The sequence below is a fragment of the Eschscholzia californica genome, unplaced genomic scaffold (assembly GCF_041429995.1).
Source record: "Eschscholzia californica isolate CP2 unplaced genomic scaffold, dmEscCali1.0.p SCAF_5, whole genome shotgun sequence".
NCBI classification, from domain to species: domain Eukaryota; kingdom Viridiplantae; phylum Streptophyta; class Magnoliopsida; order Ranunculales; family Papaveraceae; genus Eschscholzia; species Eschscholzia californica.
The window spans coordinates 18,861,563-18,922,510 of NW_028238472.1; the positions used below are offsets into that span (position 1 = coordinate 18,861,563).

Below are 60,948 nucleotides of genomic sequence, written 5' to 3' on the forward strand. Positions count from 1 at the left end.
TTAAAAGGCTGATAGGACGAAAATCTGCTGGGGTTTGAGGGATTGAAGTTTTGGGGATTAGGCAAATGTTGGTATGATTAATGTCAGGGGGGAGATTCGCTGTTTTAAAGAAGTTTTAAACCAGGTCGTAGATGTTCGCATTAATCGTATCCCAATTCGATTGGAAGAAATAAGGAGGGTATCCGTCTGGGCCTGGGGCCGCTTCCTTCTTGAGACTTTGGATCGCCAGATCTATATCTTCGTTACAAGGGATCGCTAGTAAATCATTATTTTGTTCTTGGGAGATCATAGCATTAAAAAGGTTAAGCGTGGAAGGGTCTTCCAAGGGGGTAATGTGTTAGAAGTGACTCGAATATGGATTAGTTTCGAACCCGGTTGAACCTACCGAAGCTCGGACCCATTAACGGAGTTGATTACTGAGACAGAGCTGGTATGCGAAGCAGTGCTCTGAGGCAAAGCTGGACTCTGAGACAGAGCTGGAATGCGAAGTTAGGCTTATGTCGGTGATTAGTGTTTATTCGTGTATAGTGTCGGTTGTAAAGAGAGAGGCGGTGAGGCGGTGAGATTAGGGTTTAGGGGCTATATAAACTAAACCCTATGGAGATATCAGTAAGACACAATCTCACGAATCTATTGAGTAAACTTGTTTGCTTATCATAGTGGAAATCATGGCGGCGTTGTCGCCGTGGAGTAGGTCTCACCAACCGAACCACGTAAATCTCTGTGTTCCGTTTTTTATTGTTCTTTACTATTCCTATTGCTTTTCTTGGATTACTTGTATTGTTCACATTAACTCTGATTGGGCATAACAAGCTGGTATCAGAGCCCTTGTTTTGAGGTTTCTGTGATGGCGAAATACGAGATAGAGAAGTTCGATGGAAGTAACGATTTTAATCTTTGGAAGATTAAGATGCAACCAGTTTTAGTTCAACAGGGTCTGCTGAAGACGTTGAATGGGAAGGCTGCACTCGCTGAATCACTTTCAGAAGCAGAGAAGGAAGATCTCATGGAGAGAGCTCATGGTCAGATTTTACTCTGTTTGAGCAATGAGGTCTTGCGGAAAGTTGCGACGGAAACTACAGCCCATGGGCTATGGAGTCAGCTGGAGACAAGGTATATGACGAAATCTCTAACTAATCGTTTGTATCTAATGAAGAAATTATTTAGTTTACAGATGTTAGAAGGGGAATCGTTGAAAGACGATATGGATGAACTCAACCGAGTATTCTTAGATTTGGCAAACATAGATGTCAAATTTGAAGAAGAAGATAAGGCAGTACTATTGCTTGCATCCCTGCCACCATCATATGAAAGCTTTGTTGATTCTTTTATGTCTGGAAAACCAACTACAACCTTTGAGGATGTTAAAGCAGCATTGAACTCAAAGGAGTTGAGACAGAGGTCAATGGAAGAAAGCAGTTCAGGTGATGGTTTGGTGGTAAGGGGAAGGTCGCAGCATGTGGTCGATAGGAAGGGCCATTCTCGGTCTAAATTGAAACCTAAAAAGTACAAATGCTTTAACGGTAAGAAGGAGGGGCACTTCAAAAGGAATTGTCCTAAGCTTAGGAAGAAGCAAGCAGAGGCAGCAGTCATCGAAGAAGATGATGGTAGTGTCTTGGCAATCATTGAAGAATGTGATAAAGCTATGGTTCTGGCGATCATTGCCTGCTTCACTGAAGATAGGTGGATTTTGGATACTGGTTGTACATTCTACGTATGTCCTCATAAGGAATGTTTTTCCACTTACACAGTCATTAATGGCGGTAAGGTGTTAATGGGAAACGACACTCCTTGTAAGGTGGTTGGAACTGTACTATTCAGATCAAGATGCACGATGGTGTTGCGAGAACTATAACAGACATCAGACATGTTCCAGATTTGAACAGGAATCTAATCTCTTTGGAAACTCTGGATGATAATGGTTGCAAATATGTTGGTGAAGGTGGTGTTCTTCGGATTTCTAAGGGGAGTCTTACAGTTATGAAGGGGTTGAAAAAGAATGGTCTATATGTGCTACAGGGTAACACTGTTACCGGATCTGTAGCGGTATCATCATCAAACAAGGAAGTTGAGACTACCAAGCTATGGCATATGTGGTTAGGGCATATGAGTGAAATGTGGATAGCTATACTGAGCAAGCAGGGTTTACTCTGTGGGCACAAGGTTGGAAAACTGGAATTCTGTGAACATTGCGTCTTCGGGAAGCAATGTCGGGTAAAGTTCAGTACAGCGGTTCATAATACCAAAGGAACTCTAGATTACATCCATTCAGATCTTTGGGATCCCTCTCGGGTCAGTTCACATAGTGGGGGTAGATACATGTTAACCTTGATGGATGATTTTTCCAAGAAAGTATGGGTCTATATACTGAAACGCAAAGATGAGGCATTCGTCAAGTTCAAGCAGTGGAAGACCTTGATCGGGAAGCAGACTGGAAAATCGATCAAACGCTTGAGGACTAACAATGGCATGGAATTTTGCGGAAACGAGTTTAATAGGTTCTGTGTAGACGAAGGGATAGTGAGACACCATACGGTCAGAAAGACTCCACAGCAGAATAGAGTCGCGGAACGTATGAACAGAACTCTATTGGAACGAACTCGTTGTATGCTTTCAAATGCAGGGCTGCCGGAGGTGTTCTGGGCTTAAGCAGTGAACACGGCAGCGTATCTGGTGAATATTTCACCCTGTACATCTATAGAGTGTAAAACTCCTAATGAAGTGTGGTATGGTTATCCTGGTAATTATGAGAACTTGAGGATCTTCAGTTTTTCGGCTTACGCACATGTTAAAGAAGGTAAACTTGATCCTAGGGCTAAGAAATCTGTATTTCCTGGGTATGAGCCTGGAATTAAGGGTTATCGGTTGTGGAATCCGGATGGAAAATCGAAGAAGTTTCTCATAATTAGAGATTTTACTTTTGATGAGTTAACCATGATAACTCAGAAGGTAACGCCTATATATACTCTGGAGGGTGTTGGTAAATAGGTGGAGCAGGAAGATCATGGAGAGCAGGTGGAGTTTGAGATAGACACTCCGGTAGAGGTTCGGCCTCAGGTAGATGAGCTAGCTGAGGAAGATGAACCAGAGCTGGTTCATTACAATGTTGCGAGGAACTGGGAAAAGAGAGACATCCGGGCACCGGAAAGGTATGGGATGACAGATATGGTTGCATTTTCACTTAGTGTGGGAGAAAGCGTAGATGGAGGTGAGCCATCCACCTATGAAAAAGCTATGAGGAGCGGTGATTCACAATAGTGGTCTCTTGCCATGAATGAAGAGATTGAGTCTCTTCGGAAGAACCAGGTCTGGAAACTAGCCGAGCTGCCTAAGGGTCAGAAGATTGTTGGTAGCAAATGGGTTTTCAAGAAGAAGGAAGGAATCCCAGGGGTGGAAGATGCACGTTCAAAGCATGGTAAGTAGCTAAGGGGTTTACACAGCGAGAAGGGATAGACTTCAATGAGGTATTTTCTCCTGTTGTCAAACATAGCTCTATTAGAGTGATACTTGCTATGGTTGCTTTGTATGATATGGAGTTGGAGCAGCTTGACGTTAATATTGCGTCAGCCAGAGGGATTTGAGATTCTCGGGAAAAAAGACCGGGTATGTTTTCTGAGGAAGTCTTTGTATGGACTGAAACAGCCTCCTAGGCACTGGTATAAGCGTTTTGACACGTTTATGATTAAAAACGGCTATGACAGAAGTAGGTATGATAGTTATGTGTACCACAGGAAACTATCGGATGGTTCTTATGTGTATCTACTCCTGTATGTGGATGACATACTGATAGCTTACAAGGATATGTCGGAAATCCACATGTTAAAGGGTCAGTTAAAGGGCGAGTTTGAGATGAAAGACATGGGTGCCTCAAGGAAGATATTGGGTATGGAGATACGGAGAGACAGATCTGCTGGGAAACTGTTCTTGTCTCAAAAAACGTACATCGAGAAGGTGTTGGAACGTTTTGGTATGACTGAGGCACAACCTGTCAGTACTCCATTGGCAGCACACTTCAAGCATTCGGCGGAACTGTCACCAACAACTGATGACGAGACGGAGTACATGTCTCGGGTGCCTTATGCAAATGCAGTAGGTAGCATTATGTATGCTATGGTGTGCACAAGGCCTGATATTTCACATGATGTTAGTGTAGTAAGCAGATACATGGGCAGACCTGGGAAAGGTCATTGGCAGGCTGTGAAATGGATACTGCGGTATCTGGGAGGAACTGCGGAGCTTGGTTTGGTTTACGACAGAAGGGCTAACACTTCTGGTTCGGTAGTTGGATTTGTAGATTCGGATTTTTCGGGGGATCTTGATAGGAAGAGGTCGCTAACGGGCTATACGTTCACACTCTGCGGGAGTGCCATTAATTGGAGAGCATTGCTACAGTCGGTGGTAGCGCTGTCTACAACAGAAGCAGAGTACATGGCAGCAACAGAGGCAGTGAAGGAGGCAATATGCCTGAGTGGTTTAGTTCGAGATTTGGGCCTGAAGCAGGAGGTGACAGAGGTCTACTGCGACAACTAGAGTGCTATTCATTTGACCAAAAATCAAATGTACCACGAGAGAACTAAACACATTGACGTCAGATATCACTTTATCAAGGACGTGATTGAACAAGGGAAGATCACGATGAAGAAGGTTTCTACGGCAGAGAATCCAGCGGATATGCTGACCAAGGCAGTTACAACTTTCAAGTTTAAGCATTGCTTAGACTTGATTGGGTTTTCCAGATGTTAGCCCAAGCAGGGCTGGAGCGACGATGGCTCAGAGGCGCTGAGCTATGATGGTGGCAGATCTAAGTCAAAAGGAGCATATTCAAGTCAAAGTGGAGAATTCTTAGAAGTGACTCGAATATGGATTGGTATGGAACCCGGTTGAACCTACCGAAACTTGGACTCATTAGCGGAGCTGATTACTGAGACAGAGATGGTATGCGAAGCAGTGCTCTGAGGCAAAGCTGGACTCCGAGACAGAGCTGGAATGCGAAGCTAGGCTTATGTCGGTGATTAGTGTTTATTCGTGTATAATGTCGGTTGTAAAGTGAGAGTCGGTGAGGCGGTGGGATTAGGGTTTAGTGGCTATACAAACTAAACCCTATGGAGATATCAGTAAGATACAATCTCACGAATCTCTTGTGTAAACTTGTTTGCTTATCATAGTGGAAATCATCTCGCCGTTGTCGCTGTGGAGTAGGTCTCCCCAACCGAACCACGTAAATCTCTGTGTTATGTTCTTGATTGTTCTTTACTATTCCTATTGCTTTTCTTGGATTACTCGTATTGTTCACATTAACCCCGATTGGGCATAACATAATGGTGGTGCTGATGTAAAGTAGATGAGAGGTGAAGATGTCTTGGATGTCTTTAAAGTCTTCCTGCCAATCTCCATTTTTATCTTTGATGGCTCTTATCTTGTTAATTTTGTTGCGCTGGATGCCTTGGGAGTGAAAGTATTTGGTGTTTTTATCTCCGAGAGAGATGAAATTGTTTCTGGATTTTTCCTTCCGTAAGCTTTCTTGCTGTTTGTAAAGTTCTTCTAGGTTGTGATTGAGACGACTGTATTCCTCTTTAGTGTTACTATTCTAGAGTTCTCGATGTTGCCGAAAACCTTCTTATTCCAAATTGTTAGCCGTTTACTTAGCTTCTTGAGATCTTTCTGGATATTGTTGGGGTCTTGAGTGTTCGTAATCATATTCCAGTTATCTTCGATGAAATCGTGGCATATTTGGTGGGACATCCACGTTCGGATAAACTTGAAAAGTTTTGGGCTAAGCTGGCTGAGGTCTTTGTTGTCGAGGAGGATTGGCGAATGATCGGAGCCTATAGCTTCTAGGTGAGTGACTCCTGAGGTCTGAAACTATTGATGCCATTGGAGGTTCCCCATTGCCCTGTCTAGTCTCTCTTGGATAAGAGTCTCGCCGAATTGCTTGTTGCGCCATGTATAAGGTTTGCCTTGATAAACCAAATCTAACAGACCTAGATTGTTAATAATGTCTAAGATTTTAGGCATCTGGGAGTTGGGGACATCCGAAGACCAGTTTTCTCTAGGGGATCCAGAATGCAGTTGAGGTCTCCAATTACTACCCAAGGAGTGTCATTGTCTCTGTGGAGTTGGTTAAGGCTTTTCCAAGGGTTCATCTTGCTATTGTGCTAAGGGGGAACCATAGAATCCAGATATCGTAATAGGGTTATCCGAATTTGCAGTGTTCATCTGCACATGGATAATATTTTTGTCTGAGTACTTAATTTTTTTGTTGAGATGATGTTTCCAGTAAAGGGCTAGACCTCCGGCTTTGTTCATCGGACTAACAAAGTGGCTAGCGTAGTTTTTGTTGATGGGAATGTTTTTGTTCATAATATTGCTTTTGTTTTTTGTCTATTAAAGGAAAACAATATCCGGCTGGTGTTTAGTTATGAGCTTAAGGATCTCTTTTTTGGTGAGGAAGGAGGAAGCCCCCCTCACATTCCAACTTAAGATTGTAGGGTTATCCTTAGTGTTGGGGTTGTTATTCATGCTAGAAGGGAGAAAAGGATAGTCTAAGGTGCTGAGAGAGAGAGAGAGCCAAACCTACTAAGGCCTGGCTAAACTGGTTCTAGTATTGTATAGCAGCACCCCTCTCAAAATCAGGAAAGAAAGCACAAAAGGAAAAGTATGCTAACACCACTACGTATAATTAAGAAAACAGAGCAGGGGAAGAAGTATAAGAAACAGAACAATAAAACAAGAGAATATATAATTGAAACTAGGTGATAACAACTAATAACGAAGACGGAAAACAGACGCCACTAAGTAAGATTAAGAAAACAGAGCAGGGGAAGAAGTATAATAAACAGAACAATATAACAAGAGAAGATATAATTGATACTAGGTAATTATCACTATTAACATAAACTGAAACAGACAAGATCCCCAGACTAAGGACTGATCATGATAAGCAAAATAGGAGAAAACACAAGACTATCAGCCAAAAGGAACTACTGATCTATCCGCACTATCTCACTCTACTATCTTATACTAGTCAAAGTGAGACGACAACTGCTAAATAGAGAAAGACTCAAAAGAAAGGTCTGGAGACAGAGAACTGAAATGAAACTACTCATAAAATAAAACAGTAATAACTAAACACACTTAACACCAAACTCTGCCCGATTAATCTAGAGAATTAGACTGTTCATTCCCTCCTTCTTCCCTTATTTCTGATGTATGCCCAGGAGACGCCAGCAAAGAGTCTGCGAATATGTGTCTCCTTCTTTCCTCTTGGCTGTCTATGGACTCTAGAGGAGGGAAGTACCAACTAGCAGGGATAGAAGTAGAGTGACCTGAGTAATCAGACGAGTTGCTAGAAGTCCACTGAAGACGATGACCTCTACCAGAAGAACTACCACCCAAGTTCATCTCTCTTTGTTTCTTCTTGAAAGTATTTCTAACCTCTCCTTCTTCAATTTTGACTTCAATCAGTGCTCTAGATTCCTTCCTTTTGCCTTTCTGTTGAAAGAGTTCATGAGGAGAGGTAGGAACAATAGGATTGATTGGAGAGTTAGCTACTGAAAGAGTCCAGTTATTAGCAGGATGAGACTGGGAGGGGTTAGTGTCCATGGGGGTGAAAAAGGGTTGTGGGTGGGATCTGATGCATTGTGTGATTGGATGCTCTATAATACGACACACATGGCAAATTGCTTTAGGGAACCTTAGGTAGCTGAAGTTGACTGGTTTACCTCCATCTGTGAAGATTGATGTCAAAGTGGCCAGCAGAGGGGTTCGGACATCATACATGAATTGTATTCTGATGTAGGAATTTGTGACCATACTGAAGTTCTTTGGTTGGATTTGCATAATGTAGCCCATGCATGAGAAAATAATCTCTAAATCATGTTGATTCTGAATTGAAGATGGAAGACCAGTGAAGCTACACCACATTGGTTCTTGCATTAGCTCTGGTAGCTCTCCACTAATAGTAAAGTTCATCTCTTGCATAACCACTAACAACCCTCTTATGATCCATGGTCGACCCTGATTAATCTCATTCATAACTATGAGATTGCGAGGTCTGATGGTGAAGTAATTGTGACCTTGAGTGAGAGGGGTAATCTTATATTCTTTGAAAAACTTGGACTAAGCTGATAGATGCTTCCTGATAAATCCTATGTCGTATTCATAGTGACAGCATAACCTAGCAACAAAACCAGAAGAGATTTCTTGAAGCTCTCTATTTTTTGATGGCTTAGGATAAGTGATTGTTAAATTCCCATAATCTGATAAGTTCAGTTGTAGGGCCAAGTTCTTTGAAGACTGTCTATATTAAGATCTGTTGGTGAGGACGACATTAAAAAGAATCAGATGTAAAGGAAGGAATAATAGTTATTCCTCTCTGTCTTAAAACCCAGAATGAGGACGGAAGATAAAGCCTCGAGCCTATAAGATGACTTCTAGAGAGAACAGCCACAAAACCTTGAAAACCTCAACAAGTAAAGATCCATGCAGAATAATCAATAATGGCACCCGTGCACCTCGGGAATAATAGACCTGAATCAACCCTTGGAGGCTCGTGAAACCCAACCGGAAGAAAGCAGCCAAGAGTCTGATAAGGAGACGGTTCGTCTCACGCAGAAGGGTGAGGAGATGAGCAGTCTAATTCTACCTATTTAGTGCTTACACATGTTGAATATGCAGTTAATGAATAATTAAAGAGATAAAAGACAAACCTACATCTGTGAGTTAGCTCTGATTTGATCGCTTTCTTCCTGGTGCTAATTTCCAAGAGGAAACCTACTGTCGGTCCTTCTTCTTACACTTGTAGTTAATGCAAGGAGGTGGTTGGGGAGATGGAGAGTTTGCTTCTTGGATTGCTTACTACTCTAAAATAGTAATGATTAGGCTTCTTTTGGTGGTTGATTAGGGTTGTGCGTGGTGTTTAGTGATGATTAGACTGCAGATCACGAGATCTCACTTTCAGAGGTGATGGATTTCGTTTGGGGAAAAGGATATGGGAGACGAATCGCCTAGCTGACGTCAGGCAAGTCGCTCTCTCTCCTCAAAAACCCTTCAATGCAAAATTCAAAGAGATAAAGAGTTTGAAGTGACGTGTTATTCATTAAAGTAGGAGGGAAAGTATTCGAACCGCTGAGCCACACTTTTCTCCGCTAAGCTATACACGTTACAAGTATATGTATTTATTAATAACTCGGTTTCCTCCCCGTCCTACGGACGGGTAAGATCCCTCTTAGCTAATGCCTTTGAAGAGGAGAAAAATAAATTTAAATTACAACATAAATTACATTAACTTCCCTTAATTTGTAAATCATATTCCAAAATCAATAGAGGAGAAATAAATGCACGGGAGAGAGATAATTGTGTGTTTAAAGATGAGAGAGGGAGAACCGTATTTATGGAAGAAATATAGGAGACAGAATTTTGAACTGACTTAGAAGTCTAACTGAATCACTAAAATTAAGGGGAAAGTGGATGTGCAATCGTGAGTGAGAAGATTCGTGAGGTATAGTGATGCACCCGAAAAGGTTGCACACCCAAGCGACGGTATCAAGTAGTAGCCGGTAAAACCGGAGTCGATCCAAGGATAGGAAGGTAGTTTGGATTTCGAAGGGTAATATTCGTCGGTTTAAGTGTTACTAGCTAACCTAGACTAAGACGAAAAGGGAACAAAGGTAAATGAGGAGTTTTATAATCGAATAACTAACAAAAGAAGATAACAAGTAAAACCAACTAAATTATCAATGTAAACAGGCGAGAGAGTTTCGAGAGAGGAGTTGAAGGAACAAGAGTAGGGAGGCAACAAATAAGTGAGAGAAGTGTCGAAGTCCGGAATCCATGATAATAAACCTATAACTATGTACGGTCCAATCGAATGGATTGATGTAAATCTAGTCTCGATTCCTAAGGTGGACGTTCATAAGCACTACGTATATCCGGAGATAATACTTAGTCAAACAAACTTCCTAAACGATTAAAACCGAATCATCGAAAATGTCGTCTAGTCGCCTAACTATGTGAAGTGCATGACAAGACACATGAAATTGGGATCTAGACTACGATCGATATCGATCACTTTGCCTAATCGATTAACTATGTGAAGTACTTGATAAGACACATGAAAAACGATTGAAACAAGTAATCAAAATAAGAGAACATCAATTTATTATCAAGCTCATTAAATCATCTCAAACATAGTCATAAAATTCATCACATTTCATCCCATAATCGACACACTTGATTTAGCTAAACATGGTGAATGAGTAATAAATGAAAAGAAAATGATAAGAGAATCCCCCTTTTCCGATATGGTTCAAGGCTAGGTTCGTCGAAAAATTTGAGTAGTTAAGGTGCAGCCGATCTCTCCTTAGCAAATTCTGGGTTCCCCATAGCGACCATCATCATCTTCTCCATTTAGAACACAAACTCCATTAAAGCTTCACCAAGCTTCCTCTCTCTAGACATTTCAAATCCAAAATCAAATCAAACTAAATAGGAAGCTAGCCAAGATGATGGGGAGTAACAGCCCTAAGGTTTCCGGCCAAGAAGGTGGCCGGAAACCATAGAAAAAATCCGGCCAAGTTGAAGGAAGTGGCTGTCCAAGAAAGTCCGGCCAGATCCGAGCAAGTTGCGGCCGTCCCTTGCACTCCCGTACGTCCCAAGATGCAGCCGTGCACATCCGAGCAGCTGAGCAAGCTTCCTTGCGCCCTTGTGTCCGGTCGGAGCTGCTGTCCTTGCGTCCCGGAGCTGCTGCTGGTGCGCCCGTGAAAGCCTCCCATGCTGCTGCTCCCTGTTGGGATTTACACCCTTCTACTAGTGTTTATAGCGGAAATATGACATCTAATGTCTACACTAGTATTCCCAGGATCACATGCAAAACTAGTAATTAATCTAATGGAGATAGTAGATTACCTTAATCGCTTTTCCCTCGAACTAGTTGAATTGATTGAAGAAGACCAAGAGCTTCAAGTGTAGCTCCTCTACTTGGGACACGAGCAATCAATTTGATCTCCCACCTTGTTGTATAGCTAGCACACCAATGGTGGTTGGAAGAAGAACTCCTTTCTTCTTGACTAGATAGATAGTTAATGGGAATTAGCTCACTTTCTCCTCTCTACTTGATGTGGTAGAGTAAGAAAGCTTAGAGAGAAATTCCACACCTTATTCTCTGCCCTAAGAGTGTTTATAGAACCCTAATAAGAATCCACCTCCTTTTAGGTTTCCTAAAACACCCTTTAGAATAAGATTTAGGGAAATAGTCGAAAATAGCAACTATTGGTATTTTCTCAATTCCCTGAGGAGGAGGTGCCCAAACACCACGAAAATTGGCAGATATAATGTTTATTATATCAGCAACTAACCCTCCAAAATTCAGCCCAATCCGAGTCCTAGAAGTACCCGAACCGGTCTAGGCCCAAAAACCCTGTTTTTGGCCTTTTTGTACTATCTTTGCCTAATTCCTTTTTAGGCCTATGAGATATGTTTATGGGACACTCCCATGATTATATCTCACTCCCACTAGTCATATCCTAGATCAATTTGTCACTCTTATGTGTAACCCGTTGTAGGATCCGATCGAAGTTAGCCGCGAATTACTTCGTAATTCGACGATCGTAGTTGGTCTCTAGCTACAACTCTACGATCCCTAAATCAATCGGACTTGATGATCTTCCACATCAATTATCCTATCCGACAAATTGTTCGCATTGTCACCTTGGTCGAAGGACATCTCCTTCAACTCCTTTAGACTCCCACTTGGACTTAGAACAAGTGCAATGCCTCGATTCCCGTGTCAATTTAGTATCCCATCTGATACGTCACATCATTCAGACTTTCTTGATATCCGAGTACAACTGTAAAAGACAAACGATTAACTTTTAATCCGTTTGAGCGCGGCCACGCATTTTCAGTTGCTACTCATCAAGTGGCCTTGAGACACTTTGTACCTAATGTGATTAGGGTGACACAATCCATTCTTGCGCTCCCACTTAACTTCATGTCTATCCTGTCCTTCCCAGTATCCGTCTTTATAACCTCCTTTTACGGCGCGGCGTTTAACGGAACCAAAGTCGGGCATTCCTTACATAAGATGAGTGGAGCACTCATGTTTTGAGGAATCTCTCCAATTGTCTTTATGAGAAGTATTGACGTTCATCACGAATGATGTACTTCTCATTTGAGGGTTATCCAGTGTATAAACCTTTTACACACCCACGTAGTCGAATAGAATATACTATTCATATAGCCCATGAAACTGCGCTATCCCATCGACTCCCGTGCTAGTCTTCGTGAGTCATTGTTGTCCATGCAATGACCTGGACCAGGGATTTTTGATAATAAATATTCCAAGTTCACTTAATAGGGTTTCATTCATCAGATCACGTATCTGACAAACCTATTCGGAACGTTTTATTATCGATGGACTGTCGTTTAAACACTAAACCAAGTTAAGACGACTGGTGAAATAATTCTTATTATTTCTGATAACGAGAGTTGTAAATCTGAGCCTCTTCCGTAAAACTCCTTTTACCCACTCAGTTTTACTTGTCGAGGTTTAAAATTATACCTCATGCCTTAGACTGTGTATGAATCTCATACTATGTCTAAGGTGACAGTTTAGTTTGACTACCGTGGTAGTCGGTTTTAAACTTTGCTTATTATCAATTAATTTGAAGATTACTATCTTCAACCTTGATAATATCTAGTAATCTTTACTAGAGTTAAGGCCTTTAATTCTTTGTGTAGTATTTGCAACAGTTCCCGGCTTAAAACACTTTTAGCCTACTTTCCTTCCATGTCTGGAAGTTTGCTACGATGACATGTTCAACTTTGTACTACTTCATCCTTTAGCCTTCTAGGATGTACTAAGTAGTGTTTCGGTTTTCCAATCCGAATTCGGATGTTTAAATGCTAATCATGTCCAACATGATTGACTTTATGTTTTCGAACATAAATGTCTCTCTCATGCGTGCTAGCTCATCGGTGTCTTTTAGACTCCGAGTTTTGCAACGCCCTCTGTCATGAGTTTTTGGGTCGAAATTCTTTTAGACTTTCCGAGTCTTAGATTTTCTGTTTCGGATCTCAAGCATCTCAGCGTACTGAGTCTCTCTAATCCTATCATCCTTTTGATCTATGCTTATAGATCTTCAGATGCCCAAAATGGCATTTTATCCTTTTGTGTGTGGTCCTTTATTGAGTCAGTTCGTTACTGTTATACAACACCTTATGTCGTACTCAATCTTTTGTATGTACTCTGCATACGGACCCGGAAGGTTTGTTTACTCCCACTTACCTTCTTGAAACTCGTGATTCAAGATTTTCTTCATTCTCCAGGAATCAAATTTCTCTGATTGCCTTTTGAATCGAAGATTCTAACTCTTGCGTGCTTTTAATCCATCGATAGATTTCTGAAGCATGCTTGTGGACATAACTTGATTGGAAGAATCTTTATTCTTCTTTTCTCGTTTCGGGAAACACGAATGTTTCCATCCTTCTCAGTTTTCTATTTTGGAAAACCAATTTAGGTCTTTTGTTGACTTAAATTATCAAGCTTCATGTCTTGACGAGATATGGATTCCACGATGATTTTGGCTTCTAGCCAAAATCTAGAGTCAGTTTCCGTTTCTGCGCAGGTCTTTTATCTCTTCAGAAATAACCTTTATTTTCTGTGTCTTTGAGATTTGACCTTTTAGGGCTTTTGAACAACAATTTGGAATTTTCTCAACTACTTTGAGATATTCCTTTAGAGACACTTTCACTTGTTTTGAGAGTTCTCCGGCGAATGACATTCGCTTTTGTGCGGTGGGTTTATTAGATCATGTCTTTAACCTTTCCTTTTCCGAGGAGCCGCAGTTTGTTGCTCTTGGTCGAATTTAATCGACTTGTACAAGTTTCATGATTGTTCTTCATGACCCTCCATGATTTTTCTCATGATCGAATTAAATCGACTTGTACTTTTCTCCCACTTATTCTTTTAATAATTAGTGTTTTCTCCCAGACTACTAGGTGTGCTAATTATTAGAAGAATACTATCATGAGCAACAAACACTTTGTTCTCTTGATTAGTTATGGAAGAAGCCCAAATTTCTTTTAAAAGAAATTGCGTCAGATATTAGCTAGTTTTGTAATGCTTTTACAAGCTTAGCTGTTAGACGGAATTTTGGTAGTTTTGTGAGAAGCTATGTCTAGACTAAATGGATTTTGGAGGATAGAGTTTGATTCGTGTTCTTCATCTTAATCCTTTTGGACACTCCAAATATGGATAGGTTAGAAGTACGTTTGAAGATCAATCTCTGTTTTTGACTCAAGGCTTTCTTTCTTGTCAGTTTGATTCATGTTTTGGTTATAGTGGACTTGTTGTACTCATCCCTTTCGATTGGGATGAACCTATCTTATAGGTTTTTGACCCAGTTTAGAATCTTTTGGTATAGTTTGTTAAACTTAGCACTTATTAACATCTCAATTTAGAAATAAAATTCTTTATTGATTCTCCATAATACTTAGTACAGAGATGATGTTAAAAAACTAGAAAAACGATTAATCTAGAATAGTGCCTAAAGTAGACTTCGATCCCTTTCAGCATCCTTAGCAGTCGAGGCTTCTGCTCCCTCTTGGATCTTGTCTTCCTTAGCCAAATACTCAGTTCCCAGCTGCGCCTGTACATTCACAATGAAAGGGCAATTTTAGGTATTACATACCATAATTTGGGAATTTTACAGTATTTGATAAGTTAACTGTTTATACCTGAATTGGAAGCTACTGTTCCATTCTTTTTGTCCTCCAAGAACTTAGGGCAGTTTCTTTTCCAGTGGCCCTTGCCATCACAGTAGAAACATTTGGTGTCAGGAGAAGGACCTTTGTCTTTAGGTTTGGCAATTCGTTTGCTTTTACCTTTTGACGCGGTTTTCTTCTTCTGTTTTCCACCTTTCTTGAACCCTTTGTCCTTTTGTACCATAAGAACGTCCTTCTTAGTCTCCACTATAGCGACGTCCTTTTCGGCTGTTAGAAGCATAGAATGAAATTCCTCCAACGTTTTATCCCATCCATTCATGTTGTAGTTCATCTTAAACTGATTAAAACCACTATGGAGGGAGTGAAGGATAGTGTCGGTAGCCGTTTGTTGGCTATAAGGGAAACCTAGTTTAGCCAGCTTGCCTATGAGCCTGATCATTTGGCGAACATGAGGCCCAACTGGTTTTCCCTTTTCAAGGCGCATGTCCATAATTGCTTTAGAGGTTTTAAACCTCTCCAATCTCGACTGTTTCTGGAACATTTCCCGAAGTTGTCGCATCATGGAGTAAGCATCCATGTCTATGAACTGCTCTTGCAGAGTCGGTTCCATGGTTGCTAGCATTAAGCAAGTTACGGGCTCTGCCTTTTTCCGCACACTCCTTTCTTCATCTATCTCTTCTTTAGTCGAATTATCATCCAATACAGGAATTGGAGTTTCTAGTACATGTTGCTTTCCTTCCATCCTAAGAACTATTCCTAGGTTCCTTTCCCAGTCAAGGAAGTTGTGCTCATTCAGCTTCTCCTTGTCGAGAAGTGAGCGGAAGTTGAAAATATCTTTTGTCATCTTTAAAACTGCATAAAGTAATGGCAAAGTTTTAAAACTCGTTATCGTTTTTGAAAAACATTAGTTTTCCCACATTATTCAATAAAAATCGTCCCCGATTGAATAAGTGATTCCAAGACCCCAGTTCTTCGAAGTAAAGCGGACGAAGGCCCTACCCTTTGACTCCGTCGTTCCGGGTGAGCGAACTACTTCACTGATCATACCTTATGACTCTTGGTTGATAGATTTCATTAATGAATGACTAATCTATCCTTTTGCCTCGAGTATCCAAGACTCTCTTGCTGATCTCGTTGAGTAGAACCATTTAGACGTGTAGGCCTCTTCTATAGGCCTACCCGCATTGTCCCAAGGTAGAGGAGGTACTCTGCGAAGGCCGACCCACCTTCCTCGAACAAGGGCGCAACGAGTGTCTTAATCTGGATAGGCGATTACTCAAGATTACTTTTGGGGACTTTTACGCTAGTCTGGCGTTTGTTATAGTGAACTATTTAGCCTAACTAACATCCACGACATAAAGCGTAAATAAGTAAGTAAATGCGCGCGAGAAAGTAAATCAAGCAGACATGGATCCTAGTATGGCCCCTAACCTAGAAGATCTAATCTCCCTTGGTTTTTTTCTTGTTTCGCCTTTTGGTTCGTCTTAGATCGCCATCTTTGAACCTCCATTGATTTCTCCCACTCGCCTTTGGATTTCATCCTCGAGTTTCTTCAATGGACTCATAGACCCTAAACTCTAATTACAAGACTCTAACGATTCGGAGATCGTATAAACTTGAAATTAAAATTAATTACAAAGCATGCACCCATCCGTGCTTAAAACAAGAATAAGGAAATAAATCTATGGCCATACTAGTTTCCCGCATTCACATCACATGCAATCATATAATATATCAAGGCTAAGAATTATATATGCATGATTATCTTGGGAGATACTTTTGTTGACATCACATGTCACATTGCGGACCTTAAGTCTAAATTCGAAGAATTCAACTAATGGTGCTTTCCGGTTTTATGTTTTATGATTAAAATCATCTTTTAGAAAAACTCCGTTTTGGGCTCGAGAAAGCCTGGGTCAATTTCGGGAAAAAAAATTATTGGTTCGATTCTTAATGATTTCATAAATCAATTTAAAGAGAAATCCGTTTTGGGCTCTTGGATGGCCCGGATTGATTTTGGAATTATTTGGTTGGAATCGGAAAAAAAAATTTGGCAAAAACTCCCACTCGAATGATGGTCCCTTTTCGTGGTCCGAAAAGCCTCGAAAAAGCCCGGGACAAGTCCTAGACAAGTCCTAGACAAGTCCCGGCCCAAGCCCAAAAAAGGGCTCGGACAAGGTCCGGACATAGCACGGCCCATAGGGCCGGCATGTCCTGGCCGAGGCCTATCAAGGCCTGGTCTCGTCCTGGCCGGAGCCAGGACGCTAGTCCATGTACCAGACGCGTTCTAGACGTGTCTGGTACTGGACCGGACCAGCACTAGGTGTCTCGGACTAGTCCGAGACACCCAGAACCTCCCAGACGCGTCTCCAAGACGCGTCTGGTCGAGTGCTCTGGACGCGTCCAGGAAGCTCCTTCGCAGCTGCTGGTCGCGTCTTAGACGCGACCTGGACGCGTCTTCAAGACGCGTCCTTAGTAGCTGCTCTGGACGCGTCTTCAAGACGCGTCCTTAGTAGCTGCTCTGGACGCGTCTTCAAGACGCGTCCAGGTCGCGTCTAAGACGCTCTCAGCAGCTGCTCTCGACGCGTCCAGAGGACGCATCCAGGAGCTTCTGGTCCGGCCAGGAAGCTTCCTGGCCGGACACTAGGGTTTTTCAAAACCCTAGTTTCCAAAAAGAAATTTTTTTTTTTTTTCTTATGCAACTTTAAGTTGCTATTTTCTAATTTTAAAACTTTTCTTAAATTTTGAAATTCCTTTTAGAACACTTCTAAAAATTTTCAAAACTGTTAGAAACTTTTTAAATTTTTCCAAATTTGTTTTGAGAGTTTCCCAAACTCAAAACTACTCTTTTTAGAACACTTCTAAAATTCCAAATCTTTGTTTTTCAAAAGTTTCCAAAATTTAAAAAACAACTCTTAATCAAACCAATTTTGGATCAAAATCTAGGTTTTTGAAATTTTTCAAAGAACAATTTTGAAATCAATTTGAAAAATCTTTGAATCCAATTCATAATTAATCAAATTTTATGTTTAAAACCTTTTAAATATAACTATCAACATAATCAAGCATGGATTAGTTTGAAATTCAATGAAATTGAGTCTTTTAAAACACTTTTAATCATCAATTTGATTCTCAATTTGAAAATTTATTGAATCCCATCAAATTATGAGTTTAAAATACTTTTAAAAACATCTTTTAAAATACTTTTATAAACTCAATTTTCAAACTATTAAGCATATTAATTAGTTCGATTCTTAGCAAAAACTAGTTAATGGCAAAAGGCTCTGACGCCACTGTTGGGATTTACACCCTTCTACTAGTGTTTATAGCGGAAATATGACATCTAATGTCTACACTAGTATTCCCAGGATCACATGCAAAACTAGTAATTAATCTAATGGAGATAGTAGATTACCTTAATCGCTTTTCCCTCGAACTAGTTGAATTGATTGAAGAAGACCAAGAGCTTCAAGTGTAGCTCCTCTACTTGGGACACGAGCAATCAATTTGATCTCCCACCTTGTTGTATAGCTAGCACACCAATGGTGGTTGGAAGAAGAACTCCTTTCTTCTTGACTAGATAGATAGTTAATGGGAATTAGCTCACTTTCTCCTCTCTACTTGATGTGGTAGAGTAAGAAAGCTTAGAGAGAAATTCCACACCTTATTCTCTGCCCTTAGAGTGTTTATATAGAACCCTAATAAGAATCCACCTCCTTTTAGGTTTCCTAAAACACCCTTTAGAATAAGATTTAGGGAAATAGTCGAAAATAGCAACTATTGGTATTTTCTCAATTCCCTAAGGAGGAGGTGCCCAAACACCACGAAAATTGGCAGATATAATGTTTATTATATCAGCAACTAACCCTCCAAAATTCAGCCCAATCCGAGTCCTAGAAGTACCCGAACCGGTCTAGGCCCAAAAACCCTGTTTTTGGCCTTTTTGTACTATCTTTGCCTAATTCCTTTTTAGGCCTATGAGATATGTTTATGGGACACTCCCATGATTATATCTCACTCCCACTAGTAATATCCTAGATCAATTTGTCACTCTTATGTGTAACCCGTTGTAGGATCCGATCGAAGTTAGCCGCGAATTACTTCGTAATTCGACGATCGTAGTTGGTCTCTAGCTACAACTCTATGATCCCTAAATCAATCGGACTTGATGATCTTCCACATCAATTATCCTATCCGACAAATTGTTCGCATTGTCACCTTGGTCGAAGGACATCTCCTTCAACTCCTTCACTCCCGTGTCGTGTAGCTGCTGCTCCCGTGTTGCTCATGCGTCCCGTAGAACGTGCTGCAGCTTCCCGTGGAAGCGTCCTCCATTACCATCCCGAGCAGGCCGAGCTGCTGCCGGCCAAGGCTAGGCCGGCCTTGCTTTGGCCGGCTCTCCTCCTTCTCCTTCTTCTCTCTTTCTCTCACTACCAAACCCTAGAAAACTTCAAAAACACCCCAAGAACCCTAGCCCTTTTTCTCTCTCTCCCTCCTTTCCAAGGTTGAAGATGATGAATAGTCTCCCTCCTCTTTGACCCCTCTTTCTCACATGTGTATACACAACCCTAGACTTAGTCAAACTTGACTAAGTCTTAGACCATTTGACTTGGACCAAAGAGAGGGTGCTCATAAGTTCTCTATTATTCTCTTCCTCTTTGGGCTCTTGGGTTGGGCTTCTTTCTAAAACAAGGGAGTGCCTTCATCTTGTTTCTACATTTAAAACCAAGGGGGGTGCCTTCATAGAATCCTTGTTTCAAGACCGAACCTCGGCTTCTTTCCTTCACAACTTCTCCGTCCGAACTCCGAATCGACTTCCGTTTTCACCGTCGGACTCGTCATTGACTTCACTTGTTGTTTGACTTCTGATTTTGACCAAAATGACCAAAATACCCCTGGTGCTCTTTTCTTCCCTTTTGCCGCATAAGATGAAAATGTGATAATTCGCTCTCTTTATTCCGAATTACACGCCAAACCCCAAATACGCTACCTAGCAATAAAAACACATAAATAATTAGAAATAGAACCCGAAAGGAACTAACTAATCAAAGTTAAGTGACCTAAATGTGGCATTTTCACGCCACATCATATAGTTATTTTAGGGAGATTGTAACAGAAAATTTAAAAACAATTAATTGTTATTTTAGCCGATTTACATAGATACCCTTCCTTTTTAATCTATTTACATAAAAAGATTTTATATCATCCGTTGGATGTGTTCCTGAACAAATCTCGAAAATAAACTGGACGGTCAGACTTATATCCTACATAACCGATTCAGCTGTTTTAATATAATAGATATCATCCGTCGGATGTGTTCCCAACCAAATCTCTGAAATAAAATGGACGGTCAGACTTATCTCCTGCATAACCGACTGAACGGTTTTAATATAATAGATACTCAATACTAAGCATTTGAGATTGGGCCCATGTCTGGTGGGGGGCCCAGGGTGTGACGCCCCGTGTCCCAAAATAGACATGACCACGCCTCGACAACTCACAGACGAGACAGAAATCCGACATAGTCTCCTCTGTAAATCGAACCGGTCGCACCTGTAAAACCTGTCATGCAAACCATACATTCGCATACACAAAGAGATAAACTATCGAGCAGAAGCTAAACAAACTTAACTCAATTTCAGGTCGAAACCCGAACTACAAAAATACAAACGCCTCATAAAACGCCGATACAACTTATAAACAACTCTAAGTTTTACGTATATACATATTAGAGTTAGGTTTCTGCAATAAATACATAACTCGGAAATAACGAAAAACCATATAAAATGACATAACTCCACTAGCCTCATCAGACAAGATCACCGGCTGGAATATACACTCCGCCTCGAGGCTACGACAAAGCATCTGCACACTAACAACTAGTAAGGGGTCAGAATACTCACCGACACGAGTTATTCTGGTAGAAGACCAATCCAAAACCCATCACGTTTTCAAAAGTTCATTTAATAAGTTGTAAACATCATGACAAAAAGAGTAATCAAACCAGTTACCATGTATACTATATACAAAACCATTTTCCTTAATCTAGCAAGCAATAGCAGTGATTAGCTGCCCACCCATGGTGCGCTCCCAATAAGAGGAGTGTTCCTCAGGAGAACCTAGAGTGCGTTAGATAGTACCAGCCTATTTATGAAACTAGCTAATGAACTACGTCTCCTCGAGAAAGAGACTTACCCCTAGCCGGTAAGTCCCTCTCCCACTAAGGGACTCCGCAATCATTGAAGAGTTTACCTAATGATACATATATACCTTAAGTATCTAAATACGTTTTTTATCACCGAGTTCGAATAAGAGAGCCGTCCCCCAATTACCATGGAAGGACCTGAACCTCATTCTCTTCGGTACCCTGTCATGCATCTAATGTGATCTTTCAAAATCAGTTTCATTCGTATATTAAAACCACATTCTCATATTCAATTCAAATCAGTTTCATTCGTATATCAAAATCCATATTTTCATTCGTTTCATTATCTTATCAAAACACGGAAGTGGAACAACCAAAGACCTCCCGCCTACCAGACGACCTAATTCCTCCTGATTCGCATACTCTGGAATAAGGAAGAATAACAAAAAAATCGGATAGAAACATTAGGTTCTAAACGAAGAACCTTCGTACAATAAAGACAATATCAAAGAGAAAACGATGAAAACTTAAAACACGAAACAATCAATAACGCTGGAAGACTTCGAATAATCGATTTGATCTCTAAGTTTCATAGCCATGTCCACTGAATACTTGAAATGCATACCAACCGACCAACCGACTTCCCATAAATTCTATTTTTCATGTTAGAGTCTTCATAAGCTGACAAATCATATAATGAACTTTATAATATAAATCTATAACCGAAATTGTCCATTTAAATGAAATACGATAAAATTTGGGTAACCATCTCTATTCCAATTCATTCCCAAAACTAGTCCAAATCTGAAATTTGAGTCGTAAAATAGTTCGGCAGCACCTCGTCTATATATGGTCGCCCCAAAATAGTCCATAACATTCTAAACATGATCCTGAACATAAATCATTAGAAGAAATCGAATAATAATTGTCTAAATAGCTCCAAATTTTGATCCCAAATGAAATTAGTATAACTATACAGTTATCGATATAACTATCATAAATCCACCAAATACGAACGAAATGGAAAATTCAGAACGGATAGATATGTTGAATAAGTCGAATTGAATTACCTGGAACAAGTTTCGTTGAATTCCGACAACCGAGCGCGAAGTAATTGACGACGGAACCTTCGGAACCCCGAAACGGCCAATATTCCTCTTTGGTTTTCTAAGGTTCTGTTGTTCATGGAATTAATTAAGAAAAGTGAAAAATGAGTTTAAATGGTGGCCATTTAATGGGCACGTGTAGCATGAAGTGGTTTAGTTGGGAAGTAAATGAAGATTAAGGTGCCACGGGTCCTTTAAGGAAGCCATAAAATTAATTGTTTTTAGATCCTTTATTTGCATTCACCTAACAAACCAGTCCCTCTATATTTATACTCAACTAAATCAACCTCCATTAATTACCATTTGACCCCCAATTTGACTAATCCGAAATGCCAGATAATCCCTCTTCTAACCGTAGTCTTTTATTTGTTTAACCGAAAACATGGGATGTCACACAGGGCGAACGCCCTGCCCGCCCCCCTAAACACGGCCTTGCATATAGACCAGTCCTTGCTTTTCCCATAGCACACATCGCTTCCCATAGTAATCTTCTTTCTCTTTTTATTTTTTTGTTTTGTTTTCACTTTTTTAATGTGCATGCTTTAAAATGAGTGGCTGAAAGTAGTCTATTCAGACGATGAAGTAGGTTTTGTCGATTGGTATTTCTCTTTCACTTCACCTTTTGACGACATGTCTTTACCTGTCATCTGAAATTAGTACATGATTTCATTCTGAATAAGTACATGCTTTCAGATGACAGGTACTCCCATGACTCCGCACGATGTGAAAATGAGCACTACCATCCATGCACCAACGTGACGTTAGACGAAGTGAGTAAAATACCATGTTACGCTTGCACTCAGAGATTGATGAAATGTAACTTGTGTGTAAGACTGAGATTTAATCTTATACAATGTCGTTAGTCACAAGGGATCTACTGGTACCCGTTAGACGCGGTGGACACCTAGTATATAATATAATTACATATAAGAGAAAGAGAGAGCAAGAGTCTGGTGGTGGAGATTCAGAGACAAAGGATAAAGAGAAATTAAAAGGTAGAGGAAGAGGTCGTCAAGGTTTAGGTGTCGTTTGACAACCAAAAGTATAGTACTTTTGCTTGTCGTAAAAGCAATTTTGCTTTAAAAAAATAAAAACTGATTAAAAGTATATTTGGAAAAAAAGATATTTATAAGTAAAAAAGTCAAAAGATTAATTTTGGTAATCTAATTTACTTTTCTATTTCTATTTTCCCTTTTCTTATGGAGATACTTGATTCTAATTGAATTTATTTACGATTTCCACGAGTACTCTTGTGTAAGAACTGGTGGTGATATTGGTGATAGTGGTGGTGGTGCCTTGAAGGTATGGAGGTTTGGTGGTGATAGATGTGTGATGGTGGCGGTGGTGGTGGAGGTACGATGGTGGCAGTAGTGATGGTGCATCGGAGGTATAGGGATGGCGGTGGTGGAGGTACGGGGATAGCGGTGGTTGAGGTATGATGATGGTGGTGGTGGTGGTGGAGGCATGACGACAGTGGTGGTGGTTGAGATACAGTGGTAGTGGTGGTTGAAATACGGTGGTGGTGGTGGAGATACGGTGGTGATGGTGGAGGTATGGTGATGTTGGTGGTATTGCATGTAGTGGTGGATAAGGTATGTGGATGTAGTGATGGAAGTATGTGGTGGTGGAGGTGTGGTGGTGGTGGTATAGTGGTGGTGGATAAGCTATGTGGGTGGCATTTATGGAGGTATGGTGGTGGTGGATAAAGTATGTGGGGAGAGGGGGTAATGATGGTGGTGGTGGTGGTTGATAAGGTATGGTGGTGGAGGTATAGAAGTGGTGGTAGTTGAGGTATGGTGGTGGATGTGTATGGTGGTGGTCGTAGTGATGGAGGTATGGTGGGTGTGAAGGAGTTGAAGGAGATGTCCTTCGACCAAGATGGCAGTGCGAGCAATATGTCGGCTAGGATAATTGATGAAGAAGATCATCAAGTCCGATTGATTTAGGGGTCGCAGCGTTTAGCTAGAAACCAACTACGATCGTCGAATTACGAAGTAATTCACGGCTAACTTCGATCGGATCCTACATCAGGTTAGACATAAGAACGGGTATTTAATCGGATGATATGACTAGTGGGAGTGTGATATAACATTGGGAATGTCCCATAAACATATCTCACAGGCCTAAATAGAATTTGGGCAAAAGGTAGCAAAAAGGCCCGAAATAAGGGTTTTGGGCCTAGGCCGATTCGGGCACTTTTAGGGCTCGGATTGGGCTGATTTTTGGAGGGACGTTTCCTTATGTTATGAAAATTAAATATGCCAATTTTGGCTGGGTTTGGACGTCATATCCTTAGGGAATTGAGAAAATATCAATAGTTGCTATTTTCGACTATTTCCCTAAATCTTATTCTAAAGGGTGTTTTGGGAAACCTAAAAGGAGGTGGATTCTTATTAGGGTTCTATATAAACACTCTTAGGGCAGAGAATAAGGTGTGGAATTTCTCTCTAAGCTTTCTTACTCTACCACATCAAGTAGAGTGGAGAAAGTGAGCTAATTCCCAAGCTATCTTCTAGTCAAGCAAGAAGAAGGTCTTCTTATTATCAAACCACCATTGGAGTGCTAGCGAGCTTTCAAGGAGGGAGATTAAATACAGTATTCGGTGTCCCAAGTAGAGGAGCTACGTTTGAAGCTCTTGGTCTTCTTTAATCAATTCAACTAGTTCGAGGGAAAAGCGATTAAGAGTTTTGCATGATGATCTTGGGGGTACTAGTGTTAGACATTAGATGTCGTTATCCGCTATAAACACTAGTATAAGGGTATAATTCCCCACAGTGGCGCCAGAGCCTCTTGCAATTAACTAGTTTTTACTAAGAATCGAACTAATTCATATTTGATATACTTGATAGTTTGAAAATTGAGTTTATAAAAGTATTTTAAAAGTGTTTTAAAAGTATTTTAAACTCATAATTTGATATTATTGAATGGGATTCAATAAATTTTCAAATTGAGAATCAAATTGACGATTGAAAGTGTTTTAAAAACTCAATTTGATTGAATTTCGAACTAATCCATGCTTGATTAAGTTGATAGTTATGTTTAAAAGAGTTTTAAACATAAGAATTTAATTGATTTTGAATGGGATTCAAGAATTTTTCAAATAGATTTCAAAATTTGTTCTTGAAAGAGTTTCAAAAACCTAGATTTTGATCCAAAATTGGTTTGATTAAGAGTTGTTTTTAAGTTTTGGAAACTTTTGAAAAACAAATTTGGAAAATTTTAAAAGTTTCCAAAAGTTTTAAAAGTATTTTAGAAGTGTTCTAAAAGGAATTTCAAAATTTTAGAAAAGTTTTAAAATTGGAAAATAGCAACTTAGAGTTGCATAAGAAAAAAAAAATTTGGAAACTAGGGTTTTGAAAAACCCTAGTGTCCGGCCAGGAAGCTTCCTGGCCGGACCGGAAGCTCCTAGACGCGTCTTCTGGACGCGTCCAGAGCAGTTGCAACCAGAAGCTCCTGGACGCGTCTTCTGGACGCGTCTAGAGCAGCTACTGGGGACGCGTCTTGGAGACGCGTCCAGGTCGCGTCTAGGACGCGATCAGCAGCTGCAAGGGAGCTTCCTGGACGCGTCTGAGACACGTCCAGAGCTCTCAACCAGAAGCGTCTTGGAGATGCGTCTGGGAGGTTCTGGTGTCTCGGACTAGGTCCGAGACACCTAGTGCTGGTCCGGTCCAGTGCCAGACACGTCTAGGACGCGTCTGGTACATGGACTAGCGTCCTGGCTCCGGCCAGGACGAGACCAGGCCTTGATAGGCCTCGGCCAGGACATGCAGGCCCTATAGGCCGTGCTATGTCCGGACATTGTCCGAGCCCTTTTGTGGGCTTGGGCCGGGACTTGTCCCGGGCTTTTTCGAGGCTTTTCGGACCACGAAAAGGGACCATCATTCGAGTGGGAGTTTTTGCCAAAATTTCTTCTGATTCCAACCAAATAATTCCAAAATCAATCTGGGCCATCCAGAAGGCCAAAACGGATTTCTCTTTAAATTGATTTATGAAATCATTAAGAATCAAACCAATATTTTTCCCGAAATTGACCCGGGCTTTCTCGAGCCCAAAACGGAGTTTTTTCTTAAAGATGATTTTAGAAATCATAAAAGATAAAACCGGAACGCACCATTAGTTGAATTCTTCGAATTTAGACTTAAGGTCCGTAATGTGACATGTGATGTCAACAAAAGTATCTCCCAAGATAATCATGCATATATAATTCTTAGCCTTGATATATTATATGAATGCATGTGATGTGAATGCGGGAAACTAGTATGGCCATAGATTTATTTCTTTATTCTTGTTTTAAGCACGGATGGGTGCATGCTCTGTAATTAATTTTAATTTCAAGTTTATACGATCTGCGAATCGTTAGAGTCTTGTAATTAGAGTTTAGGGTCTATGAGTCCATTGAAGAAACTCGAGGATGAAATCCAAAGGCGAGTGGGAGAAATCAATGGAGGTTCAAAGATGGCGATCTAAGATGAACCAAAAGGCGAAACAAGAAGAAAACCAAAGGAGATTAGATCTTCTAGGTTAGGGGCCATACTAGGATCCATGTCTGCTTGATTTACATTCTCGCGCGCATTTACTTACTTATTTACGCTTTATGTCGTGGATGTTAGTTAGGCTAAATAGTTCACTATAACAAACGCCAGACTAGCGTAAAAGTCCCCAAAACGTAATCTTGAGTAATCGCCTATCCAGATTAAGACACTCGTTGCGCCCTTGTTCGAGGAAGGTGGGTCGGCCTTCGTAGAGTACCTCCTCTACCTTGGGACAATGCGGGTAGGTCTATAGAAGAGACCTACACGTCTAAATGGTTCTACTCAACGAGATCAGCAAGAGAGTCTTGGATACTCGAGGCAAAAGGATAAATTAGTCATTCATTAATGAAATCTATCAACCAAGAGTCATAAGGTATGATTAGTGAAGTAGTTCACTCACCCGGAACGACGGAGTCAAAGGGTAGGGCCTTCGTCCGCTTTACTCCGAAGAACTGAAATCTTGGAATCACTTATTCAATCGGGGACGATTTCTATTGAATAATGTGGGAAAACTAAGTTTTTCAAAAACGATAACGAGTTTTAAAAACTTTGCTTTTTTTTTGTAGAATTAAGATGACACATGAAAACGGTTTCAACTTAAAATCATACCTAAGGGAGGTGTTGATCCACTTCCTAGAATGGAAGAATGAATCCGAGAATAGTCCTCAGATTCAAAAGGAAAGCTTACTAGAATACCCAATCCCAATGTTGACTCATACCGAAGAAGGTCAAAGGCCATTTGCAAGCAATCTTATAACATTCTCTTTGGAAGAGTAATGGATGCTAGCATAACCATTAAGACAAACTGAGGAAGAATTTCCCACAGAAGTCATAAATGGAGAGGTACGAGACCTCCAAGGCAATCTGAAAGTGTAACGCCCCAAGCCTAGATTTCCACGTCGGCCGCCATGAAAACCTAAACTCAAAGCATTTCTCCGCAGAACAGTAAACATAGTTGATATACCCATCAAAAGAGACAAATAATATCAAATGTGAAGCTCATAAGAATCAATAAATCATCTAAAAGAAATCCATTAAACTTTCTTAACTCAAACAATGGTTCTGAATCATCGACACGTAGGTCGGACAATAACGAATGAAAGAAATAACTATCTAGAAAGTGAAACTCCAAATAACTACCTAATCTCGAAAACGAAAACTAAGAAAGAAGCTCTGAACTGACGAACTGGGATCAAGCTGGTGGCACTCCCCGATCTCTATCACCTGAAAAATAGTAGGCTGGGTCAGAACCCAGCTAGTAGATTTCTAATTACCTAAGGTCTAAATAGACCAATTCAACACAAAACCAAGTATCGAACAACAGAACAATAATAACAGTCCATTATGTTACACCTTTCGTGCTAACACAATTGAAGTCAACCTGTTACACGGTTGAAGAGGTTCATACAATACAACTTCCCTTTTGGAGGGGCATAACCAATTTTGAGGTCCACGAGATAGCGTCACTTACCATTCATGTTTGCATCGTCTTAAACCTCTCAATAGACAAAGGATACCACCCAAAAAGGGGATCCGTGCAACACGAGCACAGTGCAACACGAGCACTTTACATATGAGCAGGAGGCGAGCCAACCTCTAGTTGGTAATTACTTCTCAAACTAGAAGTATGTGGTCCACAAGAATGATCTTGTGTTTGCATCGACTTAGACCTCTTCATAAACTATGGATACCTCCCAAAAAGGGGATCCGTGCAACACGAGCACATATGAGCAGGAAGCGAGCCAACCACCGATTACTTATGGATTACAATCGTCAATCCATATTTGAACTCAAACCCCTGGTCCACTGGGTTGTCCAATATCACATTGACAAACCCGTGTTTGCAATCGATCCATATGTCGAGCCAACCAGTCTTAGTTCATTCCATTAACGGAACTCAAGATCATGGTCCACCAAGTTATCTAATATCACATAAATAACTAGTGTTTGCAATCGACTCACATGTCGAGCCAACCAGTCTTGGTTCCGACTAGCCTATGCTTTCTAGGTTAACAACCTAAAGCAATATATCACACATAACTATTGGTAGCACTCATGCTCCAATACCACACAAATAATCTCATACAATCAATTATCAATAACAATAACATAAACACGAATAATTCTTAATATCTAGGCTGCTGTCCGGGTGTATATATATACCATATTTATATAACCTAAATAACCTAGGTTGCTGTCCGGGTATATGTATACTCCATTAATATAACTATAATGATCTAGGGTTACTATGTTGTTGTTGCAATTAGTTTCTAATCATAATATATATCTATGGTATCACTAATTAGTTCTAAGTTGATGATAACCTAGTATACAACAATGGTTAAAAGCTATTATAGTACTACTATCCAAAACTAGGTTAAAAATTAAAGAGGGCTATATAAACCTTAGGGAAGAAGAAACCTACTTGATTTTTGTAGCACCAAGAAGAAGAAACCAAATCCTTTAGTAACCCTTTGAAGCTCCCTCACTTTCCCACACTTCTTCTCTCTAGAAATCACTTTCTCTCTCTAGGTTGTATTACCTTCTTTCAACTCCCAGCTAATGAGAAGAAAAGAAATAAAAAAGGGGGGAAAGAAATTAAAGGGTCGGGAAGGGTTAAGGGCTTTCAAGCTTTATAGGGGTGTTGCTATTGGCACCCTCGTTTTTTTGCTAATAGCACCCCTATAAAGTGAGGGTGTTACAATCTCCCCTCCTAAAAGGAAATTTCGTCCTCGAAATTGAACGTACCTAATTAGCGGAAAAGATGAGGATAACGGAGTTGCATATCATCCTCACGCTCCCAAGTAACTTCCTTGTCATTGTGGTGATGCCACTGAACCTTGACCATGGGAATCGTCTTTCGGCGAAGAACATGCTCTCTACGATCAATGATACGAACTGGTTCCTCCTCATATGACACATTTGGCTGGAGCTCCAAATCATGGTAATCTATCACTGAATGTTGATCTCCATCTCTCACATGTTTTCGAAGCATTGAAACGTGAAAGACATCGTGGACTCCTGTGAAGCTTACAGGCAAGTCAAGACGATAGGCTACTTTTCCCACCTTCTCAACTATTTTGAAAGGTCCAATATACCTGGGAGCCAACTTTCCTTTCTTACCGAATCGTAAAACACCTTTCATAGGTGACACCTTCAATAAAACCTCATCCCCAACAATAAACTCCAAATCCCTTCGTCGGTTGTCGGCATAACCCTTTTGACGACTTTGAGCTGCTTGGAGCCTACTTCGAATCAAAGCGATTTTCTCAGAAGTGTCCCGAATCACCTCTGGTCCTTCTAGTTTAGCGTCACCTGCCTCTGTCCAACACAATGGTGACCGACAAGGTCTCCCGTATAATGCCTCGAAAGGTGCCATGCCAATACTAGATTGGTAACTATTATTATATGCGAATTCTACCAAAGGCAAATGATCTTGCCAACTCCCTCCAAGATCTAGTATTGAGCATCTCAACATATCTTCAAGTACTCTGTTAACTCGCTCTGTCTGCCCATCAGTCTGAGGGTGAAAAGCTGTACTGAAATGTAAAGATGTCCCCATAGAAGTTTGGAAACTCTTCCAAAACCGTGAAGTAAAGGACGAATCTCTGTCTGAAACAATAGACACCGGAACTCCGTGTAACCTGACAATCTCCTTAATGTAAAACTGTGTCAGTCGGTCCCCACTATCTGTCGTCTTCACTGGTAGGAAGTGAGCCGACTTAGTCAACCTGTCAACTATCACCCAAATAGCGTCAAAGCCTCTACTAGATCGCGGTAAACCCGTGATGAAGTCCATTGATATATTCTCCCATTTCCACTCCGGAATGGGCAACGGTTCCAAGAGTCCGGATGGATGTCGATTTTCCGCTTTCACCATCTGACACACATTACACTTCCTCACATACTCCGCAACATCTTTCTTCATCCCTGACCACCAGTACTGCCTCTTCAAGTCTTTGTACATCTTGTTACCCCCGGGGTGAACTGTGTACTTACTTCGGTGTGCTTCATCTAATATATCCCGTCTCAAGACCGGATCTGCCGGTACATATAGTCTCCCTCGAAATCTAAATCCGCCGTCCTGCCCGGTACTGAACTCAGTCTCAGTCTCTTGCATTAACGAAACCTGTTTCTGGCACCACTCATCATCAATTTGGGCATCCACAATACGATTCAACAAAGATGGTCTAACAACCATACTACCCAGAAATAACGAGTCAATTCCTGACCCAACCACGTCAATGTCGTATGTTGCTACATCCTCCAACATCTTCCACTGGTTCATCATCAATGTTGCCACGATACCCCTCGGTTGTCGGCTTAGTGCATCGGCTACCACATTTGCCTTACCCGGGTGGTATTGCAACGTGAAGTTATAATCCTTCATCAACTCCAACCACCTGCGCTGACGCATGTTCAACTCCTTTTGTGAGAAGAGATACTTGAGGCTCTTATGATCGGTAAAGAGATCGAACTTCTCACCATACAGATAGTGCCTCCAAATCTTCAAAGCAAACACTATAGCTGCCAACTCTAAGTCATGAGTTGGATAGTTTTGCTCATGTGGCCTCAACTGCCTAGAAGCATACGCAACCACTTTATCTTTTTGCATCAATACACACCCTAAACCCTGAATAGAAGCATCTGTATAAATCACAAATCTGGTGCCACTCTCTGGAATGACCAACACCGGTGCCGTAGTCAACTTCGTCTTAAGTTCTTTGAAAGCCTTATCACACTTTGTATCCCACGAGAATGTCACTCCCTTCTTTGTAAGATTCGTCAAAGGTCCTGCAATACTTGAGAACCCCTTGATGAACCGACGATAATACCCAGCCAATCCCAGAAAACTGCGAATCTCAGTAACCGAGGTAGGCTGCTTCCAATTAAGCACAGCTTCAACCTTAGAAGGGTCAACCAATACTCCGTCCTTCGAAATAACATGGCCTAGGAATTTTACTTCCTCTTGCCAAAAATCACATTTCTCGAACTTTGCATATAACTGATGTTCCATCAGTCTCTCTAACACCAATCTCAAGTGATCTTCATGATCCTCCTTAGTCTTGGAGTAGATAAGAATGTCATCAATAAAGACAATGACAAATTTATCCAAGAAGTCCCTGAACACCCGATTCATGAGGTCCATAAACACTGCAGGAGCGTTAGTCAAACCGAAAGACATAACAAGAAACTCATACGAACCATAACGTGTCACAAATGCCGTCTTAGGAATGTCCTCCTCTCGGACTCGTAACTGATGGTACCCTGATCTCAAGTCAATCTTAGAGAACCACTTGGTCCCTCTCAGTTGATCAAACAGATCATCAATCCTTGGTAAAGGATATTTATTCTTCACAGTAACCTTGTTGAGCTCTCTATAATCGATACACAACCTCATTGACCCATCTTTCTTTTTAACAAAAAGAACAGGTGCACCCCAAGGAGAACTACTCTGACGTATGAACCCCTGATCTAGTAATTTTTGAATCTGGTCCTTAAGCTCTCGCAGTTCTATCGGAGCCATTCGATAAGGAGTTCGGGCTATAGGTTTAGTACCCGGTTCCAACTGAATGCAGAAGTCAACCTCTCTGCGTGGTGGCAACCCTGGTACATCTCTGAACACATCGTGGTACTCACTAACCACATCAATACTATCAAGCCCCTCACTCATTACCGGATGCTCTTCTAGCTCTACGTGACTCAGGTGAACCTCTCTCATCTGACAAGTCAACGCTGACACTGTAAACACTTCTTCCCCTGGAAGAGAAAATGTGACTGTCTTGGCATAACAGTCCAGAAGTGCATGGTATGAGGCAAGCCAATCCATGCCTAAAATCACATCATACCGCACCAACTCAAGCACAAAAAGGTCTGCAGCGAAGTCTCGCTCACCCAATCTAATGATACACCCCTTACAGATGTGGTCTATCACAATCAAACCACCCCAAGCAGAAGACACCGAAAAAGATCTCCCACATCGATCTAACTCTATGGGTAACTTACGAACAAAAGAAACAGAGATAAATGTGCCCATGGCACCAGGATCAAATAAAATTTTACCCATTCTAGTATGAATAAGGAATGTACCTTCCACCACATCAGTAGGTGCGCGGTCATCTCTAGGAAGGATGGCATTCAACTGTGGTTGTTGTCCACGTCCCTGTGGTCTGCCCTGCGGGTTACGCTCATGATGACGCCCCTGATTTCCTGTCTGAGCTCTAGTCCTCCTCGGACAATCAAAAGACCTGTGCCCTACTTCCTGACAATTAAAACAAACTCCTCTAAATGGTCTCTGTTCCACACCATCAACATTAGCCACTGGCGGTTGCCTACCTGTAGTCACCACTGTCATATCCCTGTTGCCTCCCTCGATCCGAGGCCTCTTACCATCCCGTTGACCATTATAGTTGTTGCGCTGATTCCAACCAACCTTCCCATAACTGCTACTGTTCCCCTTTTGTTCACCCTTGCTTTGCACTTTGATTCCTCTCTGCTTCTTTGCCTCCTGTATCCGAGCATCGTGAACCTTAGCACAAGAAACCACCTTCTGATAGGTGTCGAAACTAGGTTGCCCTGCAATGTACCTAGCAATGTTGTCACGCAACCCATTGACAAACCTCTCAATCTTTTCCTCCTCTGTGGGAATTAGTTGAGTAGCGAAGAGGGAGAGTCTGTGAAACTCATTCTCATACTCCAAAACTGATTGATTCTCCCCTTGCTTCAACTCCTGAAATTCCCTCTTAAGTGTTTGTTGTGCCGAGAAAGGAATAAAGTTTTCCATGAAGACCTTCTTAAATTCTTCCCAGGTGAACCTCAACGGATCCACTAGCCTAGACTGAGTGTCCCACCAAGTAGCTGCATTCTTCTTCAACTGGAACACTGCCATCCGCTGCTTATATTCCTCAGAGCAATCAAACGCCACGAACATCCTCTCTATCTCCTTACACCATTCATATGCCTCTACCGGTCCTCCAGTCCCATCAAATGTTGGCGGTTTCATTTTCATAAACTCATGGTAGTACTTCAACCAGGTCATCTCAGTCGGTGGCCTCACATTCACAACAGGACCTCCCGTCTCTAGTGTCGGATTCTGCGTCCGAGCTTGTTCCCTTGTTTGAGCCTCTGCTGCGATGTTAATCAAATTTTGCAATGCGGCTGCATCAATTGTCACTGTCTCTCCTCCGTTCAGATTAGGATTTGTAGTCTCATGACCCCCTGACTGTCCATGTGTACCCTCTGGTGCTGTAGAACCCCTTTCCTCAAGTAGGACACCTCGACCTCTACCACCCCCTCGGGTGCGAGCACTGCGACGACCTCTGCCACGACCAGTAGCCCCTTCGCTAACCATAACTCTAATCAAATCCAAAAGAGAAACCAAGTCAAAACTTAGACAGTCAAGAGTTCCGTACAAAAATTACTACGTACTATGCGCCTAGAGGGGTTGAACCCTGCACACTGATCCTAGGATTTATGAACCTAGAGCTCTGATACCACTTTGTAACGCCCCAAATTATAACGCCCCAAGCCTTAAGAGTTGCCGATATTGTCCCCACTTTAACCACCCAGGCCCAAGCCCACACGGGTACGGGGTTTTGTTCTTGGCGAAGGCACCACAAGCCCACCCAAAAGGCCTCGGTACTTACTAAGCTTGAGCTTACACATATAGCCCAGTCTCTGGACACTCTTGTGAGCAATGTGGGACTATTACAATCCCCCACCCTCAGCGAAGAGTCGTCCTCGGCTCTGATACCACTTTGTAACGCCCCAAGCCTAGATTTCCACGTCGGCCGCCATGAAAACCTAAACTCAAAGCATTTCTCCGCAGAACAGTAAACATAGTTGATATACCCATCAAAAGAGACAAATAATATCAAATGTGAAGCTCATAAGAATCAATAAATCATCTAAAAGAAATCCATTAAACTTTCTTAACTCAAACAATGGTTCTGAATCATCGACACGTAGGTCGGACAATAACGAATGAAAGAAACAACTATCTAGAAAGTGAAACTCCAAATAACTACCTAATCTCGAAAACGAAAACTAAGAAAGAAGCTCTGAACTGACGAACTGGGATCAAGCTGGTGGCACTCCCCGATCTCTATCACCTGAAAAATAGTAGGCTGGGTCAGAACCCAGCTAGTAGATTTCTAATTACCTAAGGTCTAAATAGACCAATTCAACACAAAACCAAGTATCGAACAACAGAACAATAATAACAGTCCATTATGTTACACCTTTCGTGCTAACACAATTGAAGTCAACCTGTTACACGGTTGAAGAGGTTCATACAATACAACTTCCCTTTTGGAGGGGCATAACCAATTTTGAGGTCCACGAGATAGCGTCACTTACCATTCATGTTTGCATCGTCTTAAACCTCTCAATAGACAAAGGATACCACCCAAAAAGGGGATCCGTGCAACACGAGCACAGTGCAACACGAGCACTTTACATATGAGCAGGAGGCGAGCCAACCTCTAGTTGGTAATTACTTCTCAAACTAGAAGTATGTGGTCCACAAGAATGATCTTGTGTTTGCATCGACTTAGACCTCTTCATAAACTATGGATACCTCCCAAAAAGGGGATCCGTGCAACACGAGCACATATGAGCAGGAAGCGAGCCAACCACCGATTACTTATGGATTACAATCGTCAATCCATATTTGAACTCAAACCCCTGGTCCACTGGGTTGTCCAATATCACATTGACAAACCCGTGTTTGCAATCGATCCACATGTCGAGCCAACCAGTCTTAGTTCATTCCATTAACGGAACTCAAGATCATGGTCCACCAAGTTATCTAATATCACATAAATAACTAGTGTTTGCAATCGACTCACATGTCGAGCCAACCAGTCTTGGTTCCGACTAGCCTATGCTTTCTAGGTTAACAACCTAAAGCAATATATCACACACAACTATTGGTAGCACTCATGCTCCAATACCACACAAATAATCTCATACAATCAATTATCAATAACAATAACATAAACACGAATAATTCTTAATATCTAGGCTGCTGTCCGGGTGTATATATATACCATATTTATATAACCTAAATAACCTAGGTTGCTGTCCGGGTATATGTATACTCCATTAATATAACTATAATGATCTAGGGTTACTATGTTGTTGTTGTAATTAGTTTCTAATCATAATATATATCTATGGTATCACTAATTAGTTCTAAGTTGATGATAACCTAGTATACAACAATGGTTAAAAGCTATTATAGTACTACTATCCAAAACTAGGTTAAAAATTAAAGAGGGCTATATAAACCTTAGGGAAGAAGAAACCTACTTGATTTTTGTAGCACCAAGAAGAAGAAACCAAATCCTTTAGTAACCCTTTGAAGCTCCCTCACTTTCCCACACTTCTTCTCTCTAGAAATCACTTTCTCTCTCTAGGTTGTATTACCTTCTTTCAACTCCCAGCTAATGAGAAGAAAAGAAATAAAAAAGGGGGGAAAGAAATTAAAGGGTCGGGAAGGGTTAAGGGCTTTCAAGCTTTATAGGGGTGTTGCTATTGGCACCCTCGTTTTTTTGCTAATAGCACCCCTATAAAGTGAGGGTGTTACAGAAAGTCATCCTAACGGAAGACAACAGAATACATCTATCACCCAATTCAATATCGATTGAACAAAGATAGATAAAACCTTAGATGAGTCACTCAGGTTGTTGCGAACAAACTGAGCAGAACATACGGGAATATCCAATCTAAGAAAGGTTCTTGAGATTTGGTACAAAAATCTAAGAAATAGCTCTTAAGATTCAAAAGGGCAAAGGGTCAGTCAAGTGAGACAAACATTTGATCGAAGAAAAGGCAAACAGTTACCGAGTACATGATCAAGAGTATTTCTCATTACTGTGAATGTTTCCAAACAATGGCTAGACCATTCAAGAGGAAACTACCCTTAGCACCTGGAGGACATAAGGAATGGAATTACGGATTCCGATTCCAACATCCTTGTTAACAAAGTTAAAAACAAGTATCTCAAAATTTCTTCATCAGGTATTTTATACCGGATGTACGGCTCGGTAAAGCTCAAGGAAATCACATACTTGACTAAAAGAAGTAAAGATCCAAGAGGGAGCAGAAGCAGTAATGCTAAGGATGTTGAAAGGGATCAAAGTCTTCTTTTAGACACTGATCTAGCGTAGAACTTAATAGTGATTATTTTGTTCTTCTAGAAACGTCTGATGTTTTAAACCAGTGATAAAATTAACTGAAGGTTAACATTGATAATGGCTAAAATCAAGAGATTCAAACTCATTAAACTTCAGCATTGTCAATTAGGTCTTAAGGACTAAATGGACAAAGTTACCCTTTTCAAAAGGCATAGAGGCTAGTAATCTATTAGGACTCATACAGTGTCATGCAGACCTATAAGTTTACTTGCAGAAGCTAACGAGAGCTACTCTAAAATGTACGCTGATAACTTCATGAAGTATGGAAACGTAAAAATCATAAGGTATAAGTCAGAATGTTTGAAAGGTTCAAACAAAGTACAAACCGAACTAAAGAATCATTTTGACAAGAGAGTTTAAGTCATCCGATTAGATTGGAGTGGTAAAAACTTGAGTCAAACATTTGATAACCATCAAAGGATTTGAGAAGCCGATTCCCAACTCGCTCCATGGAACACATCTGTGGGATGGTGGATTCAGTGGGAGTAATCGAACATTGCTATGCATGATTCGATCAAAGATGGGTTTAAGCCAGTCTTCCGAATATTTTGGGATATAGTCTAGACACGATTGTTTTCACACTTAACCTATTCCGTCTAAAGCTAAAACTTGTAAAAACGTTACAAAACTAGCTAATATCTGACGCAATTTCTTTTAGAAGAAATTTGGGCTTCTTCCACAACCAATCAAGAGAACAAAGTGTTTGTTGCTCATGATAGTATTCTTCTAGTAATTAGCACACCTTGTAGTCTGGGAGAAAAGGACTAATTATTACAAGAATAAGTGGGAGAAAAGTACAAGACGATTTAATTCGATCATGAGAAAAATCATGGAGGGTCATGAAGAACAATCATGAAACTTGTACAAGTCGATTTAATTCGATCATGAGAAAAATCATGGAGGGTCATGAAGAACAATCATGAAACTTGTACAAGACGATTAAATTCGACCAAGAGCAACAAACTGCGGCTCCTCGGAAAAGGAAAGGTTAAAGATATGATCTTGTAAACCCACCGCACAAAAGCGAATGTCATTCGCAGGAGAACTCTCAAAGCTAGTAAAAGTGCCTCTAAAGGAATATCTCAAAGTAGTTGAGAAAATTCCAAGTTGTTGTTCAAAAGCCCTGAAAGGTCAAAATAAAATCTTAAAGACTCAGAAAATAAAGGTTATTTTTGAAGAGATAAAAGACCTGCGCAGAAACGGAAACTGACTCTAGATTTTGGCTAGAAGCCAAAATCATCGTGGAATCCATATCTCGTCAAGACATGAAGCTTGATAATTTAAGTCAACAGAAGACCTAAATTGGTTTTCTAAAGTAGAAAACTGAGAAGGATGGAAACATTCATGTTTCCCGAAACTAGACAAGAAGAATAAGATTCTTCCAATCAAGTTATGTCCATAGGCATGCTTCAGAAATCTATCGACGGATTAAAAGCACGCAAGAGTTAGAATCTTCGATTCAAAAGGCAATCAAAGAAGTTTGATTCCTGAGGAATGAAGATAATTTTGAATCACGAGTTTCAAGAAGGTAAGTGGGAGAAACAAACCTTCCGGGTCCGTATGCTGATTACATACAAAAGATTGAGTACGACATAAGATGTTGTGTAACAGTGAACACACTGACTCAATAAAAGGACCACACACAAGGATGAAATGCCATTTTGGGCATCTGAAGATCTATAAGCATAGATCAAAAGGATGATAGGATTAGAGAGACTCAGTACGCTGAGATGCTTGAGATCTGAAACAGAAAATCTAAGACTCGGAAAGTCTAAAAGAATTTCGACCCAAAACTCATGACTAAGAGCGTTGCTAAATCGGAGTTTGAAAAGACACCGATATAGCAAACAAGCATGAGAGGGAGTTTTATGTTCGAATACATAAAGTCAATCATATTGGATATGATTAGCATTTGAATATCCAAATTCGGATTTGAAAACTGAAACACTACATAGAAACATCCTAGAAGGCTAAAGGATGAAGTAGTACAAAAGTTGAACATGTCATCGTAGCAAACTTCCAGACATGGAAGGAAAGTAGGCTAAAAGTGTTTTAAGCCGGGAACTGTTACAAATACTACATAAAGAATTAAAAGCCTTAACTCTAGTAAAAGTTACTAGAAATTATCAAGGTTGAAGATAACGGTCTTCAAATTTGATAATTAGCAAAGTTTAAACGGATTACATCCGTAGTCAAACTAAATTGTCACCTAAGACAAAGTATGAGAGTCTTACACGAGTCTAAGGCATGAGGTATAATTTTAAAACCTCGACAAGTAAAACTGAGTGGGTAAAAAGAGTTTTACGGAAGAGGCTCAGATTTACAACTCTCGTTATCAGAAATAATAGAGTTATTTCACAAGTCGTCTAAATTTGGTTTAGTGTTTAAACGACAGTCCATTGATGATAAAACATTCCGAATAGGTTTGTCAGATACGTGATCTGATGAATGAAACCCTATTAAGTGAACTTGGAATATTTATTATCGAATCCCTGGTCCAGGTCATTGCATGGACAACAATGACTCACGAAGACTAGCACGGGAGTCGATGGGATAGCGCAGTTTCGTGGGTTATAGGAATAGTATATTCTATTCGACTACGTGGGTGTGTAAAAGGTTTATACACTGGATAACCCTCAAATGAGAAGTATATCACTCGTGATGAACGTCAATACTTCTCATAAAGACAATTGGAGAGATTCCTCAAAACATGAGTGCTCCACTCATCTTATGAAAAGAATGTCCGACTTTGGTTCCGTCAAACGCCGCGCCGTAAAAGGAGGTCATAAAGACGGATACTGGGAAGGACAGGATAGACATGAAGTTAAGTGGGAGCGCAAGAATGGATTGTGTCATCCTAAATCACATTAGGTACAAAGTGTCTCAAGGCCACTTGATGAGTAGCAACTGAAAATGAGTGGCCACGCTCAAACGGATTAAGAGTTAATCGTTTGAATTTTACAGTTGTACTCGGATATCAAGAAATTCTGAATGACGTGATGTCTCAGATGGGATACTAAATTGACACGGGAATCGAGGCATTGCACTTGTTCTAAGTCCAAGTGGGAGTCTGAAGGAGTTGAAGCAGATGTCCTTCGACCAAGATGGCAATGCGAGAAATATGTCGGCTAGGACAATTGATGAGAATATCATCAAGTCCGATTGATTTAGGGGTCGTAGCGTTTAGCTAGAAACCAACTACGATCGTCGAATTACGAAGTAATTCGCGGCTAACTTCGATCGGATCCTACATCGGGTTACACATAAGAATGGGTATTAAATCGGATGATATGACTAGTGGGAGTGTGATATAACATTGGGAATGTCCCATAAACATATCTCACAGGCCTAAATAGAATTTGGGCAAAAGATAGCAAAAAGGCCCGAAATAAGGGTTTTGGGCCTAGGTCGATTCGGGCACTTTTAGGGCTCGGATTGGGCTGATTTTTGGAGGGACGTTTCCTTATGTTATGAACATTAAATATGCCAATTTTGGCTGGGTTTGGACTTCATCTCCTTAGGGAATTGAGAAAATATCAATAGTTGCTATTTTCGACTATTTCCCTAAATCTTATTCTAAAGGGTGTTTTGGGAAACCTAAAAGGAGGTGGATTCTTATTAGGGTTCTATATAAACACTCTTAGGGCAGAGAATAAGGTGTGGAATTTCTCTCTAAGCTTTCTTACTCTACCACATCAAGTAGAGAGGAGAAAGTGAGCTAATTCCCAAGCTATCTTCTAGTCAAGCAAGAAGAAGGTCTTCTTATTATCAAACCACCATTGGAGTGCTAGCGAGCTTTCAAGGAGGGAGATTAAATACACTATTCGGTGTCCCAAGTAGAGGAGCTACGTTTGAAGCTCTTGGTCTTCTTTAATCAATTCAACTAGTTCGAGGGAAACGCGATTAAGAATTTTGCATGATGATCTTGGGGATACTAGTGTTAGACATTAGATGTCGTTAGCCGCTATAAACACTAGTATAAGGGTATAATTCCCTACAGGGTGATGGTTGTGGAGGTACGGAAGGTGGTGTTTAAAGTGTGGTTGTTGTGGTTGTGGTGGTGGTGGTGGTGGTGGAGGTGTGGTGGTGGATAAGCTATGTGGGTGGCATTTATGGAGGTGTGGTGATGGATAAGCTATGTGGGTGGCATTTATGGAGGTATGGTGGTGGTGGATAAAGTATGTGGGGAGATGGAGTAATGATGGTGGTGGTGGCGGTTGATAAGGTATGGTGGTGGAAGTACAGAAGTGGTGGTAGTTGAGGTATGGTGGTGGATGTGTATGGTGGTGGTCATAGTGATGGAGGTATGGTGGTGATGGTTGTGGAGGTACGGAAGGTGGTGTTTGTGGTTGTGGTTGTGGTGGTGGTGGTGGTGGTGGTGGTGGAGGTGTGGTGGTTGTTGTTGTGGTGGTGGTGGAGGCACAATAGTATGGTGGAAGTTTAGTTGTGGTGGTGGAGCAGATATAAACATAGAAAAAGAATTCGTAAAGAAAAGTTCATGAACATGGTTAACATACGTTACTTCACTTTAGAGTCAAAAGCTAAAAAAACTGAAATTTCAAAGAAAGTCAAGTGTCAAACATTAACTTTACTGAAGTTGGTATTTTTTTTGTTACCAAACTAACTTGTTTTACTTTTCTAATTAAATAAGTAAAAAAAGTAACTTATTTTAGTGTTACCAAACGACACCTTAAGATTAATTGATTAGGGTTAGGTTTTTTGTTTTTAATTAAACCGGAATTTTCTTTCATAGGTAGGAACGAAATTCAATAGAGTTTACATGGTTTTGGGAGTTATGACTCCTTTGAGTACAACAGGAGAATTACAAAAGTAAATTACATACGAGACTTACAAACGTAAATTACAACATGGAGCTTGAAGGAGTACAACATTGCAAGAACAAAATGAAAAGTTCCTAAAGATCACAAATGAAAAGACCCCAAAGATTTTAAACTTTATTATACTTAAATATATGTAGTAACGAAGAAGCAAAGAGAGGTTGTTGAGTGATGTTATCCTCTTGCTTTAATAAGTTTTTGTCATCTTGAGATGTTGGCCAATCTTCTGTTTGGTCTTCTTCCTATTTTTTTTAACATTGTTCTAGTCCAACCAAATAATTACTGTAACGAATTAAAACTACTATTGATCTCCTCTTTCTCAATAATCTATATTTGAAATTTACTTCCAAATCTGATGTAGACTACTCTTTTGATTTGATAATCCATGATGTTGAGGTTGAACAAAAGAAGTTAATACCATGATAAACACTCACGCAGATCTAAGTTTCTCCGGTAAAGGGAGGATTTCCTTTGCCGACATCTCCTTTTCCAAGGGGTCACTCTTTTTTTTTTTTGAGGAGAACTCATATATTAAAATAAAAGTACAATTACAACCATGAAAGCCCGAGCAAGGACTGGAACTCAATTGTTTACAGATTAGGGGGTAAAATCGAAGCTGCTAATATGTGGGCATCCTTATTATAAATCCTATTACAATATGAAAGCTCCACGTGCTTCTCTTGGACAGCAGCCCTAATTCCTTCAACTTCTCTAATCAATCTCCACGGTAGATCTTCATCAAAGGCCGAGATTGCCTGGATTAGAACCCTAGCATCCCCTTCAAGTATAAAACCAACTAACCCTAGATCAGTTGCCAGCTCCAGGCCGCATTTCAAACCCTCCATCTCACTGAAAATGGGTGATCTTGGTTGGATGATTTTTGTTTTAGATCCAATAACTTCACCTTCACTATTCTTTGCTACAGCCGCACACGACGCCATGGATTCTCTAAAAGAACCATCGAAGTTTATTTTGATTTGTCCATTCGAAGGTGGAATCCATCTGTTTTCCTGCAAGAAATTATTAGGATCTTGAGAGGGTTGAAGGTCAGTAACATACCTGAGTGAGTCCCTCGATTTCCAGTAGCATCTAGGCAGATCGATCTCTTTGTTCTGAAACCGAAAATCATTTCGCGATTTCCACCATTCCCACAAAAGGTATGTAACCTTGTTCCATTCTTCATCATCATTTGGGTGGGAAATTAGTATGTTTGCTAACATTTGAACCGGTTCCCGATTGTTTTGTTGCAGGTAAATAACTCCGGCCATGTTTGCTAGATCTATAAATCTTGGACAATCTCCAAACAGGTGAGATCTGTCCTCTAATTGCCCTATGTTGCATAGCTTACATATTTGATCGATGTGGGTAACCCTTTTCCCAATATTTACCAAAGTAGGCAACCCATCATGGACCAACTTCCATATGAAATTCTGTATCTTGGGTTCAATGGTTTTCTTTTTCCAAAATAATTTCCATGGGAAAGTGACTGCCGAACCAGACAATATAGGTAAATTTTTGACCTGAGTGTAGTAAGATTTTGTAGTAAATCTTCCATTCTCCACAGGACACCATATTAATCTATCTCTTTGAATAGTATGAGATAAATTAATAGTAAGAATTGCTGCTACAGTGGTTGGGTGGAAATGATGATTTAAAAGATCCATATTCCAACCATTATGATTGTTATCAATCAAATCCGACACCCAATAGATATTATTTGGCATGTCATTTATAATCATAGGGGTGTTGTGTTGAACTCCTGGTATCCAAGGATCTGTCCTTATTTTGATGGTAGTTCCATCTCCGACCATCCATATGATGTTGTTTCTGATTGTTTCTTTGGTCTTTGCCATTGCCTTCCAAAAATGTGAGGCTCCTTGGGTGTTTGATTCATTCCAGAAGTCATCTCCTTTTAGATATTTTGACTTTAAAAGTTTAACCCATATGGCTTGTTGATCTGTCACGAATCTCCACGTCATCTTTGCAATCAAGGCGAGATTAACTTCTTCAATTGATCTAATACCCAGACCACCCTTATGTTTAGGGCTAGTTAGAATGTCCCACTTGATGAAATGAATTTTTGTTGCTACATCAGAATGATTCCACCAAAATTCTCTCTCTATTTTCTCCAGATCTTCAATGACCTTTTTTGGTAATAACTGAAAACTACATGGATAAGTACAAAAAGCTGAAAGAATAGATTTAATTAAAACAGTTTTACCTGCTTGGGTTATATACTTACTTTTCCAGTTTGAAAGAGAGCTTTTGTATTTATCAATTAGCCAAGAATAGCTTTGTATACGATTACCTTTTTTGAGAATTAACGCCCCTAAATATTTTTCATGTTCCACCATGGTGGCCCTTAAAATAGGTGTAGACAATCTGTTAACAAAAATGAAAGTCGTTATTGGTTAAAATATCGTTTAGTTAGGGTCTGTTTCTACTTATTATTTTTTGGCACATGCCTAAATCTGATTTTTTCCTTCACATGGTGGCCCATAAAATAGATGGCCCAGAGCGAAACTTTACTCGTTTTGGGCCAGGGTTGGCCTTGGGAGTCTTAACCGATTTTGGTATTTCAAAAATAATTAATTATTGACATTAATACCTTTTTACTATGACTCGAGTTACATGAAGAAGATTTTATATTAGTGGTTAGATGTAGGTTTATAATACTCCACCAGACTTATCTTTCCCATAACCGACTGGCCTGTTTTGTTATAGTAGATTTGTGAGAGAGACTCGAATTAACATTGAAAAATTAAACACTAATTGACGTTAATTCACTCACAGTTGTGATTAAGTAAATGGGCCGTTAAAATTTTTGACCCTATTCCTATTTAATCAAAAAGTCATGTCTCTTTCACAAAAAAGGGAAATTACTTACGAAAAAAATGAAAATCTTGCTTTATCAGCACATCTTATTAACTTCTTTTTCTGGGTATAAAAAATTTGAAAGATACGAATATTTTACATTTTAACAAAAAAAAAATGAATTGAAGAGTTTTCCAATAAGTAAGATCCTCGCCACGCAAGGATTTGGAGAAGGATTCTTAAAATTACGGACGGCCTTGAAGTCACGTGAGATAAAGCGATATATTTGTAAAAATAGAAACTCTTGCAATGTGACATGAAAAATAATATTTCAGAAAAATAGAGACACATCGAGTAATAAAGGTATTTGTAGAAACTAGAATCTTAGGATCCACGTACGGAAGAAGTATTTCTTGAAAACCATAGTTTTTCAAAACTAGGGACTCATCGCCGCAGTTTGGAGAAACAACTATGGACCTTAGCTCTATATAAGAAGATACAACATAGAGACTTTCTCTACCATCCTATGAAATTTTTTATCTGAAATGATAGATATGGCGTTTGAGATACACAAAGAGGAGGCTATAAGGATAAAAAAAAGATAGTAAGTTTCCCTGGTTTTGTCCAGTTTATTTTAATTTGAATAAATTTCATTCTCTAAGTTGTGTTTGGATCTAAAGCTCCTTTAAAATTTCTTTCACATTGTTGTATAGAATTAAAATGCTATGCCAATAGTGATGTTTTTTTTTTCTAATGAGATATGCCAATAGTGACATTGGTGAAGTGGAACCATCTAAGAATATGTGGTATGGGAAAGCAAGGAAGTGTCTCTACAAAGTGATGGATTATTGGTGGGAAAAACCCCCTTATTACCCCTTAAAATGGTAATTAAATCACTCACTATATTCTATATTCTGAATATTATTTTCTTTAGCCGAGTTACCCTGTTCAATTTCTTTTCTTGATTCTTAAGATGTTGATAGTGTTTTCTTTCTCAAAATTAGATCACACTCTAGTTTGATATCTGAATCGACTCGGGTGAATTTCAGGTTGTTTGATTGTTTTATCTGACTCATGTGTCAGATTCATTTGAATGGTTAATTCAGAATGATTTTGATCCTATTCGAACCAGACATAAAATAAGTATGAATTAAGAACTCATTCATCTGAAATTACTATTTTAACCCTGATCATATTTAGTTTGACCTAAATGACTAAAATTCATACTCAGATGCGTCAGATTGAGAGAATAAAACTACAACTACCATATACGTTATTTGCAACTTGAAAAGAGTTATTTGCAACTTGAACACCTTACCACTATCTTTCATCGACTGAACTTTTCTTTGGATTATAAGAAAAGAGTTATTTTCGCTTCTCCTAATGAAGCATGAAATGTGAAAGCCAAATGAAGTTCAAAATAACCAAGAATGCACCATAGAGAGACGCAACCACAATACTCATATATATGTATATATATATATATATATATATATATATATATATATATATATATTACAAACAGAAAAGTTATTCCTTGCTTAAATATGGTATTTTCTTGCTCTAAAGTTTACTGTTTTTCTTTCCTTACTGTTATTATTCTATTAGTTTTGTTCCTTCCATGAATCCTTAGTTTCTTTCTTCATATATTTAGTGGAATTTGACTCATTTCATGGTAAATGTCATAATGTGTTTGACAATATGGAATGTAGGGCGTTGTATATGTTTGTTCTACCTAAGGTGTTTGACAATATGTCATATTGGGTGTTGTATATGTTTGTTGTACCTACTTCCTCTCCATTTGTACCTTAAAGACTCGAAATCAACAAATTTCATACTCTTAGGTCTTTTATCTCATAACTAAACCAAATTGTATTTATGGTTGTGCATAGATGTTCATCTTCCTCAATTGTATTTATGGTTGTGCATAGATGTTCATCGACACAAACCTCAGTTTTACCATTCGATTTATTCTTTTACCTTCCTTTCCCTACATTCATGTATTGTCAAATTTCTTCTAATTTTCTGATGGTCATTGTGGTTTTGAAAGAGGACTAAGAACCTCACCATCATTTCTTCAATTTTTATTGTCTTAGATCTTGAACGTTTGTTTTTTTTAATATTAATACATTTCATATTCCTAGATTATTAAAAAGAAATAGGTAAATATATATTTATGGAATTTGTCGACTATGACAAACGTAAGGCAGAGATGAAAACAATTGATGCTCGAGATTTTTTGAATGAAGGAATTATTGTTCTTGTGATTGTGTGTTTTACTTAAAAAGAAAAAATGGAATGAAAATTATGCTCACTCTTTCTTCCTAGCCTCTCAAGAGGAGGGCTATTTAGGTTTGAATGATATATTTTGATACCTTGATGAACTTTGTAATATAATAGAAAATATGGCAAAGGGGGGTGGTTGTTCTTCCAGTTTTGGAACAACAGGCCAACAGGGTATGGTCGTCTTTTATGTAGTTACTATTTGTTATTGATAATTGCATCTTCTTATTTTATTAATTGAAATATATTATTGTGATGGTTACAATACTCACTCCATTAGAAGAAGTTGATGTTGAAGAGGAAACAGTAGATGCGGTGTTGTACCAAAGGCTACCTCAGTTGCGCCAAGTCTACCTCGATTGCACCAAAGTCTACCACAGTTGGACCAAATTCTAACTTTGTTGCGGCAGAGTCTACCTTCGTTTCCCTCGGAGACGCCCCTAAGAAGTCCAATCGTTTGGTTGTAAGTGATCCTTTTGTATATTTTTTAGCTTTTATTCTATATCATTTCTTTTGGAGAATTTGACATGTCTGCTTGGTTGTTCTATACTTATGTCGATGTATGCTAAAACGTCTACATATTTAAATTTGTGTGATACTGCCCTATATTTATTCCTTGGTGTATCTGAACCGACATGGATGACAAAGTGTTAATGTGAAAGAATCTATTTAAATCCCCGATGATACATATTTGGACTTTAGCGTAACGTTTAATAGATTTGTTACTCTTATCATTTATTTCATCCATGCTAATCATCATCATACAAGTATGGCCTTAGAACCATTGCACAAATCTTACCAACCTAGTTTTGTCATACCTCTTTCAGATATAATTAACATCTAACAGTCTATACCAAACCAGTCCAACGAGCCAAAAATCTTTTCTTCTCACTAAATATATGCCCCTTCACTTTTTCCTAATGTACACCATACATTTATGGAGATTAACTTTACAAGTACTTTGTGTTCTCACCATGGCTTTTCATATGTTTCTCTTTAGGTTGACGGTAGATAACAAAAACTAAAGTTATGAACCTTGGTGAAGTTTTAGATTTGCAATGGTGAGAAAAGGATCAAAGGCTAAGGACTTACACTTGTTTCTTAAAGCTTACTGTAGTTGGAGGTGTTGGCAGTGGGAGTGAAACAAATGGTTTGAATGACCTTGCAATAGAGCTCTTTTACAAATACTCTTGAGTCTTGATTGTTGATAACCTGACTATGATTGTTGGTTTTGTTGTTTTGGGAGTCACGATTCTGTCTCTTTTCGCGGTAAATTAATTTTATCTTCTTTCACTTATTCGTGTGAGAAATTTAGTGGGGTGTATTAGTTACAAATCTATTAAATGAAATAACAAAAATAATTTTATCTTCTTTCACTCATTCGTATGAGAAATTTAGTGGGGTGTATTAGTAGCAAATCTATTAAATGAAATAACAAAAAAGTCTATCTTTGCGGAAAAAAATCATTTAACTTCATTATGGTTCTCAACCAATTCATAATGTATCACATCTTAAACAAAATAGTTCGTGCCGAAGGCACGGGTTATGTCTAGTATATACATATAATATAATTAAATACTAGGTGTGGTGGTGGACCGTAGATATGATGGTTGTATGGTGGTGTTCCCTAAAGTGACAAAATATGGTGGTGATCTGGTGAAAAGATGTATAAAATAGATTAATAAATTCTTAAATGTTAAATGTAGTTTAATATTTTATAAATATTTGAAATAACTATATATATTGGCATTTGAGGTGCTTTTTCTTGAATAGTGAAAACTGAAAACCTGATACTTAACTGCCCGATATCCAAGAAACTCAAAAGGTTTGACGAACTTTGACGGATTTTTGATATTAGAATTTTCAAAATAACATGTCCGATTAAGTCCGGGGGTCCGAATAGAAAAAGAGTTTCAAAGCCTGGACCGCACCTGATGAATGATATAAGCCGACCGGTCCGACCCGAACCGATTCCTATCCATCTCATTTTCAATATTATTTTGACCTTTTTAGAAATTATCCCTTCCCACAAATTGGACAAGAGAAAAGAAACACGGAGCCAAAAAAAAATGGTCACAAATTAGAAAACCAATAAAAAAAATGGGGTAATTTCTATAAAGGTCAAAATAATATTGAAATCTAGTAGAAAAGCACAAAACATTTGAAAATTATCATTCAGGTCAAAAATTGTGCAAATGCTAAAATACCCCTTTTTGTCATTTTGTGTAACTAAATTCTTTATTTTTCTTTAAACTTTAAATCGATATAACTTTTGTTTGGAATGTCGGATTTCTGTAAAAATTATATATTTAGAAATGATTTTTCATTAGCTTTCTAACAAGATCCACTTTCAATACTTTTTTTTCGAAAAAAAAAACCCAGAAAAAAACGGCGTTTTTTCCCTTTACGTTTTTCTGCAAACGTGTTTGCAACAATCTGTTATGCAAACGTGTTTGCAACAACCTGTTCTGCAAACGTGTTTGCAATAACCTGTTATGCAAACGTGTGTGCAACAACCTGTTATGCAAACGTGTTTCCCAGAAAAAAAAACGGCGTTTTTTTCCTTTACGTTTTTCTGCAAACATGTGTTTGCAACAATCTATTTTGCAAATAGGTGTTTGCAAACAAGTTTTGCAAACATGTGTTTGCAATAATCTGTTTTGCAAACATGTGTTTGCATAATGTAAACTGCAAACATGTCGTTACAAGGCATTGCTATATCAAGACTATGTGATAAGCCCGATAACTGTTGAATCAAGTTTAGTATAGTCCATTGTTGTAAGCCTAACTCATATTTTGAACCAAAGCCAATATGAACTACTTTAAAAGTAATGAAACAAGTGAACAAGACCACTTTACGCGAAGCAGATCAAAGTAACTATACTTTCTCATAATGTCAGTGTCATTTCAAACAAAGCAGGTGTCATTTGAAGCAGAAACAAAGAGACATCTAGTTCAGCAAAAGTTTTTTTCTCTATTTGTTCTTAGAATACCTAAGCTTGGTGAAGAACCTCATGTTCCTGCCGGTATTGAACCTTTCCTCCCTGCGAGCCTTAGTCTCTTTGACACCCTGAGAGTTGGGAAACATAATTTCTTAACATTTAGTTAATGAATCTTCTATCTAAGGTTTCAAAAAATCATCTCTCCTTTGTCTTTAGAAGTCTACAACCACTCTTATAGTACGCAGAGAAATCTTCTCCAACTTGTGGAGGGATTGGCCCAGTCAACTTGTAATAGTAATGAAGATCCCTGGCATTTAAAAAAAAGAACAAAGGTAAGGAAAGTATCTTGTTATATGAATGGAGTAACGTTCCACTTTGTCTATCACGTCTTTTATTGCCGGCCAACTTCTTTATTATCTTGATAGGCCTGGTTACAGATTCAGATTAAAACTTTCAAATCGAACAACAATTTCTTTTATTGATAAATCATATAGAATTAAACTAATGGACCAAAACCTGTGAACAGAACTTGCACAAGCCACAACACAATAGAAAAAGCACCAATTTTGAAAAGGTACTCACAGTCTTGTGAGATCCAGTAGATTGGTTACAACAGCAGGAAAAGACCCAATGCCACCACATAAACTTCCCTGTAAGTGAAAAGTAACCACAATAAAGAAAGACGACAGAAAAGAAATTCATAGTCAACTAATCTAAAATCGATCTTATCCCGCACCAATCAATATTTAACTTGATTGCCCTCACACTTGAACTATCCAAAATTCAGAATGAAGTTATCTATTTGAATTGAACAAAAAATTCTAATCATCTAAACACACAAATAGAAATGCAAAATAAAGAACAAATTTGTGTATGTTAGATAAACCATTAAGAAATTAACGAAGTAAAATTGATGGCTACTCTCTTTAGCTGTACTTTTCTTATTAAATCTGATCCCTACTACCTTCTTAACTTTTCTTATTAGAAATCACAACATGAACCTGCATTATCATGACCAACAAACAACCATCAAAACAAGATTAATATGTAAAATCAAAGTTTTTTTATGATTCTAGAATTAATTAACACATGCATGGATGTCAAACAATTTCAGGGAAGTTTCAAGAATCAAGAAGCAAAAGAAATGGGGAACTTAAAAAATCTTAGAGAGAAAGAGTAGGAAATGATACTCACCACTTATACCTCAGGTAGTAACCATCAATTGGAGCAGATTCAGAACCATCTTCATTAGTAAGAGAACCATCAGGTCGCCACAGTAGTAAGTAGGGCGTAAGCTCACAGCCAACAATCTGAATGTCAGACGGAAGATATAGTCGTACCACACTCAGCATGCTTCCAACACCAAGAATTTCTCACAACAACTTTTATCTTCTTCTTCCTTTTCTTCTTCAAACTCAAATCCTAACCCTGATAAAATCACCTTAATTTCAAATCTCAAAGATTGGATGAAACTATACAGATCCGCCATTACTTGACCTCTGAATACGCCAGTTTTGAATCCAACTTAAACTTACAAAAGCAAAAATCTCTTCAGACATGCATAAGAAAACCCTAAAATCCTCAAATGTTTACTGTATAATTCATTATCTCTAGAATCCCTAAAAATCTCAAATAAACCATAAACTGGAATTTCTCCTTTCTCTATAGGTTTTGTTTCCAATTTTTCATCAAAGAGGCAGATAATTCATCCACTATTCAAGTTTGTGGGTTCCAGAAATTGAAGAAGAAAAAGAAGAATCGGAGAAGGAGAAGAGCAACAAGAAAAAACCCTAAATTTCGGTTTGCAGAGAGAACGTGAACTTTAAGGAGCGAGGGCACTTTTGGAATGAGAAAAATTAAAAATGACCTTTCTACTAATTATTCATATTATTTTAGTCTTAATATATCACTACTCATAATAATCTGGTAATTTCTACCTAATAGAAAAAAGTCTAAGCTTTTTTAGTTTTTTTTTTTTTTTTTGAGAATTCGACTACGATCTACGTTAGTCGTTACAAGGCATTGATGCATCATGGAGATGTAATAAGCACGATAACCGCCTAAATTAAACCGAGAATGAAAGAGGCCTAAAGCCCGACAACAAAGAGGCCTAAAGCCCGACGAATTATTACATTATTTATAGCCTAAATTACATAGGATGAATCTTGATGGCAACTGCTTCCACCGAAACTCGATCCCACGACCTCATGGTCTTAAGAGGGGTGTCCAACCGTTACACCAAAGGGTGGTGGACGGCTTTTTTAGTTATTATCATAATTTTTTGAACCTAAACAACCATTTTCCCAAAAAAAATAACCCAAACAATTTTACAAATAAGTCATCTAAAATGTAATTTCTAGTAAGCAAAAGAAGATAAAAAGTCTTTCTGTGGAGTTAGAAAGATGTAGGCAAAAGCTGCCAAACCCTATATTAAAGGTGGATAGAATTTTTGAAATAGCTAGATATTAATAAAACGGTTTATCTTGAAAGATTTTCTGTCATGACTAATTTCACGCGCTACTCAACCAATAATTAAATTAATAGAAAATGACTAAATGGGTAGTAAAAAATTTCAAAATAGCTAAAAAAGCCTCAATGTATTACTATTAGTCATTTTCTATCAAAATATTAAGGCTAATTAGAGGTTAGGTTTAAAATAATATTGATAATTATTATTCAGGTCTTTTTTTATATTTTCGTTCCCGAAATACCCTTGCCTATCAAAACTTACTTTCTCTCTAAAAAAAAAACCAAAAAAATTTTAGGGTTGTTCTTCTTACATGCTTCTTCTCCAAATCTTCTTCTTCTTTCTGAAAAATTTAGGGAAGAACATTTAGGGTTTCTTCGTCCTCTTCGCTACTTCCACACAGAGAGGGAGAAAGAGTTTTCAACACAAATTTGTCACCATTCGTGTAACTGTAGCTTGAAGAGACGAGAGAGCTTTGAGGCTATTGACATAGCACACCCACAGTTCCGATCGAGTTTTTTCTGCAGATCAAATCATCTACCTCCTTTAGTGGCGATGAAACTGCTCCTGTATTCCGTTTCCTTGGAGCTGCTGTTGCTTTAGTTTTCTCATGAACATATCAAACCTAAACCTAGATCAATTCAACTTGATTGTGAAGTTTCTCGTTTTTAGAGTTTTATTATTAATATATGCATTTTTGAATTTGTAGGTATGGGAGCTGCTTATGCAACAACAAAGAGTAGAGTTGGTGTAGCATCAATGGGAGTTATGAGACCAGGATTGGTTATGAAATCAATTGTTCCAGTTGTTATGGCTGGAGTTTTGGGTATTTATGGTTTGATTATTGTTGTTATCATCAGAACTTATATTAACCCTAAGGCTAAATCTTATTACCTTTTTTATGGTTATGCTCATTTTTCATCTGGTCTTGCTAGTCTTTCTGCTGGTATGGGCATTGGTATTGTTGGTTATGCTGGTGTTAGGTATACCAATTATCACTTTCTCTATCTAAAACCTATTGATCTTTCACTATTGGAATGATTCAAGTATTATGTGTTTTTGTTCTTAATTACTGCATAAAGGGAACCTGCTATATATGTTTAGTGGGATTCTGGAGAAATGTGGTTGGGGTCATAAAGGAGAAAACTTTGAGATTGGTAGGGTAAGTTTGAAATTGTTGTTGCTAGAGAGGGGTTTGGTCTAGATTTTTGGTGTTAGGGTTTGTAAATTATTCATGTTTTGTGAAACTTATTTTAAGCCATATGATTTATTTAGGATATGTTGTCAGATCATTACTCACCACCACTGTCCTGAAGTCTTTAGCTTGTATCCTAGTACTTGTTTTTACTGATATGATCAAACTTGTATTTGTCTTTGTTGTGCAACCCCGAGATGCTAAATCTGTGACTTTTACCGGGGTTGTTCCATGTTCTCGCCGTTCTTTTCTCCGAGGGTTTTCTTCTTAAATTTGAAATATACATAATACATGTATTAAGTGATGTTCATTATTAGTATCCCTCCGAATATTATTTGATGCAGAATCCATGGCCTCAAGTCTATAAAGATGTCTGAAAGAATTTCGTGGCCACACATCCTATGTGAATGATGCTATCTTTAAAAGTGATGGAGCTCGTGTTATTATAGCTTCTAGTTTCCACCCTTTACCATTAACGGACGATGATTTTAAAGATGATTTGACAATGGAAAAAAGAAAGGCTTTAGAATTCGAATGTTCGGCGACTTGTGAAAGACTAAGGGTCACAAATAAGCAACTTCAGTATCTTAGTGACTGCCTTTTTCATTTGTTTCCTATCTCACATACTTCTTTTTAAGGTTCTGAAAACATTTCGCAATAACGTATATAGTTTTTATTGTATTGTTTTGATTCGAAGAATGGTACTTTTGTCTGTAAGAATTTAGTTTATCAGTATATTTCTCGTTATTTTGTCGAATCATCAAAACAACTTCGATAGCTTGTTCTTTTGCAGTGAAAATTTTGAATAATTTGATGCATCAACCATTTGAGCTGGACCGAGTAGTTCGAACACCCCAATAGTTTATATTCTCGATCTGCAAATCAAGTTTGCAGGATATGCAAATCGTGTTTGCAATCAATATTTTGCAAACACAGTTTGCTTTGCAGTTTACATTATGCAAACACATGTTTGCAGATCAGATTGTTGCAAACACGTTTGCATAACAGATTTTCGCAAACACGTTTGCATAACAGATTTTTGCAAACACGTTTGCAGAAAAACGTAAAGGAAAAAAACACCAGGTTTTTTTTTGAAAAAGAAGTATTGAAAGTGGATCTTGTTAGAAAGCTAATGAAAAATCATTTCTAAATACGGAATTTTTGTAGAAATCTAACATTTCAAACAAAAGTTATATCAATTTAAAATTTGAAGAAAAATAAAAGAATTTAGTTACACAAAATGACAAAAAAGGGTATTTTAGTATTTGCACACTTTTTGACCTGAATAATAATTTTCAAATGTTTTGTGATATTCTACTCATTTTCAATATTATTTTGACCTTTCTAAAAATTACCCCCTTAAATTAATGGAGAAAGAAATAAGAGATTAGAGTCGCCATATTACCTAAAGGTGTTGGTAGGAGTTAGAGGACCAACTACATTTTCTTTCAAGCACTTAAGAAATTAGATTTCTATAAAGATAAATTTAGACAAAACTCTTTATAAAAAATTTCTTTTGTTGAGAAATGATTACTTAATTTATTTATTTTTTCAGCTTCTTAAGTATTTTTGTAATTTGCAACTGCTTGCAAGAGGTTTGGAACTGTTTGCATATTGCAAAAAATATTGAGTTTTAACCTGACAAAATATAAATATTTGAAACTTTAACCAAATAAAACAAATGTTGGATATTTAACCAAACAAAATATAACTAGTCTTTTTAATTTCAGAAAACTTCAAATTGGGCTGAAATGGTAGTCCATGTTTCTTCAAGAACAAGCTTAGATTTCAATTAGTTTGCACCATAATGTCTAGGTTTAATTAGTAACCAAACAACCAAAGTCTATGCTTTAGTCAAGAATTTTTGGTCATGAATAGTAACCAAGTAGGCCTCATTAGAAAGAATCAAGTAGTAGATGTCAAGTAATCAACCTAGTGATTAGGACTTATTAAGGAAGAAGAGATGGAGATTTTGTTAATATGGAGTAATCAATTAGAGTATCTCTAATATTTGACATTTGTGAGTGAAAAGACATTGGGGAGATTTTATAGGGCCTCCTCATTTTTGTTAAAAGGCCTCCCCTTAGTGATAATTTAACAAGGAAAATAGTTCATGGAGATGCCTTTTAACAAAATTGGGGACGCCTTATAAATCTTCCCAAGACATTGTATTTGATTGTGTATCAAAAAAACACATGTAACGTCATAATTTATTTCTATTTTTGACGTTCGTAATCTTGTTCTAACATTTCTCTTTCAAAAGTAGAAAAAATTAATGGTTTATTATATGTTTTTGTGACATACGTCAGAAAAAACTCTTTTATTATTTGTTATGTTTAATTCCCAATATAATTAAAGATAATAAATAATTATCTTTAATTAACAAAATATTAAAACATTAATTTTTTTTCTACTTTTGAAAGAAAATATTAGAATAAGATCACCTGTAAATCGAGTTGAACCTGTACTCGTCAAAATTAGAAATAATTATGACGTTATATGTATTTTTTGACATAATTAAATGCAATATCTTTTCACTCACAAATGTCAAATATTAGAGGTCTTGTAATAATTGTAAGTTTTAAGCTATATAATTATACATGTTTGCTTTCATATGACAAAATACATTCTTCTACCTCTCAAGTTGTAGATCAAACTTTCGAAAAAAAAGCAACGGAGACGCCTAACAGAAACACATTGTTAGCTCGAAATGGACCTCTACGTGCAGTCTGGCAAGCAACCGTTAGAAAACTGACTAGATGCTCATACTGATATATCCAATGTTATTGGTTCGTCACCTTTTCCGTCTATTTGAAATTATTCAAAAAGTTAAACTTATCAAATCCAAGGTTGTTATTTTAAGTTTTTGTTGATGTGTCCTGGAAGGCATAAAAGTTTTATGATATTATTTCTAGTTAATTTTGTTCATATTGCCATGGTTTCATGGAAAAGAATGCACTATACGTTCTTAGATCATAAATAGCCGATGGACCTAAAAGGCAAACTAAACTGTTTAATTCACGACTAGAAAATAATCGGAGATATAAACATAAAATAATGACACGATAATGTAACGTGGTTCGGTCGGATACTCAAGACCTACATCCACGAAGAATAACTTCTTTATTAATAATCACCACATACAAATATGGGTTGATCGATTACATCGATCAGACATAACTCGATGATTTTGATTTCTAGAACCCTCTTCTATTTATAGGTAACTTTAGGGTTTAGGGTTTCCTAGTTTCTGTTTACTAAACTAGGAAATAATATAAATCTGTATAATATTACCATTAGATAGCTACAAGAGATATTCTGAATATCTATATAATAAAACAGAAGGGAAAACGATGACAGGGACAAACATCCTTTTTTTTAATAAAGAATATTGTTTAGGAGCCCTTCTCAAAATTTAAAATATAGTCCTTCTTAGAAATAAAATAATTAATTTGAAGAAAAAAATAATGGTGTCTTAAAAATAAATAACTAATTTAAGAAAAAATTAAACAAAAGATATTTCAAGAGTTAAAGAATAAATTAAAATCTCTCTCAATAAAATAATAACTAATTTAAGAATAGGAAACAAACGAAAATAATACCAAAAAAATTAGGATATCCAGAATATAACAACATTAAACATGGAAAGTCGGGTAAAATTAAAGTTAGAGTTTCGTCACATTTGTGTCTGTGCCTTGGGGCACGGGATACACCCTAGTATTATATTAAATATTACATATCTTCACATATTTTCAAATATCTTGGAATATTCTGAATTCTTCTTAATCGTCGAATTTGGTCTTCTCGATCTGTCACTTACATACACGTGTTACACACGAATATTATTTCTGGAACTCATCTTGACCGTCGGATCTCTTTTTTTCGATCCGTCTTATATCACGTATCCTATTATAAACCCGCCACCCATAAGTTATCTAAGAAAAACTAAGAAAATGTGCAGAAGTGGTTTTCTTTTAGAAATCTTATGGTGTGTTTGAATATGACGAGAGTCATCCGGATTCATAATTTTACGGATTAATAAGTCCAAGTAAATTTTTTTACTTTGTTTGGCAACTAATAAGAATCCTAAGATTTATTATTATTTTAGTATTTTCAAATGCTTCTTCAAAAAAAATATTGAAGAAATTTTATTTTCGAAACTCGTTTTTTTAAATATCGTTTCATTCGAGGAACCTCCGTTTTCTTCATAAATTTTTTTCGAGAACCGTTTTTCCAATTTTTTTCTCGAAACCACTTTTTTCCCTGAAAAAATGTTTTTTCGATAACCGAGATTTCCTGAAATTGTTTTTTTCACTAAAATCATTTTTTCCCCAAAAAACGTTTTCTTTTTTTGTAAAACTGTTTTTTCCTGGAAAAATATTTTCGGGAAAAACTGTCTTAATGAAGCAAAAAAGTTTTCATAAAATTCCAATTATCGAAAAAATGGTTTCAAAAAAAAGAAAGAAAAAATGTTTTCAAGACAAAAAAATGGGTTTGGAGAGAAAAAAAAAATTTAAGGGGAAAAAATGATTTTCATGAAAAAAAGTTCTGAAGAAAAAAATGATTTTTGGGAAAAAAAAATTTTGCAAAAAAAACAAATATTTAAGTTTGAAAGTTAGGTTTATTAATCCAAAATCTTAGCAAATCTTAAGGAATATGGTGGAATTTTGGTCCAATACAAATTTTTTATTTGAGAATCTTTAGGATTCAAGAGTTCTAGGATTCTTGGTAGCCAAATAGACAAAGAATTTTTGATTCCTACCAAATTTCACTTTTGGTAAGAATCCTCCAACCAAACACACCGTCAATATACTTTAAAGGGTATGAATATGTGTATCAAAACAATGGGTTGTTGACAAAATCTATAGAAGTGGTGTCTTCTTTACTTGCAACCTAAAATCCCAAGAGTTTTCTTGACTTGTTAAATTTCCTACTATCTTAAACTCTTCCCTCTCATTTGTTGTTTCTTCTTGTTCATTTTAGATTCCATTGTGCGTGCCATTAACGACGAGCCTATGGCACTTCAAGTAATATCGTCGCTTTTGTTGGTTATTGTTCGCATATACTCAAACAAAACTGACCAACTTTTCCTTGATTGCAATGACTTTTTGGAGTCTCTCAAAACGTTACTTGCTTCCTTCCGAAAAGCAACAACCTCTGCCTCATTAGCTGGCAGACTCATCATTCCAGACACATTTGAACTCGACGCTCAAAGCATTAGTGACGACTTATCTTTTGGGTAATCAATAAATTCTTTTTCATTTATGTACAAGCATTAGGTGTTCGTTACACAATGCTTTCATGTGTGGATAGTGTGTGACACTTATATACAAAAATTTGAAACAACTCAAAACGTATTTTTCGTTTGCAGAACAAATCTCCATCTCGCGCCTAATGACAGAATTACGTTGCCAGGTATCGATTATCATGTTCTTAATGTTGTCATTCCTACCATTTCTTTACTTCAACTTGTTTACAAGTAAATTGGGTTTCGATTCGATCCTTCTAAAGACTATCAACCTCCACAGGCCCATTTGTTTCTTTCTTCAATAATATGGTAATATGTTTTTATTACTTTTCAGTTTTTTCTCATTTTATTCTTCCATATAGTAATGTTTATTGTTAAATGATATGAATTATTTCGACGATCAGTGTATGGGGATGGATGTATTTGCTCCAATGGAAGAAGATGAGTATGATTATTTTTTTTGTATTCAAATGTTTTACTACTATAACTTATTTTCGGTATAAAATAACATAATTGAACATTTAATGACTTTTTTGCTCATAGTATCCTTACGGAGCCAGAAAACAACGGCAATAATATTCCGGATCATGAGTCAAGACCTCAAGCAGAACAACTTAGTGAAATTGAAGTAATGCGTGATACTAATAACCATATGCAGTTCGAAGTTGGGATTAATTTCTCGTTTAATATTACTAGAAGCACTAGCACAAATAATCGACTATTTGAAATTAACGACGAGGATGAGGATGAACCATCTATTGGAAATATATTAGCTTTCGGAGAACCTGATATTGGTGTTAGTCCCACATCAGCACCTTTGTCACATCCATATGAGTTAGCATATCTAGGAGAACCTGATGCCAGTGTTAGTCTGGCATCCACACCTCAATCACATCCATATGTGTTAGCTTCTCGAGGAGAACCTGTCTCCGAGTATCAACCAACGCCACGAGTTAGAAGGTAAATTTCGTAATGCATTTTTAGGAAGGAAAAGGCTAAATGTAGAAAGGATTTTTAACAAATTCCTTAACTTGATGAGTCACACTGGTAAAATAACGATAGATTAAAGTCAAACTTTGAAAAAAAAATTGTCTTTTAGTGAAAGTCATTAAGTCAAGAATTTTGTCATGGACTTTATCTTTTAGTAAAATTTGTGTTTTAGGAATTCTTTTAAGACTATTTATCTTTACGCGTTCTTTTGCAGTTCAAAAGAGAAGAAACGTCCCAATGTCCCAATGTCGAACTGTAACACCCCAAATCCAGATTTCCACGTCGGCCGCCATGAAAACCTAAACTTAAGGCATTTCTCCGCAGAATAGTAACATATACCATATACTCATCAAGGAGACAAATAGTATCGAACATGAAGCTCAAAAAGTAACAATAAATCATCTAATAAAACTTTACTAAGTTTCTCAAAACTCACATGATGTCTCTGAATCATCGACTCATATGTCGGACAAGGTCTAACAAAAACAACACCAAGTATTTAGGAGATCAACTCCAAATAACTACCTAAAGAAAGAAAGAAAACCACTAAAAAAACTCCTCCAAGGCTAACTATGACTCAAGCAGGTGGCACTTTCCGATTCCCTTGTCCTGAAAAATAAAAGGTTGGGTCAGCCCCAACAAGTAGATTTCGAAACCTCTAAAGCCTCAATAGACAGATTCAAGAGCTACCAAAACAAATAGACAACCACATAACATGTTAAGATGTCCAAGTATAATATCCGAGTTGTGACAATCAGAAATACAGTATACCACATACTCCCTCCGTCCCATATTGAATGACCTAATTTCTATTTTGGGTTGTCCCATTTTAGTGTCTTGTTTCTAAAAATAAAGAAAAGAACTTTTCGCTCTTTCTAACAATACCCATTACTATAAATTTAATGACAACTTTATTTAAAAGTAAATTCAACTTTTTCATTGTAAATTACAAAAGTTAATGAGGTTACAATTGGAAAAACCATGTTATTTTTTAAAGTCAAACTCCAATTAATGATGTTCCCTTGAAAAGTTGAGTTTTCAAAATAGGTCATTCTTTTTGGGACTGAGGGAGTATGTAACAAACAACCAAAAGCGACATGACGAGTTGGTGTCCACCTTATGTAGGAGTGTGGTCCACAAGGTTACCCTTGAAGGTATTGAAGGAGATGTCCTTCGACCAAGATTGCAATGCGATCAATTTGTCGGCTAGGACAATTGATAGAGAAGATCATCAAGTCCGGTTGATTTAGGGGTCGTGGAGTTTAAGCTAGAAACCAACCACGATCTTCGAATTACGAAGTAATTCGCGGCTAACTTCGACTGGATCCTACAAGGGGTACACATAAGAGTGTCAATTTGATCAAGGATATGACTAGTGGGAGTGAGATACAATAATGGGAGTGTCCCATAAACATATCTCATAGGCATAAAGAGAAATTAGGCAAAGATAGTACAAAAAGCCCAA

The 60,948-nt window shown here is 38.3% G+C and overlaps 4 long non-coding RNA genes across 5 annotated transcripts; 1 reads left to right on the forward strand and 3 right to left on the reverse strand.

Moving 5' to 3' along the window:
- Positions 1 to 10,141: 10,141 nt before the first annotated feature.
- On the reverse strand, positions 10,142 to 19,008 carry LOC147537643 (uncharacterized). The gene is made up of 2 exons (XR_015225788.1): positions 18,977 to 19,008; positions 10,142 to 10,783 (listed from the first exon to the last, which is right to left on the reverse strand). It is a non-coding gene; the product is annotated as an uncharacterized LOC147537643 (long non-coding RNA).
- An 8,511-nt stretch (positions 19,009 to 27,519) lies between these two features.
- On the reverse strand, positions 27,520 to 29,105 carry LOC147537644 (uncharacterized). Its single transcript, XR_015226131.1, has 2 exons — positions 28,933 to 29,105; positions 27,520 to 27,731 (listed from the first exon to the last, which is right to left on the reverse strand). It is a non-coding gene; the product is annotated as an uncharacterized LOC147537644 (long non-coding RNA).
- A 17,089-nt stretch (positions 29,106 to 46,194) lies between these two features.
- Positions 46,195 to 48,017, forward strand: LOC147537645 (uncharacterized). The gene is made up of 2 exons (XR_015225787.1): positions 46,195 to 47,104; positions 47,642 to 48,017. It is a non-coding gene; the product is annotated as an uncharacterized LOC147537645 (long non-coding RNA).
- A 1,491-nt stretch (positions 48,018 to 49,508) lies between these two features.
- On the reverse strand, positions 49,509 to 51,456 carry LOC147537646 (uncharacterized). 2 transcript variants are annotated; one of them, XR_015224833.1, is made up of 4 exons: positions 50,778 to 51,411; positions 50,548 to 50,584; positions 50,166 to 50,233; positions 49,509 to 49,890 (listed from the first exon to the last, which is right to left on the reverse strand). It is a non-coding gene; the product is annotated as an uncharacterized LOC147537646 (long non-coding RNA). The 2 variants fall into 2 exon arrangements; XR_015224832.1 differs by lacking the exon at positions 50,548 to 50,584 and having other exon boundaries at positions 50,778 to 51,456.
- Positions 51,457 to 60,948: the final 9,492 nt, after the last annotated feature.